We start from the raw sequence: 54,866 nt of genomic DNA on the forward strand, positions 1-54,866 counted from the left end.
TGGCATCAAAAGTAATGGGTTATGTTTGTTGTAGTTCAGTCGCCTCATATTCCTTTGAACCACATTCTTGAACAGATGTTACTTTTTTTTTTCCTTCGGGACAAACAGCGTGGATGTGTTTATTGTGGGCTTGCCGCCGATAGCCAATCAGAGCCCAGCGGGCGTGGCCAAGGGAAAATCAAGCTTGTATGACTCGCAGCGGTAGCACGTCCTGTAGAACCAGAGATATCGTCCAATGGGAAGCTCGGGAGCCGAGTGGGGTGATCTGACGTCACATCTCTGAGACTTGTGATTACATCATGTGTTTCTCTCCGGATAATGTAATAGCAGTTCACATGGAGGAAATCAAGGAGGATGTACTGTATGTTAGCAAAAAAAAAAATAATGGAAAATTAAAAAAATAAATAAATAATACATATTATAGGATTAAATTACAAATACAGTCCACATTTCAGAGAAGCATCGCCTAATGTGACTTCACTGTAGCATGAACACAAAGGCATGGGGTGAAACTAGGTCAGTGACCCAGGGTAACACTAATAAGTTGTTGTCAGTGTCACAGAAGCCAAGTAATATTCAATAATAATTAGCAATAATTCTCATCAACACTATAGTGTGGTTTGTCACAGGATGTGTGTGTATAAATGTTCGTGGAAACTTAACCATACTGAAAAACATGACTTTTAGAGGGGAAAAGTCTTAAAATATCAAGGTGTAAACAAAGTTTGTTTACATTTTACATGTACCAAGATTTTGGAGCATCATTGTTGATGTGCCCATAACCACCATACGGGAGAGGGGGCGATGGGTTCATGTGACAATGCATGGCCAGTACAGTGCTTTTCACTGACTGATGCCATGTTGCATCAGCAGATGCATGAAGAAAAGGAGAGAACCTGTGACACAATCCTTTACTATAAAATAACGACAAACATTTGTGAGGTAGAGGTCACACACTGCTAGTGTTTTATTGGGCAGTTACATACGTACAACGTGCATTAGGTCAAACAAAAAAAATCTGACCATTACGTGATGGCAGCAGATGGAACAGCCAAACCCACAAGAGACCAAACAGCAGAAAACAAGCCTCATATCTGTGTCCACAAAATGTTCACTAAATGCTGCGTTATCTATATTAAAAGACATTCAGTAACAATTTTGAGATGTAGCCACAATTCCGAGGAATACATGTTGCTATAAAGACTTGAGCTTCATAAAAGCAAGTAACACAATGACGCTCTGTTAACGATCCAGAAACACATTGTACATATACATAAAACGTCCCTTTCAAAGGATCTTGTTTCATTTTAGTAATGCTTTAAGCCTGCATGGTTTTATAAAATAAAAAAATAAAAATCACAATAATCAACAGCAAATTTAATGCTATTATCTCAGTTGCCTGGCAAACATATTGAACCTATATGACCATACTGCATTAAAACTGACAGTTAAAGCTCATTAGTGATAGAGGTTACAACTGTAACTGGTACAAATCATAGTGATTACATAGACACACAATCATGAATATTTTCCTCCACTGGGAGAACTATGGTGAAAACTGTTCATAAAACAAGAAACTCTGATTAGGGTTGAAGATTTCAATGGACTTCCTCTGATGGACAAGGCTTGTAATGTTAAAAACAAGACAATCCGCATGAGAGCTCGTGAAATGACATTGAAAAGAAAATATGACTGCATGCATGAAATGTATAACTGTGTTTGCTTGATCCAACACAGGTACAAGCATGTTTATCCTTACATGACCTATAAAAACACAATCAGGGGACCAGATAATACATGAACATTTCTGCCGTCTGGGTTTTATGAGCTAATACATTTTGACCAGATACAGAAATATTGTATTTTGAGGTATATACATTATTCAGTATAGAATAAGTGAGGACCCATCTATGCAAATACATCCTTTAATACTTTAGAGTATTTTATTTAACAATAATGCCAGCGCTGAGTCATTTGATAATTTGAAAAACAACTTTCGCTTGTATCTTTGTGCAATTTCTAATACTTTTTTGCAATCACACTTTTGACAGTTCATCTACCCACTTCTGTGGGAACAGGAGCTGTGATTACACGGTTAGAAAAGTTATGTGCAAAATGAAGTCAATCTAAAGGCCATTTCCCATCCCCTAGAAAAATAGTAACCATCTTTTAAACACAAAGGAGAAAATACAGGTTGGTTTTTGCTTCAAAGTGCACTGACCTTAATTATAGCAGGGGAAGGAAAAATGTGCATGACGCAACAACGTGATTATTGATGAGCAAGGGATATTAAGAGCTAGCTGTTCATTAAAGCCTTCATAGTCTTTGGAATGGCTACACGTGTTAGTTCAAATATTTCTCTTAGTTTAAGTGTTGAAGCTTTTTAGAGGACTGAAAATATGAATGGACCAACTTCCTTCCCCTTACATTACAGAGATTCAATTTGTTTTTTCTCTACATCCCTTTGGTTAAACAAATACTGGTACACACAATAAGCTATGCTTTAGCTGTTGCATTCCCAGTTAGCAAAGTTTGCCTGCCAACATATTAATTGTATCTACATTGCTTCAGGCACCATTGCACACATTAGTTTTTTGACTGTAACTCTGTCTGGTGTACAAAAAAAAATGCATGGATCAACCATAACCACAGAGCTAGTACAGAGTACAGAACGAATTAATAAAACAATAAATGCATAAATTAGAAATCAGATGAATGTAGTACAATATTGTCCTAATTTTGTTTCCATACTGACTCAATCCATGGACCTGCAGCCAAAGATTTCATTAATCTCGCAGCAATAGTCCAAGTTATTTTTGTTTTTTTTTCAAACCACATCAGAAAAACAGTCAGGTTGCCCTCCTTTGGCGGAATGTTACAAACGCAAGGCTGCAAGTAGTACATCCCATACAACAGGTTAATACATCCATATATAGTGAAAATGCAGCACAGTAATGCACAGCACACATGTTGGAACTCTTTACATTAGAGCAACACTGTGGCACAAGCATGACAAAGAGGAGGAGATCACTTGCTAGAGCACTGCCACTCAGCTAGTAGCTGTGAAAGGGGACTAGAAAGACTGTTGGGGGGGGGGGGGTCATATTTGACGAGTCCTTCAGATGCCCTGGAGAGGCATCAAGGTTCTCGGGGGAACATACTACAAGGCAAAGAGGGCGTCTTCTGTCCGTTCAGCCTTTTTGAGGGAGCCACCAGGGGCTCGGGCTGGGTGAGCATGGTTAGCTGCCGGAGGAGAGGGAAGAGTGTCTGATGCCTTTGCTCGCTCTTCCAGGAACTTATCGAACTCTGGAGGAAATACATTTATTTTCCTTTCAGTCATGTACTTTAAAGGTTTAGCACGTTTAAGCTAGTGGATGATACACAATTGTTTACATTAATTGAGTCTGTACCTTCACTGGTCACCCCTTCCTCACTGGCATCCCCTTTCTATTCAAGGTGAAAAGGAAAAGGAAAATACACGTTAATAGAAACTACTGAATTGTCTTTGCTTTCAATGACAGATATAGACCATAAACATTTCACAAAGCAAGTCATATACAAAAGTTCAAACAGAATAATCCAAACAAAGCTGCTCATGAAGAATCCATCAGTCATGCATCCTTCACACACGTCTGACAGTTGGACTCAACAGGAAACCTTCTTGAGCCCAAGTTCACAACCACCACATGTACTATATACGTCAAGTAAGACCAGCATATCATGTTTGAACTTATTTATTAGTGTCATGTTAGCTGAAGAAATATCACTCATTGCTGAAAATAAGTTAGAGAACAGTGAATGAAAGGATGATAAATTAAAGGAAGTTTTGTTTGTACCCAGTTATGAAGTGAATGAATAAAAGCAAAACACAACAAACAAAAATAAAGAGATGGAGAAAGTAGAGGAGAAATAGAGAAGATATAAATCAGGGTAAAGAAGTCTCACCACGTCAGCACAGAGCCACTCCTCTATGTCATCCATGACAGAGGACTGCGAGACAGGGATCTATGGAGCAAAGCCATGGACAAACCACCAGCCAGCACCAAAGCCACAGACACCCAACCCCAACAACAAAAACAAAAATTGTAACACACACAAATAACTAGAATAGGTGTCAAATTAGGAAAAATAACAATAATAAAACAAATCAAAGGGAGAACAAAAAGAAAATCTGCTTTGCCAACACTGTGCTCTCACTGCTTTATCGAGTGCAACACCCTGCTACTCGTTGTGTATTGTTCTTATTAGTTCTGTAGAGCTGCCATGGCTCAAAAGCTGCCGGCTAATGTCGCACAGCAGTGTTAATCATTCCACATCATTAGTTAATGAGCAAATCACTGGAACACCGATTAAGAGATTGATTGGTTGGGAAAAGCGGCTGTAGAGAGGCAAACACAAACATGGAGGGCTCACACACACACACACACACACACACACACACACACACACACACACACACACACACACACACACACACACACACACACACACACACACACACACACACACACACACACACACACACACACACACACACAGGTCGCACGGGACATGAGCAATGCTGCATGGTGTGCAGTGATTGTTATTATTGAAGCCATGTTAGAGTGAACGATGGACATTTATATTCATGTCGGCGATGTCAACAAACAGTCAGGATTAGCAGTAAATGGGGCAAAAAGCGGGTTGAAATTGATGGCACGAAAACCTTTAGATACATACATGGGAAGTAACAAGGAATGTACATGCATGTGTTTGTTGTTGTTAGGGGAAAAAAAACAGAAAAGGTGTCAAGTTTTTCCTAGTCCTTTCGCTGCCAGCCTACCCATTGTCAATGATGAACAGATGTAAGAAATATTTTTTTCTTGACATCCTGTTAGAAAAAGAACACTGATGGGGGTTCCTTGTGAGATCACAGTGGATACGGTGAACGAGGAAATCGAAAGAAAAGCCACGGCAGTGGGTCAGTGAAAGTGATTCAGAGAAAAAAAAACAACACACAGAGTAGAAGGCAGGTGTGTAAGGGAAAGTGATCAATAACACCTCTGTGTCCCTAATCCAACTCACAGGAATTATAGTGATAAAAGCATCATCCTTCATTTTGGAAAAACCTGCAACAAATTTATAGTTATGCTAATATGTTAGTGATATCTATTTCGGACATGTGAGTTCGTAACTCATAGCTTAAATGTATTATTTAAAATCCACAAACCGCACTCACAAATACTCACCACTACACAGCAAACTGCTTTTAATTATCTTAATCTTTCATTCTCAGATGTCATTTTATTTTCAGTACGATATTAATGTCCATCTTTGTTGATAGGACTTAGTTTGCTGTGTAGCTTAAGGATCTGTACTCCCCCATTACTTTAGTGTGCGACTGTTAAGGGGTGGATTCAGCATATGGATGCTCCCAAGGACCAGATATACTCATTATTTCATCCACAGAGGGGAAAGTGTCAGTGTTTAGTACTCTTATCAATAAATTACAGTAGAGCTGAGCAATATGGATAAAAACCCTATATCACAATGGATCATAATAATGAATTTTCTGGAAATTCAACTGGTCTGCAAATGCCGGATAAGATATCTGGCTTATCGAGTGAATGGTACAACAAATCATTTACATTACATAAAATCCAGCAGATTTAATTTTACTACAGCCAATAAAAATACATCTTAAATGGATATTTCAGCAAAACCAGTGGTATATGTATTGTCATATTGCCCAACACTAAAGTATATCATCTGAGCTAGATAGATATGGGAGGTGGTGGGAAGGAGAAAGATTTTGTGGGTTCTGGTCCTCCTTGAGCATTCTAGGACAGAGTAGTGCAATGAGGCTGAAAATGAAGTGCAGCTTATGAGGGCCATGGGTGATGGTGGAGGAGGTTGACTGCAGGAGTGATGGCAGACATGAGGGAGTGTTAGGAGGAGGACACACTGAGGATGGAGTCCTCACCATTCCTTGGGTAATTAGCCAGCTGTCTATGGGCAGCTCCTGATCTGCTGGGTTATCATCACCTTTTACCCTCAGCTGAATCAACAACAGAACAACACCTTACACAAGAGAAGAAAGGTAGCAGGCCCCCACCACAGCATACAGTGCAGAGAGAGAGACAGAGGAAAAGTCAAATATGCAAGAGAATATTTTGATTTAAAGAGACAAATGATGCGAGAGAGAAAAAAAAATGGGAGAAAGGTTCATTCCATAGAAATGAAAATACAGATGAATTAAAAGTACTGCTTCAAAAACAGCACCCGGGGTAACTTAAAAATGGATGGTATGTCACCACTGATTGTGTGCGTGTCTGTGCCTGTGTGTATTTGTGTCTGTGTGACTACAAGTTTCACAATCTGCGTATTTTGTGATAACCATTCAAATACATTGGCCAACAAGGATATATTGAACTTAACATGTGACCCTTTGTGTTTGATCTTCTGTGCAAACTGTAAAGGTAAACAGGAACTGGAGAGAGAAAAGCTGATAACCACTTTGATCTTACCCAAGACAAATGCAATGAGTGGAAATTATTAGAGATTTTGCATCAGTTTTGGGTACTTATTCACCAAAGAAAGCTTTGGTTATAGTTCAAGTATCACTACACACAAGAGAAATATCACTGTTGAACAAACAGTAATACGGACCATCACATGCAGAGAGTGTCTAAATGCTGGAACAGGAACCTTTGACAGCCACGTAAATAAAAAACACACAGCACCCACACTCCACATGGGTGAAAGCTTCATTACCCATGTGCTTCAGTGTACTCACCCCTCCTGTGTTGTGCTGTCTCACATCCAGAGCTGAGGCCAGGCCGCCCAGCGCCTGTGGGTCCTCATACTTTACACTGTGTGCAAAACAATAAACAACATGGATAAGATACAGCGCAGAAGCGCAGCACAAACAAAAACAACACACAAGAAGACATACCAGCTGCACAGCCAAATCACTTATCACATTTTTCTCAAATGGGAAACATGTCTCACTTCCTTTCATGTTTATTCTCTTTGCCGAAAATGTTCAAAACACTGCTAAATACAATAATATCTTGGCAAAGATGGAGGGAATGAGCTCATTTAAGAAAATGTGGTAAGGGCCAGTACAAAAACACAGCTGTGTGCCATTACAGTTTTTAAGTGTGGAAGGGTAGGATTTATTGAATATACTGAGACCCTGAATAGCATTCATGAGAGGACCTGGGCTCAGACCAGAACCACAGTGAAATCCAGACCTACTTTTTGCGTTGTTCAGCCAGAGAGCTACTCCTGGTCTGGGCAAACATGTCAAAGTCATCCTGTTTGCGGCCTGGTAGAGACGACAGAGTGCCGCTCACACTGTCTGAACCTACATCTGGAGTGAGATGGACACGGAAGAGAGAAGGACAGGAAAAGTGGAACAATTCAGGATCAGGTAAAAATTATTTGAACAAAAAAAAGAAGTGAAAAAATACATGTAATGCAGATTTAAGTTTGACTGAAGTTTTAAAATCTCCCATTCAGCACTATGTGGCTGCCTATACTTAAATAAGAAATGCAATACATGTACGCTTTAATCAGGTTTGTGCAGTGAGTTACGTTGATGGCCTTATTTCCCATTAGCAGCCAGATTAAGAGCCTTTTTTTTTTACACTCTGCTGAATCTCCATTGTCAGGACTGGCGTAGGGCAAGACATACAGTAATGCATTATGTTCTTACCAAGGCCAGCTAGAGCAGTGGACAGTGATGCTGTAGTGGGGTGATGAGGTGGGGAGGCAGTGGCCGCAACAGTGGACTGAGGTGGGGGGCTGGATGTGACCCTGGGCGTGACCACAGCAGGGGAACCAGGGCCCAGGTCTATCAGGTTGTCATCTGTGGCCTCACTCAACATCTGTCAAGGGGAAAAATGAGAGGGAAAGAAAAGAAGGTCGACTGTCAGCAATTACGATCGAATATAAGCATGCAGTGCCAGGCAGAAAAAAAAGATTAAGTTGATAAAATTGACAATCTCGAACAACACTGTGGGTCAGTAGTTGTGGACTAGTGGCTAGACACAGCAACAACAGAGGGGACTATATCATATACATATAAAAAAGGGACGTAGTGTTCCGGCTGAAAAAGTATCTCAGGATTTGAAGCTATGAGATTCAAATTCGATGGGGTGAGTTGACAGTTTTTGCAACCAGAAATTCACAGATGCCTATGTGCAATGTTTTATCGTCTATTTTAGGCAATAAATAAGAAGAAGAAGAAAGAAGAAGACATGAAAATAGCGATTGAGATGAAAATGACTTCCTGGGCTTCTTTTCAAATCAGAGGACTACGTACATGTTTTTATATACAGTCTATGGGTAGAATAAACACTAAACTAAACACGCAACTTCAGATGCATGAGACAGAAAGAAAGAGGGAGGTGAGAAGGGGACAATCTGAAAACTATCTATTCTACACAATATTGGACACAATGTATGGGACGATTAAGCGATAACTCCTTAACATTCATCACTTTGTTCACCCACACACACTGGCTTGGATTGAACATCGGCGTCATACTTGCCTCAGACAGCTAGCCACAACACAAACAGACAGAGCACACAGAAAGATCATGGGAATGCAGACACAAACAGCTATTTGGGATGCAGTGAGAGACGTCTCAGTCGTCTGGCAAATCACAGACACTGGCAAACGTACACTTTGAATAACACGTTGGAACACTTTCTGCTTTGCGATGTCCGATTTTGCAAAGCTGCAAAAGCAACGCACTTATGTAACATATCCATGCTGCAGTGGAGCGTTGTGAATTCAGACACCGACACAGTAAAATTAGCACAACAAACGGCGATGTGGACCCGTTTGTGTTTGAAACATCCCCCACAGTGTCCCCAAAGTTATTGCCACAGGCAATGTAGCTGTCAAAATATTTCTGAAAACAGGCTTAAAGCAAACAGAATAGAGGTAATCCTAAGAGAGAATTGGAGGCGTTGGATATCTGCTATTGCGCTGCATGCAGAGTGTTGATTGATGGTACTTACCCCATTGTTCTGCGCAGCTCTACCCAACCTGCACCTCTCATACCTGTGAAGAGCACGAAAACTTTTGAATGTTCTACATAATTCTTTGTGGCTTTCAAAAGCTCATCTACGATTCATCTTTAGAAAAACCTTATGAAAGACAGGTTTTAACAGTTTGAAGCCACAGACTGTCTTAAAAGTAATGAGGTAAGCGTATTATCACAGAGGGTTGGAGATAAAGGGAGATAGAGAGTACAATGAGCAAAAACTTTAAGCAGTTGGGCATGCAAAAACTATATTACCATCACAAAGAAGGCTATGAAAGACATGAATTCAACTTTAAGTGTGTTTTTCTGATCATCACAGCATCTTAAAAGAAATATTTCCCTCCCCTGTTTTGCTAATGAAATAAACTAATGGATGTTTCAGTTGACTGTACCTCTCATATCGGAGGAAAATGTTGTTGAGGTCATCATTGACATGGAGCAGCTCCTCTGTCACTTCCTCATTAGAAACGCGTGAAATCAGCTCGACCACTCTTTGCTGCATCGCCCTGCATGTCCGGTTCAACTCCTTAAAAGATTGGAACATGGACATACAGTATACTGTAGATCAAAGTCATCAACCGATAATTCAACAGACGACCAAATACACACACAAAGAGTGAGATGCAGTCATAGGACACACTAGAAATTGTATATAAACTAATGGCTCCTATTAACAAATCATTGTGTCAGACAGTCTATCGTTCAATTTTGACAGAATGGGTGGAAACCTTTTTTTTTTAAATTGAGGAAATTGCTTTACAATAAACGTAATATGTATTCTACGAGCTCCAAACAACTCACAGACATTTTCTAAATGTTTTGTCAAAAACCGCTGAGGACAAAAGAGAGTAAATCAGTCTGAAAACCCCCTACATAACTATCAAAACCAACTATAAAGGGTTCCTGAGCACAAAATCTGAAGTTTGTAGTTGACACAAATACCCAAGTTCACCTTATCTAAGGGGATTAAACTTTTTAATACCATTGGTTAATGATCAATTCAAAGGCTTTTACCACAGCCAGCTGAATGATGAGAAGTTGTGCTGGAGTTACCTCTGAAAACCTAGGATAGCACTCCCCCTAGTGGCTGAAAATAGGTTAGTTTGGAAGAAATCTCAAAGCTTGTAGCTCTAAATCTCCTTGTTGTCTTTAAGTAAGAGAGGGATAAAATTGTGACCTCTTAACAGATGGCTACGAATAATATGGATTTTCAAAACTACATTAAACACTAACCAATCAAACCACGTTCCCACTGTTAATTGTGATGTGAAGCCATGTGGTCAAACACAAAATAAGTAAATGAGTTGCACGTGTGCAGTTAGACTGAACTGTACTGTGTATTCATCTAACCTGCAGCAGCTCTAGGTCAGAGGCATCTTCCTGGCCAGGGACGATCTCTGTGAGCATCTCTGACATGACTTTGACGTTTCCTCTCACGACGTCCAACTCGCTGCGCAGCCGAGCGATCTGAAAGCACAGAGAGTCAAAGGTCACAGCACATGTTCCAGAAGGCAGCAGAATAGTTGTGAAAGACGGTAATCTGCTTTAAAATCTCTACACTTAATGACTGAACTCTGGATAAAGAGTTGCTGACAGACTCTGGTGAAATTGACCTTTATCATGCAGCGTCTAAACCGTTTGAAAAAAAACTTTTCTTGGGGTGTTGCACTTCAGCAATCAAAAACTGGGAGAGCAGAGATGCCGCCTCCCTGAATTAATGAAGTAATTCAGCGAGGCTTAGAAAAAAAATCTAAATGAAAGGATTACTAGTGCTTTTCCCTTACCCCAGCTTGTCTGTTTAATTCATATGTAGAGATAAAAAATAAAGGTTTGACATACTTTTAGCCCAAGTGCTAAAAGGCTGCATGAAGTTGAGATACTTTCATTATGGTGTGATGTGGCACGTCGTAACAGATGAACCACGCTGCTCTCCTTGGCATGCAGGTATAAGGCACATCTCCAGTGAAATGAATGTATTCGTACATGCAAAATACGATTACAGCAACGAGTAAAGTGCAAATGAATACGACAGCTGTTGATGTCACCTGTTCAGGGGTAGCTGTGATGGGGCTGGGCGCGGTGGAGGCATGCGCAGCAGCAACAGGAGCCGGGGCAGGTTTAGGACTCTCGGCTGCGGGTGATTTAGGGGCGAGGTACTTGATCATGGCTGGGTCCACCTCAGGTGTACCCTGGTTAAAAGAAAAATTATAGCCCTTTAGAATACTGCCAAGTGAAAATGCATGTGTTTTGTAACCCGTGCGTTGGTCTTCTCACCCTCTGTGGCGTGTGGATGGGAGACAGTGCATCCAGGTCTGCCATTGGGAATTCAATGCCTTTCCTTTTAAGTTCCTCATAAATATGGACGACACCAGTAAGATCAGGGCTACTCCTGAAGGCGTCGGCCCAGGCCTGACAAGAGACACACACACACACATTTATATCACAGTTTCCTGATTACGTCACAGTAAAAAATAAATACTTTTAACTGCTCTGTGTGCAAATCCTGTCAAATAAATTCACACAATGATGATTAAGCTCCAAATGACTGAAGAAAGCTGAATACCTGTATGAGCGACAGCACTTTGTCTTGAACTATAGTTGGAGGATTGGATTTCGGGGAGATGATTTTGACCAAAACGCCGTCGATGAAATCTCTGTTGGCCACCTGGACATGAAACCTGTGGCCACAGTTCTTCACGCATGTTTCCAGTACCTGCAGAGAGGCAGAGGATTACAAACAGAGACAGAGAAAGTCTGCAGAGAAAGAAAAGACACACTTGTTCACAAAACATCTCAGTCAGGATGCAGAGGAGCGTTTACCAGCAGAGCTATCAAAGATAGAGGGAGGAGGCAATGGCTGCTATAAAGAAAATGAAAGACGAGCAATGTCAGACTGAGAGAAAAGACGCAGTGGTGTAAAGTGACGGACAACACAACAGGAGAGGCCAGGTTTAATGCAGGGAGCAACCTTTTGATGAGGAATATAAAAACTGTAAAGCATGCAAACGACAACAGCAGGACACAACAGACGAGGCTTTATGAGAGTGAAACCCTCACAAAAGGTTCCAAGGTTTAAAGCCACTTTAACGGCACAAGACCCACTGATTTGCCACCTTACCGTTAGCGCCAGCATCACTTCTCTGAAGTTCTTGTTGCCACCGAGTCTCTTCCTCAGTGCTCGCATGGAATCTTTTGGCCTAGAGGGAGTCAAGAGAGAAAAGACCTAGACTAAGAGTAGGCATAGTATCTTTGTTGGAATACATTTGTTTGTGTGCCACACGAGAACACATGCCAAGCAGTCTGTCAGCGCAACAGTCTGACTAAAACCGAGATGCATCGTCACACCATCTGTTTCTTTTGTTTTTGCTTTTCGCGGGACTGTGTTTCTCCAATGAACAGGATCAAAGCTGTCCAAGCATGAAGAGCTCATTGGCTCTGTGCCTGCGACTGCCGATCTTTTCACTGCAGATCAGACCAAACATAAGTTTCTCGTACATTTACCAAGTTCACATTTTCTACCAGGCTTTTATTTAGTCGTGATTGAAGACAGGAGATTATATTAAGTATGAGATGTTTTACATACGGCATTTCTAGACACTTGTCTGTAAATGTAACTGTCTGCTAGGTGACTATTAGGTCCCTATTAGGTTTAGGATTATATGATAGAGTGTAGTGCATCTATTTTTAGCATTCATTATTGCTCTGATCAAAATTAGAAAATGTAAATATTCTTTGGTCAAAAAATGTTTATTCTAACTCTGGGGTGACGCAGAACTAATGAACATCTTGAGGACAAGACGTTTAGTGTTCTGTGATGATGAACACGGTCTCTGTCACTGCGTGTGTGCCATTGAGTGTGACAGAGAACCCATGTCGCATGCCAGTACAATGAGTGTGTGTGTAGGCATGAAGAGAATGTGAAATGCTGGGGGAAACGGAAAAGAGGACAGCGATGAAGACAGAATACAATAAAACATATTAGAAAATACATTTAATCAAAGTATGATCTTTTTAGTATGTCCTCCTGTAACTTAGTGATGACTTTCTCTGGGGGACATGTTTATCACAAGTGAATGTAATGGTTTTACTGTATGTGAGAAAATCACAGGCAGAACAACATGTTCAAGAACTAGTGCTGTTGCAAGCTAATAAAATAGAGTTAGCAATACATACACAGTTGAAAAAGCATGTTATCAAAAATAATGTTGATCTTCCAATGCACTGCTATTGGAAAGAAATGTAATTATTTGTAGAAGCTATCTTATAAATCATTGTAGGCTGGACATCTTCCAGTGTAGGAGGCTGGTACAAGAATTGCATTTGTTCTGTCACAGACACCTATAGAAAACAAAAGGCTTTCTGTCATGCGGTGTCTGCTGGTGAAACACAGTAAGTCAGTGTATTAACTGCTTGAGCGAGTGATACACTTTTTTTTGGTACAAATGACCTTACGAGTTCTGCATACATTAAATTAAAAACATACACGTTAGAACATAATAACACAATGATCAGGAACTCCATGAAGCTCACCCTTCATCCGTCTCATTTATGATGTCACAGATCTCCATGTTGAGGGTCCAGTCCTCGTTCTGCAGTCCTCCATCTGTGGCCCTCTCTAAAATAAAACACAAACAGTTCAACAACAATATTATCAGTATTTTAATTCATATTTGACTCGGCTGAAGTGTGTTAAGATGTCTGGTGTTGTTGTAGCAGAGAGAAAAAGAGAGAGCCAGGGACTTTTTCAAAACTGAGAACAGATACTAATTGTTGTTCTGCTTATTCTTGGTTCTGCACCAAGCTGAACCAGCACTGTGCTTGTCGCTGAAGAAAGCTTAAGTTTTGGTGCCCGTGCCAGTGTTTGCAATGTGCCAGCTGTCTCGCTTACAAGCATGATGCTGCATGTTTAGTCTGGCTCAGTTGTCGCCTGCGCCAAAGTCACTGGACACTTATTAAAAGCAAACTGTGCCCTGCATAACATTGAAAGTATCAATTGCTGTGTGCAAAAGTCACCTTGTGGCGACTGCAGTGATTCAAACAAATGAGTTATGTCCTCAAAGACGATGACAGAATACGCAGGTTTAGTCATATGTTATTTTACTCTTATGCATGTGTTTATATCTACGTCATTGTCTCAAGAAATAAGCAAAACCTTTCTAATTTTAACATAAAAACAACCACAGCCAGTCAATGATGACCACTGCTTCAACTCAAAGGTTAACTTGACATGAACTAATTAACCTACTTCTGAATTTCCAGAAACATACAGTATAACGTCATCATATAATGACAAAATATCAGCAACATTAGCACTGCGCAACACATTAGGGGCGACGGTAGCTCAGTGGTGGATCGAGTCGTCCTTCAGCCGGTGTAAAGCAGCATCATCAAGACTAGAAAAGCACTATAAATACAGACCATTTACCATATGAACACAACTACAACAGCCCACTCAGACGCTTCAGAGTAGCTATAATGTGAAGCTACTACAGGAAAAGTTTTCATGTCTTGCTTTGATCCATTTGCACTTGTAAAAGATTGTAAAGGTGGAAGTGGAAACAATCTACCTGTCATGGGAGAAAGTGAAGCTGAGAGTGGCTGTGATGTGTAAATGTGCTCGCTCCTAAACGTATACAAGAAGTGGCCACAGAGGCCTGGACACTCCAACTCACCATTTAAAGGAAAGAAATATTGTGATTCAGAATGTGAGAAGCTACAGTGATAAACTGTCATCAGTGTGTTCCAGACTGTGTCTCCTCCCTCCTCTCCTGTCCCCCAAGTCCATCCATCCTATCTGTGAAAGCTGATCTGTTATAGATCTGTTATATAGAATAGTCGTCACTGGGGTGGGATGTTCAGTGAAACAAAAAATGTTTTTCTTTTCTTTTTTAACTACAGCAAGTGGGCCCACGGTTGGTGTAGTGGTTAGCACTCTTGCCTTTGCAGCAAGAAGACCCGGGTTCCTGGGTTCGAGCCCCGTTTGGAACATCTTCGGAACAAGGGCCTTTCTGCAAGGAGTTTGCATGTTCTCCCCGTGTGTGCGTGGGTTTCCTCCGGGTTCTCCGGCTTCCTCCCACAGTCCAAAAAACATGCAATATGGGGATTAGGTGAATTGGTCACTCTAAATTGACCATAGGTGTGAGTGTGTGAGTGAATGGTTGTTTGTCTATATGTGGCCCTGTGATGGACTGGCGAACTGTCCAGGGTGTACCCCGCCTATCGCCCAATGTCTGCTGAGATAGGCACAGCACCCCCCGCAACCCTCTGGTGGAGGATAAAGCGGTAGATAATGGATGGATGGAAGCACTAAAAATTCTCACTGGGCCTTCCTTTAAGGAGGCTCCGACATGGAGCCTAATAGCCATGACTGATTCGTGCTCTCAACAACTTGTTATCAACTCACCATTGGGCAATTACAGAGAGACGGTTATACAAAAATAGAAATAGGACGCTTCTAAAAAAACCCGAATGTGTCTCTGTGTTTGGTTGTAAACAGCATCAAGAACATGAGTGAGGAAGAATTAACCAGCCACATCCACGAGTACATCCCGTATAATCTCCATAAGGGGACTGTCAGGTTTAAGGGGGCAGAGCATGGGTGGCAGAGAGGATAAAGAAAACATGTGATTTCCTCCATGTGAAAACAAGTTACAATGACCCTGGACAATAAGAGCCTTGCTAATGAAGTGAAATGCCTGCCGAGTGCATTCATTCATGATGTTTTGTCAGTCTCTCCAGTCCTGGGAATCAACACCACACCAGTGAAACCAGTCGATCACATGGCTTTACCAGTGGAAAGCTGTCACAGTCACACACATTGTTCACCACCTCCAACACCCTTTCTTGTCATTGTGTATCTCTTATCAGTTGCTTTATGTCTCCTCGGTCTGTCTCTTTCTAATTTTGTCAGGTAAGTCGATCCTTCACCTTGCTTTAACAGCCAGACAGTTGGCTCCGGTACGACACAGTGCAGCAACTCAGCAACCACAGGCACACATTGCAGTTACAGCCATCTATGTGAAATGGGAAAATCTGAGATATAAAGCATGACGCTCACTTGAACCTGAACAAGAGGATTGTCTGCGAGTAAAACACTAGACGTGATGTTTGGCGTTTGGTGCCTTAGTCTTCATGGCACATAGCAGCTGACCAGTAGGTGGTCATGAAGGAAGAATTTCACCCTCAAAACAATTTGTTTCTAGTTGCATCAATGAGCTGGAGTAAAGTTGTACGTTCAGTTTCTCTACATTCTATCTTAAAAAAAGTACTTAATGACACGAGACATTTAAACTTGTGACAGCCAGAAAAACGCCACTGTGATGGCTGTTGCATACTTTAATTTTCCATAAACTAGTAGGGAGAGAAATTAGTGTTTGGACCACATTGGTTTGTTTGTTGTGAGAGTTCTGATTAGTGAGTCACACAAATCTGGCTGTGAATGTTTCAACAACATGGTGCCCTTGATCGCTGACTGCTGAATTTATGTATTTATGAAATGTTGCTGCTAATGAAAGTCTGTGCATAGAGGAGCATGTGATATTTATTTTTGGATCGTATCGGATTCTAAATTTGTATATGTCCGTTGTATGATCCAGTGATTTTGACCAGTATCAGACCGATACTGAGTATGTATCAATTCATCCCTAATAATTATTAGACTTATTATAATAATAATAATAATAATACATTACCACTGTCAGTGTAAGAAATCATCTAAGATAGTTAAGGGTCTTGAATGGAACAGGAACATAAAAGTCCCCAACTTGTTATTTGTGTAGCTCTCGCAGAAATGTGATCACCAAAGATACAGACACAACAAGGCTGGGTGGAGTTTGATTTAACTATGAAATTTTGAAACAATGGGGGAAGATGTACAAAGACTGACGCAATCAAACACAAAATGATGGTGTAAATAAGCCACGTCTGTCTTCGTCTCAGCGGAACCAATGGGCACCAGATCTCCTCCGTGTATCCATCATCCATATTATTCACTCAACCAAAAAGTATTGTCAATTTTACTTCAGCAACTTAAAAAAAACACTCAGCTGAAACTTGGTTTCGGTTCTACAAGTCTCTACACATCGTGTCATTACACGGTCCGCCTCTAATTTCATTGTCTTACATTACACCGTCTTCACAAAAGCTGGTTAATAGTGACTTGTGATTAAATACGACTAAGTCAGGTAAGATTAGCAAGCTAACACTAGCGGGAAGCTCACGCCAAGTGGATGACGTTTGCAGGGATGATGCTAGCTCGCTGTTTCCACTGCCAAATCACAGCAGAAAACACACAAATGTTTGTCCGCGCCGACACTCAGTGTTTTGGAGAAAGTATCGCATCTGTAATGAATTGTTTCAAAGCTAACGTACCTACACACTGGCCCACGGGAGTGCTGTACGGATTGCCGAGTAAAAACTCCATTTTGACAACAAACAATCCGCTCAAGAATGACAGAGGCTGAGGCCCAGAGGCGGCTCTTACTAAGTCCCGCCCATAAACGAATCCAATTGGTCAAGACGCCCAAATAACCCAATATGATTGACTAGAAGCAATGTCAATCATATTTAACAACTCAAGCTGCGTTCAATGCACATTTTCCTGTGCATGGAATTATCCGTTTTGTGGTCGTGTTTGACTTAACGTACGTGAAATTCGTAAAAAAATTGGTCTGTTAAAATAGGCTCGTGATAAAGAATAAGACAGTAAACAGTAAACAATTACTGCTGGAGAATGGTGACAGTATATTACAAGATGAATATATAAAAACAAGAATGTACACAGTACTATACAAAATGGGTACCACTCTCAATTTGTGTTGCTTTTATGCAAGTCCAGTTCTGTGATGTTTGGCATTTGGATTTTATTGGAGTGAATGAATGATCAAACTTTCATTCAGTTAAACTCATACATACATACATACATACATACATACATACATATATGTACTGCTCAAGCATGTCTTGAGTAATCCTGGTGTAATAGACCTTTTTCACTGTGGATATTTGTTGACATTTTCATGATAAGTTGATAGAGAAACAATTACAATTGCTAAAACAACAAATCAGATGGTGTGTATTCTTATCGTCATTGCACTTTTGAGGGTCTTTAACCTTATTGATCAGGTCCACTGCAGATATCACAATAATAATTGTTTGCAATGGTAATGAAATATCAATATCAGTCAAAAATATATTGCCTTTATTATACTGCAACTGCAAACATTTTTACTGCTATTGACTGTTTCATACTTAATAGTTGCTTAAAAAAACAAAAAACTGTCGAAATCTTCTGGCAATGTCAGTTGTAAGTCTATTTGGAAGATAAAGGATTATTCTGAGCAGAATCGTCTGACCGTCCTTGAACGCAGCTTCAAGCCAAACAGTTGCTTAGCAACAGTTTGTAAACAACAGGGAACATCAAGGTACTACAACGTGTAGCCCTGGTCTTGAGAACTCTACATTTGACAAAACAACGGTTAAGTTTTACAGTTATTTTGGTAGGTAGTTTTTTAATATAATCATGTTAATACGGTGCTATCCTGGGCTAGGATTCCTAGCTACACCATTGGTCAGTATTTTGTCTTATTTTATTGTTTCCCTCCCCTTTCTCTCTCCCATTTTCTCCACAACCAGCTGAGCCTGGTAGTTGTACATCTATGAGTCTGGTTCTGGTTTATTCATGTTTAAAGGAAAAAAACATTTCTCTCCAATGACGCCAAGTGTGGAGATGCTGGGTTTTGTTTTCTCTCTATAATATTATATGGCCTTATTATAAAGTGTCTTGAGATGATGTACTGTATGTTGTGATTTGGTGCCATACACTTAAAGGTAAAAATTGATATACTGGTGAATACATTTCCATATTAATAATAAATCTGTACTTTTTTCTATGAGCAGAGGGACCAGTGAAGCATAAGCGGGACTATAGCCCTTTGTCAGCATGAGTGGATTCTGTGATAAATCTGAGCCCATTTTGATGAGTGACGAGATTCTGCAGAAAGCAGTCGGTGAGCAAACGCCTCATGATCACGCTGGGAGGGTCGACAAGGTCGAGGGAAAAGACTTAAAAGATGTCCTCAAAGTACGTCTGGAATACCTAAGTGAGTCCATACTTCTTTATAGTTTGTTTTTTTTTTGGTTTTTTTTGTTGTTTTTTAAATATATCAGTTGGAAGAAGAATTTGGGTTAATCAATTTGAGAATTTATTTGTTAACAGACATCTTGAAGATTAGCAACTTAAAGGACTTCACATCCTTGACCAGACTTGATCTGAACAATAATCTCATAGAGAGGATTGAGGGCCTGGATCATCTCTTGAATCTGACCTGGCTTAGTAAGATGAAGCTTTGTATTTACTATACCCTTATTTTGTAAGGGTTCAAGTCCATGAAACACACACCAATATTTTAATATATGTGCACAGTGAATGTCTAAATGTGTTTTTAGACCTGTCTTTTAACAGAATAAAGAAAATTGAAGGTCTGGAGTCTCTGCGGAAGCTTGAATTGCTGAATTTATGCGACAACAAAATCTCGGTCATTGAAAACATGGATAAGCTTGAGAAAATAACTAATTTCAGCTTCGCAAACAACCTCCTGGAACAGCTGGACAACGTAAACAAATATTTAAATGATCACGTCACGTATTATTTTAATTATGAATTGATTTACATTACAACCTAATGTAAATCAAATGCATTTCAAAGGTGCTCTATCTCAAGAAATTCAAGAATCTGTTCACCCTCAACCTCTATGGAAATCCTGTGTCCAAGGAGGATGATTACACTTTGTTCATCGCTGCTCACTTTCCAAACTTGATGTATCTGGATTACAGATTACTAAATGAAAAGACGGTGAGTAAAAACAAAGATATTATTGTAATGTTGCTATGTAACTATGCTTTAGCCAGTTTGTGTTGATGTATATCTAACCGGCATGTGTCTATATGTGCAGAAAAAAGAAGCTTCTACCAAGTACTATTGTGTCATTGAGGAAATGAGACACGAAGAGCTGCAGAAACAACAAGTTTTGGATGCTGAAAAACAACAGAAAGCTGAACTCCAACTACACACGGTGACGTAAAGCTCTGGTTTGGTGGCCCAATGAGTGTTTGTTGTCTGAAAAATGCACACAGGTTTAACGTCCGTACATTTCTTTTTCCTGCAGGATGCCTTTGTGGAGTTCCTCAATAGATCGTGTCTGTTTAAGAGCATGGTCAAAGATGATCCAGAGGCAGAGACACTACACTGTGTAGCAGGAGTGGCTCCTCTGCTTCAAACATATCCTTTGTTTCTTCTCATTCCCGCAGGTGTTTCTGACATATTCATCTGCGGCTTAATTCCTTGACCGCGCACTTACATTTGAGCAGCAAATGGTGGCACTTTGCCAGCAGTTGTTTGAAGTGGGCTTGGCTGAGCATAAGCAACGAGAGGCAGAGGTGAACTCCTTCCTGAGGGGTCAGACAAAGGCTGTGACAGACTACCAGCAGAGAGCAGCAAAGATATTGGCAGAATTTGAGCCGCAACATAAACAGGTGAGCTGAGAAGGATAATGAAGTCTTGTGCACAAGAATCTTGAACAGATGAACATATTAAAGTGTTGGGTCACACGGTGGAGCAGTGGCGAGCATTGTTGCTTCATGGGTCTTCTGTTTTGAGTTGACATCTTGTCCCCAGGCGCGCATAGGTTCTCTCTGGGTACTCCCACAGTCAATAAACATGTGAAAGGTGTGAATGGACAGAGGACTCCTGCTTTTACACCTCTCGTTTCCAAGCCTTCCAGGGAACAATGGTGGGCTTCACGTACAAGGAAGGATTTAAATTATTTTCTCTTTTGCACTCTTCCACTCTCTCGCCTGCTTCCTCCTCCTCCTCTTTCTTCTTTTTTGGTTCACGTGAACAGGGTAAACTTCCACTTCAAAGTGCACTCTTGCTGGTACACACACAGTAGCACAAGATGGCAGCCTCCTCTGTAGGCTCCCTGATACCTACAGTAGACAAAGGTAATAATAAAGGTGTGGAAACACTGGTTGGAAAGGTAGACTCCTTGTCCATTGGAGGAATGCGAAACGGCAGTTGCTCAGGTATAAATGTGGAGAGCCCACAATGATCTGGATCTCTCTCCAGCTACGATCACTCTCCTGTGAAGATTGACCTTTTCCTTGGAAAGAAAATAAAACCTTGTGGGCCAGCAGAAGTTCTCTATTTAATTTTTCACCAGCAGAAGAGAATGTCCTCAACATTGGCCTACAGTAGGTGATATAGGGATGATGTTTGCTATGTGTCTTTTGTTTCATCTACAATATGAGTAAGAATTTTAGTTTAATGACTGCTTTAACTATTATCCTCAAAACTATATGCATATATTTAAAGGGATTGTTATTCTAAGGCTACACGATCCAGATATATATGTGGTGTATTTGAATTTCTGCCAACAAACCCTGGTAAATGTAACACATTGGCCCTTTAAATCTGCTGAAAGACTGGTTAAAAACTCTTCATTCATGCTTTCATGTAGGTGCTTTTGGAGCTGCAGCAGTTATCGGACTCAGACGCAGTGGACGTCAGCCTCAGTCACCACAATAATGACATCCAACAGCTTTGCAACAGCCTCATGTCATGGGTGTTTCAGCTTGGCAGCCAGATGGAGGTAGGTGTGGTCGACATGTGACGAGACAGATGACAGATGACCCACACACACTGCTCTTTTTTTATTTATTTCAGGACCTCATCAAAGAGTTGGAGACCAACCTCTCAGAGATGACGGCCAACTTCATTGAATATGTTCAAGGAATATATCCTCTTTCACCATGGTTTACTGTTATAGTTTTAAATCAACTGTTGCCATTTATAGCGCAAATATATTCTGGAGAAATGTATCTTAATGAAATGTCAAATTAATTCACCACAGTATGATGTCTATCATATGCTTGCACTCTGGGTGCAGTTTAAACTAAACCTGAGTCTCATTGTATTTGCCTGTTTTGTCAATAATGCAATCCTTGGAAAATGGCTTCTTTGACCCAATCATACATTTGCCCAGTGTCGAGAGTTAGAGGATAATTATCACCGGAAGTTGCAAGAGATTGCTGTGGCTACTCTGAAGAAAGTGGCCACGGGCGATCGGGTTGAGAACATGCCGGAAGGAGTTAGAATGGTATGTTGTCTTTTTTTTTTTTTTACTAAAAAATACATCTGATGGACAGTTTTGTAATGTAACGAAATATACAAATACTTCATTATTACTATTGATACTAAAGTACAGTAAATGTCATATACTTTAAGACTTTTACTGAAGTAAAAAAGTGACTTCAACCTCTACCAAGAGGTAAGATACTTGTACTTTAACTTAAAGGTGCATTATGTAATAAATCTTAAGCAACTGGCCATAAAATCCTCCTAATATGTCACAGAGACTCAGGAATAATGTTCATATAACAAACTGAACTCACCAACAACAACAGAACAGACAAAATATTTGCATTAAAAATATCTATTTTGCAGACTGTCAATCATGTTTATGTTTTGAAATCATGTTTTGGCATGTGGCGCCACCTACTGCCATCTACCAATCATTGCTGTCAGTAGAGTCGCAGCTGCCGAGCAACCACGGGTTGCCAGTTACGTCAGAAAAAGAAACCTAAAAGACCTCGGTATTTTGAATTTGAATGTAGTAACCGTTTTTGGCCACATTCTTACATATGGCACCTTTAAGACTTTTACTGAAGTAAAAAAAATGACTTCCACTTCAAGATACTTGTACTTACCTAAGTATCCCGTTTATACAAGACTATAGCCGGTGTGGACAATTATAGTCTTATGTTGAAGACTGAGTCTTAAGTTTATTAAATTACAACCTAACATCTGCACACTCTGCCATGTTGACTCGCCTGTGTTATAATTTAGCTACGCTCTCTTAAAATCCTCACAGTCTCTTGATAACTTTAGCGAATAAATATGAAAATATACCGTATAAAAGAATCCATATCACATATGTTACTGGGGGATGACAGAGATTAATCTCAGTTGGTCATGTGGTGTGAGGACATGGTTCATTACCCGTGTCAGTGCCCTCAGCCCCATCACAGCCGTGTTTCCCTGTGCAGCTGTTTATGGACAAAGACGCGGTGATGGATGCTCTGGCCACGGCTCATGATAACCACCTGCAGAAGATCAACGACTGGGAGACTCAGTTGGTCGCAGGTGTCGAAGCCTGGGTAGTGGCCCATATTAAAGAGGTAGGGAGGTGGATTACCTCAGAGCGAGCAGCCCCAATTTATCCTTTATACAACTGACAACGTGCCTGACTCACATTCTTGTTATTGTTGTCTTTTTTATGTGTTATTACAGATTCAAGACAAAGAGCTTGAGCTGAACCGCACATGCATCTCATATATCCTCGAATGTAGAGACTATATGCAGGAGAATATGGAGAAGTTTCAGTTCCATGATTTTTAACATCCCCCTCCAGGACAACTTTAACTATTTTTTTTGTGTCCAACGAAAAACCTGTATCACTTGTTTTCTGTATATGTTCCATATCCTAATAGATAATAAACGACTGTTGTTGTGTTTGCTGCCTTAATCTAACAATAATGATGTGGGAGTTGTCTTTAATAACCAGCCTGTTACGAAGACAAACTTGTGTGAGTTACATACTCGTACTGTTTATATTCAATTCATAATTAAAATACATAATTACATTTGAAGAATTACTGCTTCTTATAGTTATTTCACGGATATTTACTCCCCAAATCTGGCTGTCCATGACAACAGCTGGGTTTTTATTTTATTTTTAAATCATAATAAAAGCGCTGAACTTGATATGAAATTTTTATTGTTTTGTGAAGATAAGCAACTAATTTAAGATCAGATTTGTTAAAGGTGAATTGTGTAATAAATCTAAAGCAACTGGCCATAAGATCCTCCTAATATGTCACAGAGACTCAGGAATATGTTCATATAACAAACTGAACTCACCAACAACAACAGTACAGACAAAATATTTGCATTAAAAAATATATTTTGCAGACTGCAAATCATGTTTATGTTTTGAAATCATGTTTTGGCATGTGGCGCCACCTTAGTTGTCTACCAATCATTGCAGTTGGAAGAGTCTCAGCTGCCGAGCAAGCACGGGTTGCCAGTTACGTCAGAAAACAAAACCTAAAAGACCTCTGTATTTTGAATTTGAATGCAGTAACCGTTTTTGGCCACATTCTTACGTATGGCACCTTTAAATAATCTGCCAGGCCAGCTACTGATGCTGGCGGGCCAGTTTAGGCCCACGGGCCACCAATTGCTGACCACTGCTAATATTGACAGCACTGCTGCAGGTTGCAAGGGATAACTCAACCCAAACCAGAAGGAGGCAGTAGTGCATCGCACTGGATGCTAACTTTAGCTAAAGTCCACAGTAGAAGAAGAAACAACAGTGCCCCAGCGGCCAATGGGCTTCATGGAAACAGTGCGTCTCTTCAGGAGCCAGTCAAGAGGCGCCGCTGCGACCCCAGCTCAAAGTCCTGGACCTCGGTGATTTATGAGTCACAAACAGACATTATTACTCTGTTAGTCAGCGCACCATCTCTTTCCGGCTACGTTGTGCTCTGCCACGAAATTCATGACGGTTGCTGACTGTGACTCTCTAGCGCTCATCATGCCTGTCCCAGCAGAGTGCTGCACCACCACCGCCCCGGCCTGCGCATCCTCGGCGTCGCTTGTTCCCCCTGCCCCGATCAACACGTACCAGCCGGGGGTAGCGACCTCGCTGCTGTACGGCGGCTCACAGTTTCGTGGTTACCAGAAAAGCAAAGGCAACTCCTACGACGTGGAGGTTGTTTTGCAGGTAAATCGATGTGCTTTTAATATTTTTTTGGTCCTGATTCGTTTTTCAATTATTAATAAAGTCGGCTTATTTGTAGCTCTGGTGCTAACTTGCTATTTTAGCAGCTCTTCGTGCTGTCAGATCATAACCTGACTGACCCAGTTTTGAGACGACTCTGCTTGTATTCTGCTTTTTCAGTTTAAATGTGCACTGCATGTCAATATTGGACGATTTCCTCACATCATGTGTGAAGTATAAGCACTTGAGCAAGACACTGAAGACGTTAGTTAGTATTATATATAACTAAATATATATGTATATATGTATATAAACCTAAAATATAATGCATAATATACCATTCATAATATGAATTTCCGTTTATTCTACTTTTATTGTCATTTTATACATCATATAATGTAATACTTGCACCAGGCCTCAGTGTTTCAGTCTAATTTTTGCTCTATATTTTTGAGGAGCAGTTTAAATGTTTTATTGTATATTTTACAAAGACAAAATTCAAATTTACTGTACTCTGATCTCTTCTATTCTATTGTGATGTATTCTACTAACCCTCTCTCTGTTTTTGGGCAGCATGTTACCATGGAGGACTCCTATTTGTGTGGATACCTGAAGATAAAAGGACTAACTGAGGTGAGATTTGAAATGAGGCCAAATGTTACAAGAATGAACTTTACTCCGTTAACTACCAACATGTAGGAACTGGTGTTTGCTGTTACCAGTTGAGGCTGACAGGAACTGGTTCCCACTTGCTTAAAGCAGAACGAATTGAGAGAAATGCAAACAAGTAGATGTTAATTTATGGTGCAGACCCTCGTGGGTCAACTGTGGTAACATTACGCAACATATGGAAAAGAGAATGTCAGCAGAGTCCTGGAGTAAACTCAAGCTGCAAGGGAGTGGAATGAAAGTCGAGTGGCCTTGTTGTGTTTGAGAATATAAGGCCTTGTTCACACTGGCAGAAAATACCAAGATTGCCACTGCATCGTGAAAGTCTGAACAGCAGGTTTAAATCACACAGACCTGATATTGACATCCACCTTCAGTGATCCAGGTCTGAACGGCACATGTGCCCTACATGTGTTCTCAGATCCAATCACAGAAACTACATTAAGGGGTTTGAGGACACGGTTGTCAAAACATTCTTAGCACAGTTTTAGACTCATTTTATTGCCAGGCGTGAACAGTCCTGCTTAAGGCTGTACTCGTATGCTTGGATCAGTGAGGACAGATGTTCATTCCAGGTTCCAACGGGACCGGAGTCTGAATGAACTGACTCAGCAAGGAACATACTGGAATATACTGTACTGTATAGCAGTCTTGTCTGACCCTGAGTTTGTTTTCTGCCTCAAACATTATGTACATCTTTGCGATTATTACCATAGCAACCCACGCAGAAAGATTGGTTATGTCTGGACACACAAATACATAGTTCAAAAAGACTGCTGCTCAACAAATGAGCCACTGAAAAATAGGTTTGATGCAGGTTGAAAACAAAGTTTCACTGTCGGCACTTTTTGTCATTGTTGTTTCTCTCCGTGTGTGACAGGAGTACCCCACGCTCACAACATTCTTCGTCGGGGAAATTATCAGTCAAAAGAGGCCATTTTTAACGAGGAAGTGGGACGCTGATGAAGACGTGGACAGAAAGCACTGGGTATGTTCTGTTCTTCTGTGCTGCTGTTTTGTTTGTTGTTGTTACAGGTTAATAATTGCGAGATATGGGGTCGCAATATTTGTGCAGTCCCTGGTTTGCTTTGCTTTGAATTTTGAGATGTAAACATTGAGCAACCATACTGTGACGTTTGTTTTTGGGGTTTTTCATATGCATGGAAAGACACATGAGACATGCTGTAGGTTTAATTTCACCCACACTGTAGCATCTGGCTCTTCATCTTACCTTTTGTGTAGTGTAGGATTTAGCGGCGGTGACGGTGCATGTTACGACCAACGAAATAGACATCACCTCATCGTCTCTTTAGGCTTTACAGCTGAGCTGAGAAAAAAATACAAACTAGAAAAGCACTCGGAGAGCGCAGACCTCTGCCAAGGCAGCTCAGCCCCCCACAAAATAGCGATAAAATAGTGATATCGTGTATGGATCGCGCCCAACATTTAAGCACTTGTTCCTGGTCCCATTGAGGACATTTCCCGAAAATTTAATCCGAACCCGACTTTTCGAGTTATGTTGTTAACAGGCAAACTCCGGCCAATACATACCTCCTGGCGGAGGTCAATGATGCTGTCAATAAGCAGAGTTTGTTCTTTGATGCTGTCGTAATGTGGCAGTGCAATTAAATGCAGTTCTTAGTTTTCAGGTATTATGACACAAACATTTATTAGCACAACCTTCTCCGCATTGGATGAACCGTAACCAGTCTTACAACTTAAATAAACTGGGTTACAATCTGAAATAAAGCTGGATGGAATGAAATAATGTACTAAATGTTACAATCCCCTAGACTTGATCCATCAAAACCTTATCTGTTTTCAGTTTTGAATGTTTGGTGTCATTATTATTTTATTTATTTATTTATTTTTACAATATCCTCTCCATCAGGGCAAGTTCCAGCCTTTTTACAAATATGCCAAAAGTTTCAATTCGGACGACTTTGATTACGAAGCTCTGGACAACAGTGATTATGTCTTCATGAGGTGGAAGGTTAGTTCATGACTTTACATCTCTCTCTCTCTCTCTCTCTCTCTCTCTCTCTCTCTCTCTGTCTCACTCGTGTTAGCTTTAATCTTGAAACTCTTTCTTTTTCTTAAATTTTTTTCCCTCTCCCCTGTCAGGAACAGTTTCTAGTTCCAGACCACACAATCAAAGACATCAGCGGGGCCTCGTTCGCCGGCTTCTACTACATCTGCTTCCAGAAGTCCACAGCGACAATTGAGGGATACTATTACCACAGGAGTTCTGAATGGTAACTACCGCTCAGGAACAGAATTACAAAGCAAATTTAAAGAGGGAATTTCAGGATTTCAATGGCTGTTGCATCTTCTGTGCAACAACCCTCGAGTCGCTCAAGTGAGAATTCAGATCGAGACATGACACTAAGTGCTTCGATAATCTTGTTGGACTCGCTCACAACAACAATTTTAGCCATTTATAGGCAGAAACAAGCACTTTAGTGGAGCGTGAAGTAGAATGTCACGGTTGTACCACAGGATGTTGCGGCTGCTGCCCAAATCAATCTACTAAATACTATTCATTCCAACACCCACATTTATAAAAAAAAACAAAAAGAACAACACTGTCTGTGTTGAGAAATCCTGAAATCCCTCTAAGATTATGCAAAATGTTAGTGGCACTCCTCTCATACCGATATTTCTGTCTGCAGGTACCAGTCTCTAATCCTCAACCATGTCCGAGAGCACAGTGTGCCTATTTACGAGTTTCGGTGACACGATAACGCAGTATTACTGAGAGAAAAAAGGACAGTTCAGCGCTGCTCTGTGCTTAGATGGTACGGGAACGACGGAGAGAGCCCTTTAATGCCGAGTGTGGGGTTTGACGTGTTCTCCTCGCTTCAGGGAGGAGGAGGAAGAAAAAAACCGCGTAGCCAAGAGTGAAGGAGAAAGGTGTTGTATTGCGAGACGGGGAAACCTGAAAGGAAAACAAAAATGGACAGTTCTCGCACTCGCTGCTGCTGTAGAACTGCTTTCATTTTGTGGCCCGTTTTTTTAAATTTTTCCACTCTGTGAGGCTGACGTGTTTGCACTCTTACAGGATCTGTCAGTGGAGACACTACAAACGTGATTTGCCTTTTCAGTTACGAGTCGAGAAAGAGAGAGAGTATAATATAAGTGGAATCTTCACCAAGGTGTTTGACACTACGACGAAGGGAGGTCTTCCTAGATAATAATAAAAAAAAATATATATATATATATAAAAAACTTTATTTATATACTAGCACTTTTCTAAACAAATGTTACAAAGTGCATAACAGTCCAGTATTTTTATTTTTTCCTGCATCATCGGTGAGACTCGCTCGTGAACTGGAAATGTTCACTAATCACTTATTTCCATTAAAGCTGCCTGGCTTTTCAGAAATCCTCTTAACGCTATCTCATCTAATATTAAAAAAAGATGAGGGAAAAAAAAAAGCAGCTATGGCTCCATATTTCTCTATGCAAGACAACGCTCACTGAAAAGGAACTCGTTTTATTTTCAGGTTATTTTTAAAAATATATATATATATGTATGTTTTTCTTTTCTTTTTTATCCAAAGCTCACATGCATAAGTGGAACGATGGAGCTCACATATTGTATGTGACAGTGCTGGCCCCACTTGTGATTATAAAAAAAAAAAAAAAAAGTAGGAGATAACGCTGAGAGACGGAGAGAAAACCTACTGCCTTTTAGAGCCTTTTCTGGTGAGGTCTGTAATATTTTATTTGAAAGATCACATGAAAATATAATTCTGTGTTTTGAGAGAAAACGTGCAAAGTGAGTTAATACTTTCTGAAAAGGCTGTACGTCGGTTACGTGCTGCAGAGTGCATGTGCCTCTGCCTCTTTGTCGCTTGTAGCCTTTCCCGCTGGTTTGGTGACCCTGCAGCATGACGCGTGGACTTTGGTTGTTATGGAGAGTCACTGTTTGCACTGTAATTTTTTTTTAAAGTGGATTGAGCATGTTATGGTTTGTTTGAATTATGTCAGAATAATTAACCTGTTGTTTTTTTTGTATGAATCAAAGAGAATCAAAAAATGTGCAATGTCAGAATCATGTTTGTTTGGAGTGTAAAAAAAAAAAAGATGGTCAGATGGTGTGTAATACATCTGCTGTGTGTGTGTGTGTGTGTGTGTGTGTTGTGTGATGAGAAATAAAGAGAATACTATTTTGCTTTCGTTGAATTTCTTTTCACTTCTGAAGCCAGGCCCATCGCGATAATTGCAGTCACCACTAGATGTCAGTGTTTGGCCATGAATGAAAAAATGCCTCTTCTTGTCATAATCCCAGCCACGGTGTATAACCCAGATACCAGACAGGTATACACAAATCCCAATCAAAAATAATAACAAAAAAACAAATTTTCAGCTTTTTAAAGGGATATTTTAAGTTTTTTTTAGGCTTATCATTTTACATCTGACCAAATCCATCCATCCTCTAACACTTTATCCTCATGTCCTCACCTATCTCAGTTGACATTCATTCAGTTTACCTAATCCCCACATTGCATGTTTTTGAGAAAAAAAACCACACACACACACAGAGAGAAAGAACATGCAAACTCCTTGCAGAAAGGTCCTTGTTCCTTGTTTTCTTACCTGAAAAATGAAGTTTGTGTCACTTCACTCGCCATCCATTGTGAGGTTCATTGGGAACTATTGGAATAAAGGTCTACTTTTCATTTTACTCTTTGGAAGCCTCCATTTTTCTTACAAGATTAACATGGCGATGGTGTGGAAATATGATATTTTGCTGCTACAAATATGGGACACTCTCCTTGACCTATAATCTCTTCACAGACGTCTCCAAAGCCAAGCGTCAACAGTTCACTTTCATTCATGGATCAGGACTGAAGTCAGTGTTGTGTGTATGCAGTGATGTTTTTTTTCCCTTCATGCTTTGTTGTTAACTGTTCTCATGAGGCCACAAACAAGGTGTGGTGGTTTTCTTTGGAGATAATCTCACATCAATGGCTCCTTCAAAACTTCAACCTATTTGGTTACTACAGGGTTTTTGTTACATGGTTACAAGTGAGCTGCTGGATATCCACTATAATATGCTTAGATAGATAGATAGATAGATAGATAGATAGATAGATAGATAGATAGATAGATAGATAGATAGATAGATAGATGGTGCTTAGCGGTACGAGTGTGACTAATATCAGTGAATTAGGGGCTGACAACTATTTATTGTCAGTTCACAGTAGTATTAGTAGTATTGTTGAATGTGCCACGTTTGGCGTACGTGCCGGAGCTAAAGATTCCCGACTGAAGATGATGCAACATTTGTTCCTTTTGAGGGCGAAGGATGTTTTTTAAAATGCAAATAACAACTTCCTTATCTGACTTCAACAATGCTGACTATTGTCTGAGGAAAATTCCAGCTTTCTGCAGATCCACGCATACAAGTATCACACCAGTGTACATGATGTACCCATTGTGCTTTAAAACATCAGTGAAGCCAAACAAAAGTAGTGATTTTGTTCCCATTTTTTATAACAAACTACTGAAAATGCAGAAGAAATTTAAAACATGAATACACAAGATAGAAAAACCACAAATGCATGGGCTAACCTTATCATTCAATATATCATCTGATATCTAGAGGCACTGATGTTTAAAATATTGCAGCATTGTGACAGTGCTATCTATGTTTATTGAGCATTAAATGTGAATTTGTAAGTTTTAACCCTTTAAAGTATGCACCAAGAAAAAAAGCAAAGGAAAAATATTTATTTGCATTTTTATTTTATTTTATTTACTTATGATAACAATTTATTTATAATTAGACCCTACAATATTTTAGATACAGGCCTCTACCAAATGGTTGAGATGTCTGTTAATATAATAAACCTGGTTTTCATAATTCTTAAAGTACAACATTCAGAACAAGTCACATTAAGTGTTAGTGAGTTCAGCTTGATGCATTTTTCAATGAGATATAGTGACTTAATGTGGGCGACCAAATGGTTGAGTAGTACCTTAAAGGGTTAATGTGGACTGACTAACTCACCTCTAGAGACTTATGAATCAGCCTCATTTAAAAAAAATAGATAAGAAGATCTTTGTCAAAATGCTTATGCTTATTTTGAACTAAAGGTGTTGCCATGACACAAAATTAACAGAAGTTAAAGAAAAACCCTTTCTTTGGGAAAGGGTTTTATTTAGTTTTATTTCATTATTAAATGAAATAAAACTAAATAAAAGACCCAAGAGTAAAACAGGCTAAAGGATAAAGAAAGGGAAAAAATAAATAAAATGATAGGAATTAGCAAGGAAGTAACAGCTAGACTAAAAAGGCCAAAAAGTGTTTGACGTTTCACCTGAATATGTTCCACAGTGCAGAGAAATGCTGGAGTTTCCTGAGAATGACGAGGATGGTCTCATTTTTCCACCTGTGACTCATGCGGCCACACCTGCAGCACTGCAGGAGGGAATATAAAGGCAGCACGACTGCTTCACTGTCAGTCCAGGCTTCAGTCTCTCTCTCTCTGTCTGCTGCTGCAGCCGCTGCTCTGCAACTCGCACCATGGACATTCAGCGCTATCCCATCAGTGTGCGTTTAACCGGAGTCCTGCACAAGGAGAAGTGCAAAGTAAGATCTGTTAAACATTAGACATTAGCACATTCACACCAGGGGCTACTTGTTGCTCAGTAAATTACTAAATGATTCTATAGTAAATCACTGCAAAGTGACAATTTACTGTGACTTTACAGGATTTTACACAGTTTTCCTGTTATTTATTACTGTGATTTAACACTCCTTTCCTGCATAAATACTGTATTTTACTTCACTGTTATGTCACATATTACTGTGGTTTTAGTTATTAAATTATATTACTGTGATTTAACAATCTTTTTCTGTATAAATACTGTAGTTTACTTCGCTGTACTGTTTTTTTTTACAGTGTTTTGCTGCTTAAATAATGTATTTTAGTGTAACTTTATAGTTTTGTTATACATTACTGTGATTTAACAGTTTTTTTCTGTAAAAACAGTCATATATTGCTGTGTTTTGCAGTTTAAATACTGTATTTTACTGACTCCATAGTTACGTTATATATAACTAGTATTTTCATGTAAAAACACTGTCATTTATTACATAGTTATGTCACATATTACTGTGTTTTGCAGTTTAAATACTGCATTTTACTGTGCCTCCATAGTTGTCATATATTGCTGTGATTCTACAGAATTTTCATGTAAAAAAAATACTGTAGTTTTCTTCAGTTAGGTCATATTGTTTTGTTTTAACATAATTTTACTGTTCAAATACTGTATTTTACTGTAACTTCACAGTTATGTCATGTACTACCGTGATCTTACAGTAATGTTCTGTATAAAAACTTTTCTGAATACAGTATAGAACACTCACCAATATACACACACCAGTATAGTAAATCTTGTTGCAGTGCACCTTTTGTGCAGTTTTTCATGTGCATTCTCCAATTTCCAGATGTACATGACCTCCGTGCTGTGGACGGATCAGAACGACATTGTTGTTTACAGAACTTTTCAAGAGTTCGAGAAACTGCATGTAAGTATAAAATGTCAGAATCAAACAATACATTTTTTTTTTTTTAAAGTGCAGTTTCTTTTTGTGTATATTTTGTTTAACCACCTGTTGATTTTACTCACGTGACAGAAACAAATGAAGAAAGCGTTTCCATCAGGAAGTAAACTGAACAAATCTGAAAGAATCATCCCAAAATTTCAAGGTAAATGTGTGCAAATCCCAGCTTTCCTTTAACCTATTCATTTACAATCTTATTTTCTCTAAGATTTTATATAAAACTGCACATTTTGACTCCACCTGTCTCTCTTGTCGCCTTCAGCCAGAAAAACGAAGCAGGGCGGCCGCAAGAAGGGGCCCACAAAATCGCTTGTGCGCCTCAAGATGTTGCAGAAATACTGCAACAAGCTCCTGAGCTGCGGCCTGCCGGTCCTTCAGTCTGCAGATCTCGTCCAGTTCTTCCACCCAAAAGACCAGGACCTGCAGCCAGATTTCTCCAAGAAGGGGTGAGCTGCCACACACAGTTTGGAGGTTCTCCATTTTGCCTCACATTCACAAAGGTGGTTTAAGGTTTAAGGCCCCGAAGAATTCAACACTGAAGGAAACACGTAATAAGTCCCTATTGTTGGTGAATAAATGAGAAATAATCGATAAAAACCTCATCTGGCTTCACCTCATCGAAATCTTAGAGGAGGAGCCAGTTTTCCTGATAATACATCATCGATATATGACGTATTTATATACATAATTAACCTCCGCTTTCGCCAGAGTTTGTTTGTCTGTCTGTTAGTTAGCAACAGAACTGGAAAAGTTACTGACGGATTTAGATGAAATTTTCTGGAAATGTCCGCAATGGGATTAGGAACAAGTGATTGAATTTTGGGCGTGATCCGTAGACGCTATCACTGGTTACAGCGGAGTGTATTTTGTAGGCACTGAGCTGCCTTGGTGGAGGTCTGCGCTCTCCGAGTGCTTTTCTAGTTTAAAATATTTGACATTCTTCTCATTCTATTGATTCTCCAGAACAAAGACTATATGTCGCAAAGAATTTGACGAACAGGAAAAGCTTTAATAGCCCAGGCCACAATCCCTATCCCTCCAAGGCCCACACTTTTATCTTGCTCTACAAGATAAAGACATTCCAGGGACTCCCTCATGAGTTCCCTCATCCATTTATTCCTTGTCAGTTGCTCTCGCCTCTTGGCGGTCGTGAGAATAGTTTGGTTATAGAGAACCTGAACTATTTCAGATAAAACACTTAGAACTAATAAAAGTAGTACTAATGAGAGAACAATCCTGCAAAAAAAGGGCAAAAAAGCTATCATTAAAGTATAATGATGGAAATGTATCACACAGGCTTTCCAAGAAAAAACACCAAAGCTATACCAAGCATCTGTTAGTATCTCTTATTAAGTTTAAGATTCAGAATGCTCACAGTTAGCAGTTGCCGTCCTGTCCCAGCTTTGGTTAGATATGGACTTAGAGCAGTATCCAGGCTATAAACCAAACTAACCCACAGTCCTCATCTCTCCAGCATCATAATCATGCCGTCAGATGACGACATGAAGGACACACAACTCAACGCCACAGGCAGCATCACCCAGCCGTTCGTCACAGAGACGTACAGGTGCGTGGCTCCGTACGAGACCAAAGACACCAAGAACAAACCCTTCAAAGTGGCCCTGGATGAAAAAGTGGACGTGCTCATCAAAGACAAAGGAGGTGAGCAGAGGAAAACCTCAGCCAGTGTTTGTTTACTTTGACGCTTTTTGCCTCAGGCTCATGCCCTTCGCTGGAATCTCATGTTTCTCGTGTGCCTTTGTGTTGTGTTCAGGGTGGTGGCTCGTGGAGAATGAAGACAAACGAATGTCCTGGTTCCCTGCCCCCTATCTGGAGAAGATAGAAGATGATGATGATGATGAAGATGACATAGATGGGACTCCTGAAAGAGGTGCGCACACAGATACACATCCTACTGGAAAAATATATAAATATGTTTTATCAGTGCTGATACCGATTATTAGCAGTCAAGGAGGCTGATAACCGATCTGGAGCTGATATTCATTTGCAGTAAAAGTGAAAATTTGGCCTCAAAATTTTGAATAATAAAAACGGCAACACTTAACTTTAACGTTTAAATGCCTTTAAGCATATGTTTATTAAACAACTTTTCAGATTTGCAACATGTTAAAGGTTTTTTTTTATCTTATACAATAAACATCTTTGTTTTAAAATTCTAACAAAAGGTGCAGGAAGCTCCCAGGCTCAGCAGCAATATCTTATGTCTCATAAAGTTAAATGAAAACTTTAACAAATAAATAGCTCCCTAAAGTTTTCTACAGTAAATAATAAGCTTTCCAAAATTTAAATATAACTGAAATGTTGCTTCTTCTTTCGCTTATCTTTGTTTTAAGTTCAAACAAAAACAAAAAAAGTGCAGGGAGTTCCCAGGGTCCCAATGTTAACTGACATTGTAATTGATTAAGTAATTAATGAATTAAATGATGAATAAGTAATTAAATAAATAAATACATAATTAATTACTCCTTATCGGCCGTCGGATAAAAAAAAAATCTCTTATCAACTTTCCACCTACTTCACCCTCAGGATCGATGTACACTGCAATCAAGAACTACAAAGCCACCAAAGGTGATGAGATAAGTGTGAACATGGGTGCCATGTTGGAGGTCCTGCAGAAGTCGGACAATGGCTGGTGGCTCATCAGGTATTCATCTGTTCATTTCATTGGGGGTTTTTTTTCCAGAAAAGAAAAAAATAAGACTCTACATCAGGATCATATATTGGACCTAATGGTGCATTCTTGTCTCTTTTTGGTGAACAGATGCAACGGTAAAGTGGGTTATGTCCCTACCATGTACCTGCAGCCCTACAACGCTCCTCATATCCGCATGCCAGCCCACCACCAAGACCGCCCCGCCTCCTCTTTGCTCCTGACCCCGACCATGACCCTGAGACAGTCCCACCATCTCAGCCACTCTCAGGGAAACCTGCAGCAACTTCCACACACCAGGTCTCCATCGCCATCACCTCGCCTTCTCCAACCAGAATCAAAGGAAAGGTCTCGGTCTCTCAACGTCTTAACTGAAAAACAACCGCCTGCTCGGCAGCCACAGATTTCCTCTCCTGCCAACACCAACGCCACCACATCTGCCAATGTAAAAAAACACACACCTCCACCCACCATTATGGTGGAGATGGATAGAGCAGGGAGTGAGTCGAGCTTCGACAGCAGCAGCAGCGAGTTCAGCCTCAGCGACGACCTCGGCTCCTCGTCGGCGAGCTTGACCTTCAACTTGAGCCCGAGCGCCAACGACGAACGCCTGCGCCACAGCCGCACGCCTCCGCCCACTAAGAGCAACTACCTCAGCCCGACAAACGGAAGAATCGTCCCCAGTGTTTCTGATCCAAATCTTTACAAAGGGGCCACAACGCCAAAGATTCCACCCAGGCCGCAGCAACGGGAGATCCTCAGCCGCTGCACCACCATCACACGCAAGAACGTGTCCAGAAGTCCATCACCCACACCAACCGAGATACTGAGCCAGTGACGGTTTTAGAAAACAATTTTTAAAACACAGCCAAACCTAGGAGACATAAAGATCCAATATCATTCAAGTTCATTTCTCAAACGAACAGAGAGAGAAAGAAAGGGGGAAGGACTTCAAGAAAAAAGCTATGAAACAGAAAGAAAACTAAGATGTTTCAGCTTAAAATTGATAAATCAGCCATTTGGTCGTAAGCACTCATCACTGATCTCTTTACCGTTTTAAAAAGGTTTTATTTTCCATACTGGAAACCTTGTGTTGTGCCTTAAATGCATTTTTTTCTGTAGTTATCATTAGGTTAATATGAAGAACAGGTTTGTGCAGACTGTTTTCAAAGCATGATTACAGTAAACTCCACTTGAAGCATGTTTGAGTGAAATTTAAACAGAACATACATCCAGAAGTATAGACCTTGTAAAATAACTGGGTATATCAAGTTACTGAAGAGCGTGGAACAAATAAAAGCATTTTATCATGTGTGACAGTGTCTGTGTAGACTTTTTTTTGGTTGAAATTCATAGTCTAAGTTATAATGCATCACCAGCTTTGCTAAAATATGAAGAAACATGCAGTCAGCAGAGATTTTTCCAGCAGCCGACACTGCTGCTTGGGCAGCTTAACAAAGCCACACAACAGAACATGCAACATCATTGTTTAACTCATTTTAATCACAACAAACCTATTGTTTTCATTTTATAAACATGTGTATCACATAAAAAATAATGTATGGTAATATAAGGAGCTTGCTGTGCTGCAGTTGAGCCAGTAGATCAGGACTGTGCAGCATTCCAGAACCACACAATGGTTGTTGGTATTTGCTATGAGGGATGTAAAGCCTACTCAACACTGTTCGACTGTTTACGTAGCTCCTATTCACCTCCCGTCTTTCATCTGTCCTTCTTCGACTCCATTCTTTCCATCTCTTCTGAGGACACGAGGACAGAGACTACCATTTTCTGTGTCATCATACTCATCATCGTCCCACCCCTGTCTCTTCCTGCACAGTGACACATTCAGTGTGTTCCTCCAGCTAATCGTCCGAGATATCATCATCTGTCCTCGGCTTCCTGATCCATGTCAGCTGGTCAAAGCCGGACACTGAGGTGCAGACGAAAATGGGAGATGTTTCACCATTTCTGTTTGATCAGTCTCATTTTCTCTTGTGTCCTCTTCATCTGAGCTCTCCTCACTTTCGGAGTGGCGGTGGGCGTTTGCTGCTTTGCTTTCTCCATTTTCCAGTCTCCCGTTGTTTACGGAGGCTTTCATGGCGACAACGCTGACCTCGGCGTCGTCCTCGTCCTCAACCGGGCAATCTGGATCTTCATCTTGTCCGCTATCGCCGTCATCCCCGGCATCACGGCTCTCCTCTCCGCTGACCTTTTCTTTCTCCTTGTCGATCATGAAGAAAGACTGGGTGGTCTGTGAAAGGGGAGCGGTGTCCATTTCTTCATCTTGTCCCATACTAGACAGATATAACATGGATTAGAGTCATTATTCGTTATGTAAAACGACACATTTCAGTATCAGATGATGTGGAATGCCACTGAATCCATGTCAGTTTTCACATCTAACTGATAAATCAGAAGGGATCTCAGTGATGATGTGACATTTAAAATATTCAGTTCATACACGACCGTTCAACAGTTTGGGGTCACTTAGAAATGTCCATATTTTTGAAGTAAATGCACTTTTTCCTATGAATATAACATTAAATGGATCAGAAATACACTGTATACATTGTTAATGTGGTCAACGACTATTCTAGCTGCAAACGTCTGTTTTTTAATGAAGTATGTACATAGGTGTATAGAGGCCCATTTCTAGCAGCCATCTCTCCAGTGTTCTAATGGTACACTGTGTTTGCTCATTGTGTTAGAAGGCTATTGGATGATTAGAAAACCCTTGAAAACCCTTGTGCAACGATGCTAGCACAGCTGAAAACAGTTTTGCTGGTTCTTTGTCGAAAGGGCAAAACTATTATTTTGAATAAAAATCATTATTTCTAATCTTGTCAATGTCTTGACTATATTTTCTATTCATTTTGCATCTCTTTTGATGAATGGAAAACACACAAAAAAAGTGTACAGGTGACCCCAAACTTGAAACTTGAAACAGTACATTTTCATTTTGCCAGGTTCAATGCAAACACCACAGACAGAATTCAACCACTGGAGACTTTGACTCAACTGATGACTGATGACTTTGTGGCAGGTTTGACCCACATTGAGATGAAAAGATCATGAGACAATACCCTTTTTAACCAAGTGGAACAAGTGAGTCTCTGTGACATGAAAGATTATACAAACAATATGAAGCTGATGTACTGCAATCCGGAGATTATCTGGCGAGGATGTATGTGTGAATGCAAATGTTCACAGAAGTCAGTCTGGAGAGTCTCCCACCAGCTCATGCCCAAGTATGATATGGTTAATGTCTCATGGGAGAAGACAACAGGAGAAACTCCTCCTGCGGTTATGAACACATCTCACCTAGACAATCTCCTGCTGCCTTCATGATGTGTGGAAAGCAAACTCAAGAGAATGTCAAGATTCAGATTACGAGGCTGACGTGAACCGTATCAGAATTACCCGAATGATTGACTCAGATGTGATATCATGTGTCCCTAGATCAGATGTATATATCCGACATTACATGTAGAGAATGATCACATCAGAATACGTGTGGCTTCTTGCCACTATACATGTGCTGAGCACCGATGTCATCAACCTGCATGGTGGGAGAACAGCAAAATAAAAACAATGGAGCCGAGTGTTGTCTTTTAGGCTCTCTCACCTGGATGGAGCTCCAGCCACTCTCATCTTCTGCCACATGTAGTTAAGGAACATGGACGCCTGCAGCAGATGCCCAATCCTCTGCATGTGTCTCTCTGTAGGAGGAAAGAGGAGAAATCAGTGACTCGTGTCATGGAATTAAGTGGGTTACAGGAAACTGTGGTTGCCTCCAGAATAATGTGATTTTTCCGTCTGTTTGGCTTTGTAACTCTGTCCAACAAAAAAAATGAAGAAGGGAGACAGTTTTGAGCAGGACTTAAACATCCAGTTTCTCCGGTTTACCATGTTTGAGTCAAAAGTACGAAGGCTGAATGAATTACTTGGAAAAACACTCAGAGGGAAACAAAAACAGATGGCAGTGCACTCCTCTGACCTGTGTATGGAATGAGGCCCTCCAGGTGTGTTCGGGCACCTTGGTACTGCAGCAGCTCCTCGGGCGGCAGGTGTGTGAGGAGAACCTGGAGGACGGCCTGAGCGTCCAGACAGTTCCGGGCGTTGGTGTTCCACACTACACAGTAGCGCAGGAGTGACTCTGGAAGACATTACAGGGTTGAGTGTCAGTAGCTAGTGTTTAAGGTGGAAAGGAAGGGAAGGTTAAACAACTAGGTCACATACTAGTAAGTGAAATTGAAGATTTATTTGCTAAATGTTCTGTAACTGCACTAATTAGCATATTCTTGACAATAATTGCATCATATATGAATGGGACGGTAAAATACAAAAATACACTACCGTTCAAAAGTTTGGGGTCACTTAGACATTTCCTTATTTTTTAAGGAAAATCACTTTTTTTCTTTTTATTTCAATGAATAAAACATTAAATGAATCAGAAATACACTCTATACATTGTTAATGTAGTAAACGATTATTCTAGCTGCAAACGTCAGGTTTTTAATGGAATATGTGCATAGGTGTATCGAGGCCCATTTCCAGCAACCATCTCTCCAGTGTTCTAATGGTACATTGTGTTTGCTAATCGCGTTAGAAGGCTATTGGATGATTAGAAAACCCTTGAAAACCCTTGTGCAATGATGTTAGCACAGCTGAAAAAAGTTTTTCTGGTTCTCTGATGAAAGGGCAACATTATTATTTTGAATAAAAAATTATTATTTCTAATCATATCAATATCTTGACTATATTTTCTATTCTTTTGCAACTCTTTTGATGAATAAAAGTGAGCGTTTTAATGGAAAACACAAACAAATTGCATAGGTGAGCTCAAACTTTTGAACAGTAGTGTAATTTCTGGAGTGAATTTGAACCCGATACCTTTTTGATCCAGTCGAAGTTTTAATAGCGTCTTCTCCAACAGCTTGGGTCCGTCCTCACTCTGCCGGATTGCTATGAAAACAGAGACGGCAGACAGTCAGTGACCTTATTTAAGGTTTTTAGTAGTCACTTTTTTGGTACTGAAGACAACAGTTTACTACAACTTTACAACAGTACAGGCGATACTTTATCCCGGAAATCTCTGTTTTGCTGTAGTCATTTTCCAAGTAACAAAGGACATGACGTTTACTGAACCCAACACTCCTATGTTATAAGAAAGGACGTGTTTTTTTTGTTGTGTCATGGAGGTAACAAAAGAGACTGTGAATCATGAGTCAATGGAGCATGAAAGCATGAAATATATTTGTTAACATCTCTCCATTAAGAGAGCTCTGTGCTATCTGACATCTTGTCAAGATAAATCCAAGTGAAAACATGTGTGCTGCGAGTCTCGTGTTGAGTTGGTTAAAATACTAAAATTTCTCTGTCAGGAGTGCCTCCCACCAGATGAGGCAAACTCTCCATTACATCTGTCAAGAAAGTCATTTAGTTTTAGGCTCACTGTTTCTAAGAAGAATAACTCAAAAAGTAATGGAATAATCAGGTAAATGCAGGTTATGGCTCAAGTAAGAAAGCACTCTTTGGTGGTGATCCTGACAGAGAGGTCTGGCCCCTGCTTTCTCTAGTTGTGTTTACTGAACCACTCTCTTTCAGTTCTCTGTGGTTGCTGTGCAGCATGGGCAGCTGTGACGGTTGATGAAATAGCAAACTTTCCCCCTGAAGAAACTTGTATGCATATCAGCTTAGTGGAGCAGCCCAACAGATTACCCTCTCTTGCTCTCTGCCTAAACTAGAGCTGATGATTAATTGATTATTAATTAATTATCGTCAACTATTTTGATAATCGATTAATTTGAAGCTTTTTTCAGAATTAAACCAAGATGTCTGATTGTTTTAGCTTCTTGAATGTGAATATTCTTCGTTTCTTGGCTCCTCATAACAAAGAAATCATTAAAACTGAAACATTTTGGTTTGTGGACAAACCAAGACATTTGAGAACATCGTCATTTCCAGGTTTGACAAACACTGATGGACGGTTTTTAAGATTTTATGGACCAAGCGATTAATCAGGAAAATAATCGACAGAATAATCAATTATATTACGAAGATAATCGTAGAAGATGGATTGGTCAGTTGCAGCTCTAGTCTAAACTCTTTATTGGCAGTATCACCCTTTGTCCAAGACAGAAACAGAGCATATAGGAGAGCTCTAATTACTTAATTTACATTATAAGGAAAGATTATTATGGAATGATTGCCAATAAGCCCCGTCAGCTGAGATTGAGACTGCGCCCACGTGACCCTCATGTCAAGGATAAAGTGGTAGAAGATGGATTGGTCAGTAACACCAAAATAATCTGATTACTCCAGTTTAAGAATCTTATTTTATATTTTGGTATTTGGTATAGAGACAGACATGTGTGACAAAATACCTTTGATCACAGTGAGCACGGTGTAAGGCTGGTCCAGTGAGATGGCAAGACCCAGGGCCTTGAGATACTTCTTCTCGTGAAGCAGGTTGGACAACTCCTGCTGCCTTTAGACACAATTAACATGTCAACACACCTGCACCTGAATGCATTTCTGAGGAATTGTATCACAAGCAGCAATTTGTAATGGCCACAATCTCTCAGGACTGACCAAAGCATCAATAATCACCACAGAATATACAATCAAATATGAATACTATGCTGGAGTGTGAAAGACATCATATGATTTGTATATTTTGACCGTCTGTGGTAGGATCTGGTAATAATCCACCTGTTGAGGAAACTGATTTAAAAATGAATGTGTGTGGGTAAGTCTACAGGCAGCAGTAGGCAAACATTCATTTTCATCTGGAACCTGAGATGCTTGTCAGATTACCAGGGTAGACACACCTGTGTACATAGAAACACACATGCTCACACACACACACGTTCACCTGACCTGTGGCCCACTGAGGTCCACCTTAGGCTAACACACAGCCTCTGTTTATTCAAAGAGACGAGCAGAGATGCACACACATAGGAGGAAGAAACATAGATAGCTAAGGTCTGGGACCTTCAACGAAATCACGATAAGACTGTGTCCACCACTTCAGTCAGACACGATGGATTTTTCTCATATCTGCAAGATAATGTGCGTCACTTACTTGAGGATTTGATCCTCCTGTTTTGCCTGCTCCTCTGCCAGTTCCACTTCAGTCACATCCTAGGGTTAGAAGACAAAACATTTTTTCCGATTATTCGTCGATCGCTGCAGTTTCCTCATTTTTCCCCCCCTCATTATCAGAGAAATATCAGTCTGTGTGATAGGTCGGCGGCAAACAATCAGTTTGTGTGCTGTGAAGTTACTACTGTACATTTCTTTTGACAATTAAGAGACGATAACACATTTTAAAAGATCTTTGTGTACATACTTCAGCCCAGTTGCAATGAGATTATGCAGTCAACCTGACTTGCTGATTTAAGTTATCAATTCATAACTTTCATTCTGTGCTTTATTTCTTCAAATTGAATGTGTGAATGAGAGATGTGTATTATTTGTTATCATTAATTAAACAGTTATGCTTGGGTAAGATGGGGGTAAAAAACAAACAAACAAAACATTTGATGAATATAAAGGCCACAAAAAATCGGCATCAATTATCAGCCATCGAATGCCCTCATTTCTCAACAGTGGCATCAGCCATATCCAAACCCATATCAGTCGAACTTTATTTACAACAAACGGCTGTAAATCTGTTGCAACTTGGCAACATGGCTCTATTAGAGGGCTTCTCACTCCTGGGTTCCAGGGTTCTTGCACCATTTTAAAAGTCAAATGAAATGCTTTTAAAGACCTATTCAATGTTATTTATTTGGTAGAAAACACTACATTTATTGTTGCCAAGTCTTCAAAACAGCCTGTCCCAAGCACATCCCCATCTTTAGGTGCCTAAGAGGCTCACCTCGGCAACCGCGTAATGGCGCGCAGCCCGACGTGACCGCCTGTCGATGATGTACCGTAAAAGGGCTACTAAACACAAAGTATTTCATTTACAACACCAGTTAATCATACAAATAAACACTACTGGATGTTTTACGGTGGGCCACTGTGCTTTCCCATCGGCATTAAATGCTGAAAATGTAATACCTACAGCAAATTCACTGTAATTTTAAGACAATTTAAGACCTTAATTTCACGGAATTTAATTTAAGACATTTTATCCACGGGAACCCTGTCCTGGTCCTGGGGAGCTAATGTCCTGCACGTTTTAGGTGTTTCGCTGCTCAAACACACCTGATTCAAATAGTCAGCTCGTCAGTAAGCTCTGCTGAAGCCTGATAATTTCTTATTTATTTGAATCAGGTGTGTTGGAGTAGGGAAACACCTAAGACATGCAGGATAGTGGCTGCCCAGGACCAGGAATGAGAAACCCTGCTCTATGAGGTGCTTCTGCTGGTATATCATTTACTGGTTTGTGAAGGAGGGTCTTGACGCCATAGTCATTGGCATTTAGAGAAGCAAATATCGCTGAATGGGTGTTACAGAAACCACACACCATGATGAAAGAAGAGGAAAGAATGTTGTTGGGGAATTCTAGCCACCACCTTTGCCAATGTCTGCAGGTGACACTGAAAAAAAGACATTTTTAGAATGAAGGCATACAAGTTTAACTCAATAGGCGATGCCAGGGGTGCTGCTCTGGAGGTAGAGACCAGAGAAACACAGGCTTGTTCCCATAACTGCATCTGAATGGCATGTTGGTCTGGGGCGAGGCAATGAAAATAATAATAAAGCATTCAATTGGATGAAAATTAGTATACTAGAACAATAGAACAAAGCTCTAGGAGGCTATGGTTATTAAGGAGGATAAGGCCATTTAACATCTGCCAAATCCTGCTGTGCAAAGTCTACCATTCTTTGTTCTTTGCTGTGGCCTGTTGGGGAGAAAGCACAGCGGACAAAAACAATCTGGACAAGCTGATCAGGAAGGCCGGCTCAGTGGCTAGAACTCTGATTTAACTGGGTTCAATGAAGACTAAACCCACTCACCTACTCCACGCCCTGAAGGTGATCAAGAGCAGCACCTTCAGTCAAAGACTGATTGCACCGATGTGCAAAACAGAGAGACATAGAAATACTTATATACCAGGTGTTATAAGGTTTTAGGATGTACAAAAATAACTCTGTGCTTTTTTTAGTATTCCGTTTATTGTATTTTTCTTTTTAAACTTATAAAGTATGAAAGTTATCTGAGGAAATGTGTGCTGTTATGTTGGTCTTGAAGCTGTTGTGGCACTGTAATTTCCTGTAAATGTATGTATGCATCTATCTATCTATCTATCTATCTATCTATCTATCTATCTATCTATCTATCTATCTATCTATCTATCTATCTATCTATCTATCTATCTATCTATCTATCTATCTATCTATCTATCCAAAAAGAATATTGGACAAACTGCCCTTTTTATATTATTACATTGTATACAAGCATTTGAGTAACATATTTGTGGTTTAAGCATTACAATTATTAATCTTGATATCATAGGGATTTTAATCTTCACTGTTCAACTTGTGACAAATCAGTCAAATCCCACTTACCAACCACACAGTGATATTTGAGTCCGCTGATCCGGTAACCATCTTGTCATCTTTGCAGCTGGCGTGGAGACCCCACACTTTGTCCTGGTGGGCGTCCAGCGTTTTCACACACTCATTGGTCTTTATGGTCCACAGCTTTACCAAACCATCTGACCCACTAAGGATGGAAAACAATACGGAGCATATAATAAAAAAAAATTTAAAAAAAATTCACAAAGACAAAAAACAGCAGATACACAATTGAATTCTAAATCTAGACTACATACACACTGATTCGTCATGAGTCTATGAACAGTGGGATTAGAGTCTGATCTGATGAATCTAATCCTACTGTTAAAGCACAACTCAATTCAGAAATGTTAAGATTAGCAGATACATAGCATACACCAGGGTTTCTCACTCCTGGTCCTGCGGAGCCACTGTCCTGCATGTTTTAGGTGTTTCCCTGCTCCAACACACTTGATTCAAATGATCAGTGAGCTCTGCTGAAGCCTGATAACGACCCATTTATTTGAATCAGATGTGCTGCAGTGGCTGAATGTTTTATGTCCATGTCACGAATAACTTTTGACCATACTTACATGAATTACATCATCATTCATGTAAGAAGCAGACTGTCCACTTGCAGCTGATTGCTTAGTTGCAAAATTTTGAGGAAATGAGGAAATTCATTGGTGAAAGGTAAAACCACAGTATTCTTGTCTTGGCCATATAACAAGGTGGAACTGTTACTGACAGGGACGCTTTGTTTCACCCCTAGTAGTTAAATCATTACCGATATGACCCAAGGAAGTGTAGTTGACTGTACCATTGTTTCCAAAAGTCGTAGCTTCTTCCTATATAGTCTAAAACACAACCCTCAAGTTTTCAAACCATAATGGGACCATGACATTGCAGTTAACTCAATACTGAGCTGACTTATTTGAAGAATACACCTTCAATCAAAGATGAAGGGAATGTTTAACAATGTTTTATATAACAATTCTTGAGCTGATTTAAGCCTCTTTTTTTACTGGGCATTGTGTGAAATTGATTGTGTTTTTTGTTTGTCTTTCTCAATCACATCATTGGATTATACATCCAGATAATATGGGCAATGTGCGCATTTTACCTTTACACTGAACAATAGCACGACCCTGGCTCTCTCAAACCTGGTGTGGAACTTTAATTAACACAGGTTTCTGGTAAAACCTGAGTTTGTCCTACAGTTATATGTTGTGTCATATCTCTTGTGAATACAGTCTACTACCCTCAGGCTTTTTCAAGACATGCTTGAGCATCACACTCACATGTTGTATGATGAGTTCAATGAGTATAACTTATATAAGAGCCAACCGTCTTTCAGTCACATCATTCCAATCCAAGCACCAATCAGCACAGAATTTGACAGACATAAAGACAATAAAGCTGGTGGTGCCTTGAGACACTGTATACTGAAAGGTTAATGTGTACTGGAACACATACTGTATGCAATATGGAAGAGTGTGTGACATGAGACATTTGGAGTTACCTTGTTAGAAGCTGAGTGCCCCGGCTCACAAATATGACTTTCAAAACCGATGCATCGTGTCCCTCAAATGTCTAAAGACGACAAGAGAACAAAAACAATCACAATCACATCACTTCTACTTCAGATGCCTGTTATCTGGACATAAATTGTTAAGTACATAGAGAAGAAAATAAAGCAATCTGTTATGTCCAATTAGACTGATCAAACTGCTGACACAAAGTACCTCTATGATATCTTCACATTCAGCCGAGTCGCTCACCTTAAGGCAGCTGAAGTCTTGCAGGCCCCAGAGCTTGGTGGTGCCATCTGCAGAGGATGTGGCCAGCACTTGGTCGACAGGAGAGAAGCACACGGCCCAGACACCACGACGATGACCACGAAATACGCCCAGCAAACCCATGTTCCCTTCCCCTGCCAGTGACCACAGCTTTGCAGTTCGGTCCTGGGAGCCAGAGGCCAGAAGCTTGTCATTGGGCGACACTGCAACGCTGTTTATATCCTGGAGAATGATGAGAAAATTAGGAAAAATCATTGTTAAATTTCTTAATAGTAATATTTATATATATATATATATATTTATATATATATATTTATATATATATATATTTATATATATATATATATATAGGCTAGTCAGTATACATTGATTCATTTGGATTTTTCTTCTGCTGTATTTCTACCGTCTTTGTGTGTGCATTATTTAAGAAGAGACGTTGCGTGTATGTGTTCACATGCTTGGTCAATAAAGATGTTGATGATATCACACAACCATGAAAGTAGACAAAGGCTCAAACACAGATATGGGTGTTCCTGAAACATTACTCAACTTAAATTGACATCATGACAGTTTTGATTTATCAAACTAAAGTAAGATGCCCTGATGGACAATCATGCATTTGTTATTTTTATATCTCGAGTCAGGAGTATGAAGGTGTAGCAGGAAAAGTATCTTACTAATGAACTCAGTGAACTTCCTTGTAATAAGAATTACCATTCATAAAATTCCTGTATCCATAAACAAAAAGAGACTACAGACTGACAGCTGTGTGTGTGTTATTAAAATATGCATATAAGCTGACTTCACATTTTGTTACATTTCAATTTTTAATGAACAAGCTTGCATAAATACTTCTTTATAAAAACCTTTTTTACCTCAGTTTGTTGCTGTTGGTTTTGTAATAAACTGAATTAAAAAGAAATGCCACATATATCCTGAGAATATATGATTTCTGAAGACGTCAGTTAGCCAGTCTAAGTGATTCTTAGGGCTCACTCAAGCATTGACACTTTGCCGTTGCATGATGACTACCAAGTTACTATGCATCTGGATTAAACTGGATCTGCATCTGGATTAAACTTCCAAATTGTGAAGCTGTTACCCCAAAAAGTAAAGGGTCATGTGCAAAAAACAATAGATGCAAATGCAACAACAGTAAGTAACACAAGACACAAGTCTAGAAACTGCTACATATCTGTGTATTGTGACTGATATTACTGACAAGCAGGCAATCGCATCTTCCCCATTATTGCCATCAAAGCTTTTAAACCTTTGGAAATAAATTACTGGTGAACATTATTATTAATATACAAGTCATGGAAATGCCGTGGGGGAAAGCTTGAGTGGTTTAACATTTGTTAAAACAGCAGCAACATCTTTTTGTAAATATGGAAATAGATGACACCGTTTATTCAAATTAGGTCAAAAGGTTTAAGAAATGGGAAACTTCAAAAGTCAGCATGTCTAATAATTGCTTAATTCAATGGAAATAATATTGGAAAATAAATTCAACATTTGTCTCATCTTTTGCACTGTAAGAGACATTTCCAAAAGCTAGCTACCTTATCGTGTGCCTTCTCTGTGGAGCGAGCGGTCAGCTCATGTATGTCCTCCTCTGTGGAAGGCAAGTCTGCTGGCAGGTCCCACACCTTCACTGTGCAGTCCTGACTGCCAGACACTATGAAAGACACTTTCATCCTTGACACAAAGACAAAGATGGATCAACCTAAGTGTCACGCACATAAACAAACGCTCAATTTTTTTAAACATCTAAACATGCGGAATATAGTGTTACCTGGAGCAGGTGATGGAGCCCACTGCATTTGCGTGGCTGCAGCCTTGGGCCACACATCGCACCTGACCACTGTCACTGTCCATTTTCCACACACGCACTGACCTGTCCTGAAGACAGACACACACCATACAACTATTACTCTTTGCTTAAATGTGTGTTTGTTCCTCTATTTATCTTTTTACAGATTAAGCATCTTTTGAGTGTGAGGGTGTTAATTAATCATTCTTTTTCTGTTCCTTGTCTGCAGCGCTGCTAGATTGTACAAAGTTGTGAGCTCACCTTTGCACAGCTTGCAAAGAGGGAACCCTTTTTGAACACATCCAGTGACAGGACAGTATCTGTGGAAGAAACGCAGATAGAGTTGCAGCAGATAAGAATCACAACACAATCTGACCTGCTCAGCAAGTAAAGATGACACAAACATACTGTCTGAGATCCCTGTTCTGATAATGAAAGCTTTAATTATTTGCTATGGTAAACTTTGTTGTAAAGAGATCAGATATCATTCTTATGACTAATTTTCATTTCATAATAATAATTGTCAGCAAATCATAACCACAGTGAATTAGCTTCAAATGTCTTTTTCTGCAATTACCGGTCATTCATTTTTTCCAGGAAAATACTTTTTTTCCTATACACTTTTACACATAAACGACTACACCTGAGAAACTCTCAGGTGTAGTCGTTTGAACTCCTTGCAAATGACTTGAAGCACTGTGAAGCATTTCACATGAAGATCTACACAAACACATGCTGCCCTCTACTGTTGACTGACCTGTGTGTCCATAAAGGATCTGGCAGCTGTTGGTGAGCAGCTCAAACACTTTAAGCTGGCAACTGTTAGTGGCCACCACGATGTGACTGTCGTCTTTACCCAGAAACTTCACATCCAGCACCTCATCACTGTAACCCACAAACTGAAAGAGGACAGAGAATGAGTGCTTATTAATTCTGCATCGATGACAATGTTCAGACCAAGTATTAAAAGGTGTCGTCACATCCAGTTGTATGTGGACAGCCTTAAGCAGGACTCACTGGATAACTGAGGATGGATGATAATGCCAAGGCTGCACAGGTCATTGAAACCAGGCCAAGATGTCTAAGGTCACCAGTGTGACATTAATGAATCTGCTAATAACTGCTTACCAAATATTTATTATCACTGGATGATGTGATTGCAAACTTAGTGTAGTCTCATTAAAACTGACACAGAAGCAAAATAACTAAACAAATGTCCTATTGTGTTAAAAGTAAAATGGAATGCCACTAATTTATTTAATTTAGATTTTAAATAAAAACAATTAATTATATGCTGGCGTTAATATCAGGGTTATCTTAATTTGTGTTTTACCCACCTGCTGCTGTGTGGTGAGGGCAGGCAGCTGGTAAAGCACTATGTTGTGTTCTGCACTGACTGTGGCCAGTTTAGAGGAAGTGGGCAGGTGAAGCAGGTACGTTAGACTGCGAGGGTCATCGTCCTTCTCCCGCTCGTCCTCAGAAGCAGGGGTGAGGGTGGAGGGAAGGGCCTGGGTGTAGACACAGCGGGCTGTCTTGGCCTCCCACACTCTCAACACACCTTCAGAGGAAGGGGAGAGACAAGAGGTGAGTTTAAGGAAACACAGAAATAAATGAGTCAAAACAAAAAGAAAAACAAACCTTTGCTGCCAGCAGTGATGAAATGCAGGCCTTCGCTATTTGCACCAATCTGAGAGAAATCCTCATCTTCTGGCAACAGCACAACGCCCTCTACAGCCTGGAGACCAAGAGAACACACACAGCAATAAACTAATATTTCAGAATCACATCTAGCATGTGTGCAGCCATGGTTCAGTGGTCAAGTGTGAGTTGGTTGTTTGATCCCCCTGCCCCTCATGTGTACATGTGCCACTGGGAACAACATTTAACCTAAAGCTGTTCCTGATGACTGTGCTGAAAGCATGTGATAGAAAAAGCTCTATCTTTGTAGATGCATTGCATCACCGTGTGAGGGAATGGCAAAATTGTAGTGTAAAGTGCTTTAAGGGGTCCAGACTAGAAAAGTGCTATATACTGTAAATATAGACCATTTCCATTAACCTCCTCCATTGTTTCCCCCTCAATGAGGAATAAAAAGAAGAATTGTGTGCATTGTTCAAATAAGGTATGATGTCCTTCAGCATTGTATCTTATAATTTGGCAGTCTTACCTCATAGACAGGTACAGTTCTCTTGGGTTTCTGAGTCTCAAGGTCCCAGACTGTGCAGATCTTATCTCTGCCAGAACTATAAAATACAGATCAGCACACAATCAGCTTTAGAAGAAAATAATATTCTCACCATTAGAAAGAAAAACGTGTATATGACGATCAGCATTAATCAGGTCTGTCAAAGAATTATTATTTTCTCAATGAAGATTCATCACAAACGTTCAACAGTTAAGAGTTGTGATTTATTGCATTTTTATCGTATGGTTTTTATATATGAATTTGCATTTCACAACTGTTTTAAGCCCTTATTTACAATGTACTGGGAACCAAAATAATGCAAAGAAAGTTTTGCTGCAGGAGTTCCAGAGGATGTATTTAAGAGGGTTTTGGAGTGTTCATACCAGATCTGGACATGATCAAATCACTCAGAACGGAGGTTCGAACAGGGTCTAAATATCTCACGTATGTAAAATGGATAAAATAAATGCATTATTTTTCTTTAAAGTAGCTGCACATAGCACATTACCTGACCATCGTGTCACCATCAGGGCTGAAGCAGAGGGAAGTGACTGCACTGTAGTGGCTTTGCAGCACACACACACACTGACTTGAGCTCAGGTCCCACATCCGGATGCCATGGGATGCCAGGGAGGAGGAGAAGAGCTGCAGTCGGCTGATGTCTGGGTGAAACTGAACAAGGCTGCAGAGACACAAAGACAGATAAACCTATTGTTTCCCAATGTAATTACAAATCCAGTAGAAATATTTCCAAATCTAGAAATATAACTAAATGAAACTAATGAAAAAAAATCTATGTGTTATAATCAAATTTTCCTCTGATTGAGTGCCTAACCTTTGAAACCAAATTACAACTTCCATAGAAACAATTTAAGAAATAAGCTCCATCAACAGTAGTAGTTCATAGACCTCTGGACTTACTTCACAACACCAGGTGGCCCTTTCAGGTTATGTGTGCAGTACTGCTTCAACACATCCCAAAGCTTTATCGTACCATCACAGCCACCTACAGGACAACAAGAGAAGAAATTCTTAAAATGTAAAATGTTATATGCAGCAGGGCCAACTGACATCATATCAATGCGGTGTGAGCTGACCTGCAGCCAAGAGTGTAGAGGTGGAGTCAAAGGCCATACTGGCTACAGGCAAAGTGTGGATGGCCTTCCAGGAACGTGTACATTGAGCTTGCCTCCAGTCCCACTGCTTCAGCAGCAGAGCCCTGCTGGCTGTTACCAGCAGCTGTGGTGGGAAATATAAATATTTGTCATTATAAACATGAGACAAATTCACAATCAAACATTGACAGGTGGTCTCGGTGTTTGCTTTACCTCATCGTCACAGCTGAGTGCAAAAGATGTGATGTCCTCTAGATCATCCTGTAGTTATAACACAGATAGAACAGGATTTCAGTGTAATCAAAGGACAAATGTAAATATTGTTGACATTAGAGAAGGGAAGGGTGTAATTAATACACAACTATAAAACAGGCAAGCATGACAAAGTAAAATACAGGAATTATTTCAACTTCAGCTTTGACCTGCATTAGTTAAGTAGGTGCATACATCCAATGAAATATGTTTACATGTATTTCAAATGTATCTTGTGATATTTCAACTTGCTTATTGAACAGAAACAACTAAAAGAAGCAGTAATTTACCTAAAACAAAGTCATGTTCATTAGACCAACCATTGCATCAAATTACTACAATAATAAATGAATAAACATACAGAATAGATAAGCAACTATCCATGCTAAGAGGATAAATCTATCAACAATTTAACCTCAGACCTTGTGAAAATCAACTTTGAGATATTGAGGTGCTTCTTTGCTGTACATATCAAAGACTGTAACTCACATGCTCGACACTGTGGACGATTTTCCCTGTGCTTATCTCCAGAACATTGACACGAGAGCCACATGTGCAAAAGATGTAACTCTCATCATTGCTGATCTGAAAAACAAAACAGACAGGGAGATTTAAAAAAAAAAAAAAAATCAAATTCAAACAATCGCACCACCAGTCTCAGTGTAGCCAAATATCTACAACATCTTCTATCCAGCTTGTCCCATAATAGGAACAAACATTCGGGGGAATTTTTTCTGCACCACTTCAGATCATTGTACCCAGTTACTCAGAGTACTTTTACAGAACCACGTTAAACCACCATTGGGATGAACATAATAATCATGATATGTGCACAGACTGTTTCAGCAACGAGCAGACATCTCACCTGCACTTTGCCTCCTTTGTAAAAGGGCTCAATCTTGCTGGAAACCGCATAACTGCATGGGGAAAGAACACAAACAGGACTGTAGCAACTTTATGTGACACGTTAGCTTAGCTTGTGCTAGCAGCTTGGACGTGTGGTGTCGTGTAACCAAAATACATTTTTTTTTTAAAAACCTTACTTTGTCTTGAATTGAAGGTTTGTGTTCGCCATCTTCGTACCGGGAAAAACACCCTCTCTAAAACTAAATTAAATATTTCGGCTGCTGCGTAGACGAAATTTGACTTAATTCTCAACACACGTTGGTTTCAGTCAACACATCCACCCCGCATGTTGATATCCCGAGTCGCACTCATTGTACGTCATCAGAAAGCACGGCGCTGTGATTGGCCAGAGGCTTTCAGATACAATAAAATGTGTAAACTTGTGAGTAAGATGTATATTTTGTTTGTTTGATTATATAGTGAGTGAACGTCATTTATTCGTCTCGTGAGCAATTATAGTTATATATTATAACTATAACCTAATTAGAACTTTTAACTTTGTTCACAATAATAGAGTCATCTCAGGGGTCTCAAACTGGCGGCCCCCCAATCGATTACCAGAGGCAATTCTAAAGTCTGTAGGGGCCCTAAGCAAAAATTCCCAGGGGGCCCTTCCAACCAGTGTTCATCACCATGATGTTACAAATAATCTGACACCAACGAAAAATGTAAGTTCAAAATATTTTTTTTTTTTTCGAAATGAATGAAATAACATGGAAAAACCTTGTAATTAAAAAGTATGTGACATTTACACACTACCATATTGTTTTGTTTTTAATCTGTTTCATTTATCACTGCTTACTGCGTAGGGTACTGATTTGACTGTGACTACATTAATGGGTGAAATGTATGTATGTGGAGCAACATGGGGAGGGGCACCTATATGTGCTGTGAGGGTATATAGGGGGCGGCCGGCTGGAAGATTCGATGGATGGCAATACTGTATTTTATTTTATTTTAACTATCTCTGTAAGTGATATGATGGCAAACTGTATGTTCTGTGTCTATGTTATTTGTTTAAAAAAAAAAAAAAAAAAAAAAAAAAAAATCTTGTATATGAAAATATAAATGTAAAGAACAATAAAATACTGTAAATAGCTTTTAAAAAACTATATAAACTTAGTAAAAAAAACAAAAAACATTACACTGTAAAGTACGGAACCCACATTATAAAACAATATAAATATATAGAACAATATTACTGTAAATAACTGAAAAAAAACATATATAAACTGAGTAAAAAAGATATGCATTACACTGTAAATAATCCACTTCATTTTCCAACTTGCAGAACGTTAACTTCACACAGGTTAACATGAGGTGGAGTTAAGTTAAGTGAACCTTTAGGGAGGTTTCCTACTGAGATATCATTGCAAATCACCCATTGTTTTTAAGGGGGACGGGGATGCGGCTGGTTAGTGCACATTTCAGTAAAAACAGCCCTCAGGCTCCGAGTGTCGGGGGCCCCCTATCAGCTCGGGGCC

General features: G+C 39.9%; 4 protein-coding genes across 4 annotated transcripts; 2 read left to right on the forward strand and 2 right to left on the reverse strand.

The window, feature by feature from the left end:
• Positions 1-970: 970 nt before the first annotated feature.
• Positions 971-17,487, reverse strand: tom1l2a (target of myb1 like 2 membrane trafficking protein a). Its single transcript, XM_083896413.1, has 15 exons — positions 17,409-17,487; positions 13,569-13,653; positions 12,157-12,235; positions 11,602-11,751; positions 11,313-11,447; positions 11,084-11,227; positions 10,389-10,505; positions 9,431-9,564; positions 9,013-9,055; positions 7,700-7,871; positions 7,240-7,354; positions 6,776-6,851; positions 3,946-4,005; positions 3,411-3,447; positions 971-3,306 (listed from the first exon to the last, which is right to left on the reverse strand). Exons 1-15 carry the CDS (start codon positions 17,458-17,460, stop codon positions 3,161-3,163), a joined length of 1,545 nt encoding a protein of 514 aa, XP_083752539.1. The 5' UTR covers positions 17,461-17,487; the 3' UTR covers positions 971-3,160.
• A 1,491-nt stretch (positions 17,488-18,978) lies between these two features.
• Positions 18,979-23,493, forward strand: drc3 (dynein regulatory complex subunit 3; the record flags this gene model as incomplete). The annotated part of the gene is given in 11 exon segments (XM_083895805.1): positions 18,979-19,138; positions 19,255-19,371; positions 19,485-19,651; positions 19,744-19,890; positions 19,991-20,110; positions 20,204-20,373; positions 20,375-20,570; positions 21,554-21,685; positions 22,079-22,192; positions 23,142-23,273; positions 23,386-23,493. Coding segments are annotated over 11 exon segments (1,563 nt in total).
• Positions 23,494-24,528: 1,035 nt separating this feature from the next.
• On the forward strand, positions 24,529-29,676 carry gid4 (GID complex subunit 4 homolog). Its single transcript, XM_083896587.1, has 6 exons — positions 24,529-24,880; positions 25,451-25,510; positions 26,427-26,534; positions 27,438-27,539; positions 27,671-27,801; positions 28,219-29,676. Exons 1-6 carry the CDS (start codon positions 24,656-24,658, stop codon positions 28,280-28,282), a joined length of 690 nt encoding a protein of 229 aa, XP_083752713.1. The 5' UTR covers positions 24,529-24,655; the 3' UTR covers positions 28,283-29,676.
• A 7,688-nt stretch (positions 29,677-37,364) lies between these two features.
• Positions 37,365-53,656, reverse strand: tbl3 (transducin beta like 3). The gene is made up of 23 exons (XM_083895772.1): positions 53,520-53,656; positions 53,342-53,393; positions 52,966-53,061; positions 52,438-52,485; positions 52,207-52,348; positions 52,031-52,115; positions 51,618-51,791; positions 51,092-51,167; positions 50,563-50,659; positions 50,262-50,482; positions 49,682-49,823; positions 49,186-49,244; positions 48,907-49,013; positions 48,674-48,809; positions 47,094-47,333; positions 46,835-46,905; positions 45,325-45,481; positions 42,887-42,945; positions 42,186-42,289; positions 40,693-40,764; positions 39,797-39,955; positions 39,425-39,518; positions 37,365-38,093 (listed from the first exon to the last, which is right to left on the reverse strand). Exons 1-23 carry the CDS (start codon positions 53,549-53,551, stop codon positions 37,709-37,711), a joined length of 2,808 nt encoding a protein of 935 aa, XP_083751898.1. The 5' UTR covers positions 53,552-53,656; the 3' UTR covers positions 37,365-37,708.
• Positions 53,657-54,866: the final 1,210 nt, after the last annotated feature.

The sequence above is a fragment of the Microchirus variegatus genome (genome assembly GCF_963457635.1).
Source record: "Microchirus variegatus genome assembly, chromosome: 10".
NCBI lineage: Eukaryota > Metazoa > Chordata > Actinopteri > Pleuronectiformes > Soleidae > Microchirus > Microchirus variegatus.

What these genes read in the sequence shown, in the direction of transcription:
- tom1l2a (XM_083896413.1), bottom strand. Translation starts at nt 17,460, where the DNA reads ATGGAGTTTTTACTCGGCAATCCGTACAGCACTCCCGTGGGCCAGTGT. An exon ending in TCCCGTGGGCCAGTGTGTAG is followed by an intron (nt 13,654 to 17,408) that starts GTACGTTAGCTT and finishes GTTTTATTTTAG; the next exon opens with AGAGGGCCACAGATGGAGGA. An exon ending in ATTTTCCTCCGATATGAGAG is followed by an intron (nt 9,056 to 9,430) that starts GTACAGTCAACT and finishes TGCTCTTCACAG; the next exon opens with GTATGAGAGGTGCAGGTTGG.
- tbl3 (XM_083895772.1), bottom strand. Translation starts at nt 53,551, where the DNA reads ATGGCGAACACAAACCTTCAATTCAAGACAAA. An exon ending in GGCTCCATCACCTGCTCCAG is followed by an intron (nt 48,810 to 48,906) that starts GTAACACTATAT and finishes CTTTGTGTCAAG; the next exon opens with GATGAAAGTGTCTTTCATAG. An exon ending in GGGCCTCATTCCATACACAG is followed by an intron (nt 39,519 to 39,796) that starts GTCAGAGGAGTG and finishes TTCCTCCTACAG; the next exon opens with AGAGACACATGCAGAGGATT.
- gid4 (XM_083896587.1), top strand. Translation starts at nt 24,656, where the DNA reads ATGACGGTTGCTGACTGTGACTCTCTAGCGCTCATCATGCCTGTCCCA. An exon ending in ACGTGGAGGTTGTTTTGCAG is followed by an intron (nt 24,881 to 25,450) that starts GTAAATCGATGT and finishes GTTTTTGGGCAG; the next exon opens with CATGTTACCATGGAGGACTC. An exon ending in TACCACAGGAGTTCTGAATG is followed by an intron (nt 27,802 to 28,218) that starts GTAACTACCGCT and finishes TTCTGTCTGCAG; the next exon opens with GTACCAGTCTCTAATCCTCA.